This window comes from Oryx dammah, unplaced genomic scaffold, assembly GCF_014754425.2.
Source record: "Oryx dammah isolate SB20612 unplaced genomic scaffold, SCBI_Odam_1.1 HiC_scaffold_6, whole genome shotgun sequence".
NCBI classification, from domain to species: Eukaryota; Metazoa; Chordata; class Mammalia; order Artiodactyla; family Bovidae; genus Oryx; species Oryx dammah.
This window is the reverse complement of record NW_024070190.1, coordinates 41,136,380-41,208,468: the sequence shown is the minus strand read 5'-3', so window position 1 is coordinate 41,208,468 and position 72,089 is coordinate 41,136,380. Positions and strand designations below refer to the sequence as shown.

The 72,089-nt window shown below is 40.6% G+C and overlaps 1 protein-coding gene across 1 annotated transcript; it reads left to right on the top strand.

Annotated features, from left to right (window-relative positions):
* The first annotated feature begins 42,905 nt into the window (after positions 1-42,905).
* On the top strand, positions 42,906-69,930 carry ZNF365 (zinc finger protein 365). Its single transcript, XM_040242296.1, has 5 exons — positions 42,906-43,007; positions 44,677-45,432; positions 60,126-60,306; positions 66,381-66,418; positions 67,145-69,930. The coding sequence occupies exons 2-5, from the start codon at positions 44,690-44,692 to the stop codon at positions 67,398-67,400; spliced, it is 1,218 nt and encodes a 405-aa protein (XP_040098230.1). The 5' UTR covers positions 42,906-43,007; positions 44,677-44,689; the 3' UTR covers positions 67,401-69,930.
* The last annotated feature ends 2,159 nt before the right edge of the window (positions 69,931-72,089 follow it).

Here is a 72,089-nt window from a genome sequence, read left to right as displayed (position 1 = left end):
CACAATGATGGGAATCATTGAACTTGATTGCCCAATAACTAGGTATAACTCTGGGCAAGAAACAATACTTTGTTTCTCAGGACATGGATTTTTAATTTTAAAATGAGTTTTACAGGACATCACTACCCTGAAAACATTTTTGTTAGTCCTATTTCAGTAATGAAACATATTTGTTAAAAGATAACATAGGTGTAGCAACACACTCTATACATCTACTAAAAGCAGGACAAATTTGGTTTGAAACAGTGCCGGAAACTCCCTTGCTTGGCCATTCTACCCACACTGCTTCCTCGTCCAGGAGTCATCTTTTCTGGAACCCTAAGTCTCCAGGGAATACAGTTTGAAAGTCAATAACCTTCAATAAGCAATAACCAATGACTTAGTTATTTTTAATATTCTATTTGAAAAATTTATGACCAGCATGAAAAGGTGTCATAGAAGAAGGAACATAGCTTTCAATAAGAGCTGAAATCAAGTTCTAGCCCTGCATTACTGTGTGACTTTGTGGTTCAGTTTCTTACTATCAAACAGATTATGCTGCTTAATAATGGCATGCTGATCAATGACTAGATAACTTGGGAGATAATCGTCCTAGTTACCTATTGCTACAGAACAAACTTCCCAAAATTTTATTTGCTTGATGGTATTCAGCATGGCAGACTCAAGGCAGTCAGATTCTTCCATGGTGGCTCAAGGCTCTAAGAAGAATGTGTCAGCAAACAAGGCATAAGCTGCGTGGCCTTTTATGACACAGCTTTGGAAATCGCATAGCATCCCTGTGCCATATTCTATTTCTCAGAGCTGTCACAAGCTTGTCAGATTCAAGGGGAGGGGCTGAGACCCCCACATCTCAATGGGAGGAGTGTCAAAGAGTTTGCAGCCATGTTTTAAAGTGCCAGACTTACTCAACTCTGCGGTCTCTGCCTTATGAATGCAGAAGTCAAGGAAGAGTGGTAGGAGTGAGCAATGTATTTCTCTCTTCTTAACGGAAGAATATTACAAGGGATTCCACACTTGCTTGAAAATTCCATATTGGGATTAAAGGTGCCAAGCCAAATGACTCCTGGGTTTCTATGCTGGAGTCTTATGCTTCAGGCAAGCCTCGGGACTGTGCAACAGGATGTTTTGGCAGAATTTTTTGCTATTGGTATCATTCACTATAAACAAGGCTCACTAAACTGAGACAGGCTAGGACTTGGGACTCTTTGCTGCAGTGCTGTGGTGTTTGCACCTGGACATACCTTTCCTAGAGAAACAAAATACAAAGAAACTATAACTGCATGCATGCACCGTTGGGGCAAATTCTGGACCCAAAAGATCCAAAGAAGCCAAAAAAAAAAAAAAAAACCAACCCCAAACTGCTACTTTTGAGGAGCCTGGGGCAAAAACAGGGTACTGTACATGCGCCCTATACTCAAGACCACCTAAAGGGTAGGCAAACACCTATGCCACCCCTCTGGCCTGACCCCTGGGCATACCCCAACCCTCACCCCATATAAGGAACAAGCCTGGGGAGAGAGCACGCATGGGACCCTGATGTTTGCTCTTGATCCCCGCTGCCACACCAGGGGCCCCAATAAAATCTTGCCTGAATTTCTTGTCTGGCCTCTCGTCAATTTCCATTATTTGGGGAAGTCCAAGAGCCCAGTTGGTAACAAAACCACTCAAGCATTATTTGGATAATGACAACAGGACATGCACATTTGGAGGGCTGCTTCTGGAACTGTGATTCTAAGAATTCCTGGCATGTAGGTTTAGTTATGTAACTAGAACTATTTGAAATTTTTTTCCCCTGCCTCCCAGTAATACTAAAAACAAATAAGTTGAAGATATAGAATGTACATTGTCTGGGGAAACATACTGATGCACTTTTGGACATAGATCTTTTCTTAAAAATGTGTTATAACTTGGAAAGAGAACGTGAAAGTGTTTAGGAGGCTAAATTTCTTATTTTCCTTTGTACTTATAAATGGACTTGGCTGGACTTTTTCTATACAAAGGAAAGGTAGCAGGGACTATTTTTCACCATCAAAAATGATCTTTTTTTTTTTTTAACCTATATTAACTCTACATGTTGCCTGGAGAATTCCTCTCCTTCTGTATATGTAGAATATATAACTTGGAATTTTAAAATATACATAAGGGAAAATAAATTCAGGAATCAGATTACTTTGGTGGAAAACTGCCATAAAGCAAATATGAGATATTTTCTTAGTGTCTTGCATAAGACCACTTTATACCAAGTGGATCTGCAGTCAATAAAGACATAACTACCAAAATGTCTCTTCTAATCATCACAGCCCTCTCTAAAATTACCAGTACAGGTTAAACCCTTCCTTTAGATGACGGTAATGGGTCAACTAGAGTTCTTGCTACCCCTCAGAGAGGTAATCATGACTAATTATTGGCAAGTATTGCAGTATTACTATTTAGATAACTTGTGTTACTGGAGAGGAAGGAGGGCAGTGTTCTGAAAGCTTGAGGCTCAGGGAAGGTAACTGTGGCCAAAGCCTGGAGTACTACTGGGACGGCCAAGTGGAGAGAGACACCAGGAAGGGAACTGAGCCCCAGGAGGCAGCACCAGGATACTGAGAGCCAGAGTCGCAGAAAGGAAAAGTGCAGTGAGGAGCAAGATGGAGGGGCACAATCGTGATAAATGCTGACTGTGCTGATATCTGTGAGCCTATTTCTGTAATTTCCTGGTTACAAAAAGAAAATAACCTAGTCAACAACCTGAGGTCTTCCCAGCTGGCTCAGCAGTGAAGAATCTGCCTGCCAATGCAGGAGATGTGGGTTTGAACCCTGGGTTGGGAAGACCTGCTGGAGAAGGAAATGGAAACCCAAGCCAGCATTCTGCCTGGGGAATCCTGTGGACAGAGGAGCCTGGTGGGCTACACAAAGGTCTCATGGGGCGCAAAGAGTTGGACGTGACTGAGCAACAGAGCACAGAGTTAACCACTCGGTTATAGTTCATTTCTGCTCTTCAGTCTTGCTAAAGTGTGGACAAGACTGTAATGATTCAGTCAAATGGCACATCTGACAGTTTCTTAGCACAAAGTTTCTTGACAAATGATAGCTGTGTCATTAGAAAGAAAAAGATGGCCCATCCAATAGATTAATTTGAGGAATATTTTTTAAAAGGAGCTCTTTATAAAGGCCTGGGATGTGGTGAAACCCTAAGCTTAGTACAACTGTACTATTCACCTGAGACCTAAATAAGTAAGAAAGGGGGACATTTAGCAGAACCTGGGGCTTCCCAGGTGGCACCAGTGTTAAAGAACCTGCCTGCCAATGCAGGAGACATAAGAGATGAGGGTTCAGTTTCTAAGTTGGAAAGATGCCCTGGAGGAGGGCATGGCAACCCACTCCAGCATTCTTGCCTAGAGAATCCCACGGACAGAGGAGCCTGGTGGGTAGAGTCCATAGTGTCGCAGAGTCAGACATGATTAAAGCGACTTAGCATGCACCAGAGCCCGGGGACAGAGAGAATAGCTGGAGAGGGCTTCCTAAGAGCATCTGGAACTTTCAGTAGACAGACCAAGTCAGTGTGTAGCAATCCCACAGGGAGGGAGCTGGGGGAATAAATAATCCAACTGGAGCCAAAGAATCAGGGAGCTCACTGGTGACATCCATATAGCCAGCCTCCCAGGGGTACAAAGCAGGGTGCTTGGAGAGTGGACTTGGGGAGTGCGGGGCAGATGGAAAAAAGACCTCAGCATAACTGTAATTATAATTACTTTCCCCTCATTTTTCCAGTATCTGGTGCCAGAATACTCAATGCTTGGCACAATGCCTAGGACCTGGATTCTCAATAACAATCTATTGAATGAATGAACAAATTCCTGCCCATGATTGTATCAGTTAGGAATTAAGTCAGGTTGATATGAAAAGAAACCCAACTACAGTGGCTTAAAAACACAGGAGTTATTTTTTGCATGAATGAAATCTGGAGGCAAATTTCCAAAGAGACAGTATTTTTCTGAGTACATTTTTACCTCAAATAAAATCTCCTGTTACTAAGAAAGAAGGTCAGTATTCACTTGACCAAACAGGATGGACATCAAGGACCAAATTTTGATGCCTAAGAAAAGTGAATTATGGAAGAACCACATAAGCTATCTCCCTTTATATTTCTTGTGTTAGTCGCTCAGTCATGTCCGACCCTTCACAACCCATGGACTGTAGCCTGCCAGGCTCCTGTGTCCATGGAATTTCCCAGGCAAGAATATTGGAGTGGGTTGCCATTTCTTCTCCACAGGATCTTCCTCACCCAGGGATCTAACCCAGGTCTCCTGCATTACAGGTGGATTCAGACATCTGTTTCCTAGGCCTGTTCTGAACTAGCCAAAAAACTTGTGATTTGCAACAACTTCAGTGGAAGAGATATTGTGTTTGTATATGTGTGTGTGGGGGGGGGTGGATTATCTTCCATTTTTAATTTTCTAAACCCCTCCCAATACCAATTCAATGGACATGAATTTGAGCAAACACTGGGAGATAGAAAGAAGCCTCCTGTGCTGCAGTCCATGTGACTGCAAAGAGTCAGACACGACTTAGCCTCTGAACAGCAACAAAACCCCTCCCCACCTCACTTTTTGTGCAGCTCACAAACCAATGATGATACTGAATCAAATCCCAGCTTGTCCCCCAAAAATCGTTCTAAAAATGGCCTTGAAACATCAGTAAACCTACAGCTTGACTGAATTTTTATCTTTAAATTTTAAAAAATAATATTAAGAAAAAATAAGAAAAGCACAAAGGGCAATACATCCAACTCCCATATTCTCACCACTCATAACAGAAAACTAACACATAAACACTTGCTCCTTTTAAAAGTAAAAATTAAGAAACAAAATCCCGCTCTAGACCATGTAAGAAAAGTGGTCAAGATGCTAACGGCGGGTCCTTGGGCCAGGATCTCTTTCTGGGTCTCTTGGGAAGATACACTTGCAAGTTTCCCACACACCAGTGTGGAAGCTGACCACATTAGTATGAACTGGAATGTTCTTTTCCTGAGAGATACACGCAGGAATAAGGTTTAGCTTTCCTGCGTGCCACTAATTGGGTTCAGAGTTTCCAGATAGTGGAGGTGGGAAGTGGGGTGTGGGGTGGGAACAAATCAGAAGATTTCTCTGTAGAAGTCAGCAGGCCTGGAAGGAATGATCTTTTAGGAGGGGCTGCTGGATCAGACTCAAAGCAGAGCCAGACAGAGGCTATGGGAGAGACCCAGGAATGCTAGAGCACTATCAAGCTCTAAGTTAAGACCAACTCAGGCTGGCAGCGCCACTGGGCCAGACCACATTGAGACCAGACAGTATGGGATGGTTGCCAACTTCAGCTGCAGTGCCAGAGGGAAGACATGACCAGGCAGAAGCGAGAGGTCACCAGCCTGCAGGTTGAATAAATTATGATCACCAACCTCCAAGTTCACCACACTCCACCGCTATGAGATAACTTAATCTACCAGATGCTATTCAGGGCAAATTAGGGTAAATCTGAGGGATGGGTCATTTCACTCAGAATCACACAAAAGATAACTATCTGAAATCACAGATTGAATGCTACTGTTTACACAATATGCTGCATTTTTATAGTAATATAGTTGTATGATCCATACATTGCAACAATGTACGGAAAAGACTCTTTCTTTCCCACTCACCCCATTCCTAATCTCCCAATAATATTCTTCTCAAAGAGCACAATTTTAATTGGTTTCTTGTGTATCTTTTCAGAGTTTCTTTATGCTATTACTAGAGTAGCTAATACATATTTTTAATCTTATTTTTTCATTTTCTTAAAGCAAAGATAGCATAACTATTTTGACCTTTCTTCCCATTTAAAATGTATCACTGGATTTCTGTTTCAGGGCTGTACACAGGGTACTCATTTTTTGTTTGTTTGTTTTGGAGAGTAGTGTGTAAGGATATTTCATAATTTATTCAACTCTTTATTGATGGACATAGATAAAATTTTGCTATTACAAGTATTGCTGCAATAAATAGCCTTACCAGTATGCTATTTTGTTTACATGCAGGTATATTTTTAAACAAAAACCTAGGCGGGGTGAACTTTTTTTGTTTGACTGCGCTGGATCTTCATTACTTTACATGGGTTTTTCTCTAGTTGTGGTTAGCAGGGGCTGCTCTCTCATGGAGCATGAGCTCTAGGGTGGACGAGCTTCAGTAGCTGGGGCCAGTGGGCTCAGCAGCTGTGATGCATGGGTTTAGTTGCTCCAGAGCATGTGGGATCTTCCCGGAACATGGATCAAACCTGTGTTCCCTGCTTTGGTAGGTGGATTCTTAACCATTGGACAACCAGGGAAGTCCTGAACTTTAAATAAATGTGTAAAGTAGATGGAGACATTTATGCCACAGAAGACTGGAATACTACTAAGCAGAATTGTCCCAGGCACCCAATGAGAAGTATCTTTCAGGGAATCAGTTCAGTTAATGGAGAAATAAGGAAGCCACATAATCTTGGTACATTTAAGAATTTTATTAGTAAGTTGGTGACTTTACCTCCTATCCATAGATACATGTGAGCACACATTACAAATATAAAATTGGGCTCATAGCCTATACACCCCTGTAACAGTTCCAAGACAGAAATCCACTGAGGACATTCCTGAAAGGATTTAGAAAGAATGACAAGCAAACTCTCTTAGAAATCTAAGAGCAGGGGCCAGTTCCTTGCACAAAGGGCTGGACTTCAGATCTGGATCCCAAGCATCTGCCAAGACCTCCACAGCAGGAGCTGGAGTCCCTGCTGCAGGGATGCATTGACAATTTGGCTGGCTGCTCTCCATCTGATTTTTGCCCCACTTTCAATTGCTCTGTCTACTTAAGAATCTCTGCTTCCTCATAGTTTCAGTCTTACAGCAATTTCTCAATCTTCAACTCAACCCTATGACCTTTTAACTGAGCTCTCATTCTTATTGTCTCATAGTTTCTGAGTCTTTAGTACAGGTTTCAAACTTTACCCTGTTCATTTTTCCATCAAGTCCATACAGACAATAGGTTGCTGTCGAGTCTACTGGGTGGTCACTCTTGGATCTGTTACTCTCCTGAGGCAATCAACAATGGTAGAACAAGGAATCAAGTGGTAAAACGAGGCCCTGCTCTCGGCTGCAAGATACCCGGGTGGGGCTATTTCCCTCACAATGTGAATGGCAAGTGTATTAACATTTCCAATGTACAGAATCATGATAACATTTTCCCATGTTGTTTAATAAATTAAAATATTTTGTTGATTATAAATAACTGCATAGCTATCTATCATATGGAAATTCTATAATTTATGGAATGAATTCCTATCACAGGACCTTTACATTGTCTTGTTATTTTGATAAGACTTTTAAAATAAAATGAAATGAAAACCAGGTTTAAAAATCCCTAAAGCTGACAAAAACCACTTAAGCCACTTACACAAAACTTAATCTAGTTTATTTCATGAATATAAGTGAAATGTGACTTAGGTTACTTCTCATCAATTCCTTTGTTAATCATAAACTTAAGTCATCTTCCCCAAATGGTATAAGATAACCATTTTCCACCAATTTCCTGCAGTCTGGAATCCCCCAATAACTGATAATGGGAAAGGCTAAAGAGCATCCTTCTTTGCATTTAAAAGCCATCCTGTAATTTCACGCCTCTGTACTTCACACAAGTTTTGGGAAGCTCCCTGGTCTCATTTCTCATTCAAAAAGTTATTCATATCAAGTAAAGGTCTTTGACTTTTCTTTTGACAATACAAACAACAGTTTAATAAAAGTCAAGGAAAGAGATCCTTTAAGGGTTAGAAACGAGGCTGGCTTCATGGATGTGACCCAGGCCATTGTGTTCAAACGGGTCCTGTGCTTGGTTTAATGTTCTGCCATAGCTGTCTTGAAATTAGTAGCAATTTTTGAACGAGAGGCCTTGCATTTTTATTTTGTGCTGGGTTCCTCGAATTATACAGTATGTCCCAGTTAGAGAATATATGCAACAAGGAAGAAGGGATGAAACAATGATAAGAATTGAAGAGAGGTCAAGCAGTTGATCAGAACCTGATCAGTATTTTCCCCCTTACGCATGTGTAGAAAGATATGATATTAAGGTATATTAAGTGAAGTTGCTCAGTCATGTCCGACTCTGTGACCCCATGGACTGTAGCCTACCAGGCTCCTCTGTCCGTGGGATTTTCCAGGCAATAGTCCTGGAGTGGATTGCCATTTTCTTCTCCAGGGGATCTTCCCAATTCAGGGATCGAACCCTGGTCTCCCGCATTGTAGACAGATGCTTTACCGTCTGAGCCACCAGGGAAGTCCTAAAAGGTATATTACCAGATGCATTTTTCCCCCCTGTCCACTTTTGCCTCTTTTCACTCTCCTCACCTCCACTGGAGTAGCTTCTGGGAAGAGATGACACAAGAGAAAGGAAGACTAAGCATGCACTTCTACTGTTGAGTATTAAAATAGGTCTTTGGAAAGACAGCAAAAATAGCTGTCTTGAGAGAAAAGAGTTGCAAGAGCCTGGATTCTGAATGCTTTAGAACAGAATAATGGCTCTCAAAGAAAATATTCTCAATTCAAGACAGTATTCCCACCCTCTCAGCTATGATAATCCATAAAGAGAGAAGAATCAGAGCACACTTAGACACTTTCATTTTCTGCAGAGGCTCTTGTACCTTGGTCTCCACTGCTAGGGCATGTCCTCAAAAAGATTTGGGGCTCCAAAGAATAGCTATGCCTCACTCACTTCCTGTGTGAAACAGAGAGAGGCAGCAAGCTTTATGGGTCTCCCCTCAGCAGCATGGTGGGGAATCAGTAGACATGGTGGAGGAGTGTCTGCCCAGGGGAGCCTGAGACACCCTCTCATGGTCCCCCAAACCCAAGAAGGCTGGGGAAACAGCAGGATGCTTTCCTGCTTTCCTGAGAGGCCAAGTGATGGGGACAGGCCGCTAATAGAGAGCTGGACCTAAGAGACTTTGTGATTAGGAGTAAACAGGACACACAGGTACCCATGACCTGAGGCCAGATGGGAAAGATGTTATTTCAAAGGATGCCGCTGAGGGCAGATAGGATCAGGGATCAAAGTCCCTCTGTGATACCTTGTAATTACCTAAATACCCTGAACAGGGTCAAAGTGTATCAGATATCAGGGCTGCTGCTGCTGCTGCTAAGTCGCTTCAGTCGTGTTCGTGTCCGACTCTGTGCGACCCCATAGACGGCAGCCCACCAGGCTCCCCCGTCCCTGGGATTCTCCAGGCAAGAACACTGGAGTGGGTTGCCATTTCCTTCTCCAATGCCTGAAAGTGAAAAGTGAAAGTGAAGTCGCTCAGTCGTGTCCGACTCTTAGGGACCCCATGGACTGCAGCCTACCAGGCTCCTCTGCGCATGGGATTTTCCAGGCAAGAGTACTGGAGTGGGTTGTCATTGATATCAGGGCAATAGAAGATAAAAATAGTAATTAAGTCAGTTGTATAAAAATGAAATGCATTTCAAAAACCTGCACTTGTGGTCTGAGATTCTTACTTGCTACACATATTTTTCATAGGTGCAAATATTTGAGATAGTCCCTTAGAGCTAATCAAACACGTGGAAAAAAATGTGACTTAAGAATGAACACTCTTCTCTTTGTTTTCACATTTCACTAATAGTTGAACTGGTGTCTGCCTCCTGAGATACATTCCTTTGTAGAGAAGTTACTTTTGAGACTTGGCATAACTTTAGAAGTGGAACCCTCTCTTTAAATAAAATATGAAGAACCTTGATAAACGAACAATTAGGCGGGGGCCCTCCCTCATTATCCTCCTTTCACCAAGGGATGGTCCTGAAGACACCCCCACCCCCACCATACACACACACACAATTATAATCCTAGTGACATGTGCACACTCTGGAAAACCACCCCTTGTTCAGACTATTCTAGTTTTGATGGCCTCATATAATAAGAAACAAAATGATGACATTGGTCGCACTTAGCCATCTGGTCCTAATTCAGTTCAGTTCAGTTCAGTCAGTCAGTCCTGTCTGACTCTTTGCGACCCCATGAATCACAGCACGCCAGGCCTCCCTGTCCATCACCAACTCCCGGAGTTCACTCAGAGTCATGTCCATCGAGTCCGTGATGCCGTCCAGCCATCTCATCCTCTGTCGTCCCCTTCTCCTCCTGCCCCCAGTCCCTCCCAGCATCAGAGTCTTTTCCAATGAGTCAACCCTTCGCATGAGGTAGCCAAAGTACTGGAGTTTCAGCTTCAGCATCATTCCTTCCAAAGAAATCCCAGGGCTGATCTCTTTCAGAATGGACTGGTTGGAACTCCTTGCAGTCCAAGGGACTCTCAAGAGTCTTCTCCAACACCACAGTTCAAAAGCATCAATTCTTTAGCACTCAGCTTTCTTTATAGTCCAACTCTCACATCCATACATGACCACTGGAAAAACCATAGCCTTGACTAGACGGACCTTTGTTGGCAAAGTAATGTCTCTGCTTTTCAATATGCTGTCTAGGTTGGTCATAACTTTCCTTCCAAGGAGTAAGCGTCTTTTAATTTCATGGTTGCAGTCACCATCTCCAGTGATTTTGGAGCCCCCCAAAATAAAGTCTGACACTGTTTCCACTGTTTCCCCATCTATTTCCCATGAAGTGATGGGACCAGATGCCATGATCTTAGTTTTCTGAATGTTGAGCTTTAAGTCAACTTTTTCACTCTCCACTTTCACTTTCAGCAAGAGGCTTTTTAGTTCCTCTTCACTTTCTGCCATAAGGATGGTGTCATTTGCATATCTGAGGTTATTACTATTTCTCCTGGCAATCTTGGTTCCAGCTTGTGTTTCTTCCAGTCCAGCATTTCTCATGATGTACTCTGCATAGAAGTTACATAAGCAGGGTGACAATATACAGCTTTGATGTACTCCTTTTCCTACTTGGACCAGTTTGTTGTTCCATGTCCAGTTCTAAGTGTTGCTTCCTGACCTGTATACACGTTTCTCTAGAGGCAGGTACAGTGGTCTGGTATTCCCATCTCTTTCAGAATTTTCCACAGTTTATTGTGATCCACACAGTCAAAGGCTTTGGCATAGTCAATAAAACAGAAATAGATGTTTTTCTGGAACTCCCTTGCTTTTTCCATGATCCAGAAGATGTTGGCAATTTGATCTCTGGTTCCTCTGCCTTTTCTAAAATCAGCTTGAACATCAGGGAGTTCACAGTTCACGTATTGCTGAAGCCTGGCTTGGAGAATTTTGAGCATTACTTTACTAGTGTGTGAGATGAGTGCAATTGTGTGGTGGTTTGAGCATTCTTTGGCATTGCCTTTCTTTGGGATTGGAATGAAAACTGACCTTTTCCAGTCTTGTGGCCACTGCTGAATTTTCCAAATTTACTGGCATATTGAGTGCAGCACTTTCACAGCATCATCTTTCAGGATTTGAAATAGCTCAACTGGAATTCTATCACCTCCACTAGCTTTGTTCGTAGTGATGCTTTCTAAGGCCCACTTGACTTCACTTTCCAGGATGTCTGGCTCTAGGTAAGTGATCACACCATTGTGATTATCTTGGTTGTGTAGATCTTTTTTGTACAGTTCTTCTGTGTATTCTTGCCACCTCTTCTTAATATCTTCTGCTTCTAGGTCCATACCATTTCTGTCCTTTATCAAGCCCATCTTTGCATGAAAAGTTCCCTTGGTGTCTGTAATTTTCTTGAAGAGATCTCTAGCCTTTCCCATTCTGTTGTTTTCCTCTATTTCTTTGCTTCGATCGCTGAGGAAGGCTTTCTTATCTCTTCTTGGTATTCTTTGGAATTCTGCATTCAGATGCTTATATCTTTCCTTTTCTCCTTTGCTTTTTTCTTCTCTTCTTTTCAAAGCTATTTGTAAGGCCTCCTCAGACAGCCATTTTGCTTTTTTGCATTTCTTTTCCATGGGAGTGGTCTTGATCCCAGTCTGCTGTACAATGTCACAAACCTCCGTCCATAACTCATCAGGCACTCTGTCTATCAGATCTAGTCCCTTAAATCTATTTCTCACTTCCACTGTATAATCATAAGGGATTTGATTTAGGTCATACCTGAATGGTCTACTGGTTTTCCCTACTTTCTTCAATTTCAGTTGAATTTGGTAATAAGAAGTTCATGATCTGAGCCACAGTCAGCTCCTGGTCTTGTTTTTGTTGACTGTATAGAGCTTCTCCATCTTTGGCTGTAAAGAACATAATCAATCTGATTTCAGTGTTGACCATCTGGCTATGTCCATGTGTAGAGTCTTCTCTTGTGTTGTTGGAAGAGGGTGTTTGCTATGACCAGTGCATTTTCTTGCCAAAACTCTATTAGTCTTTGCCCTGCTTCATTCCATATTCCAGGGCCAAATTTGCCTGTTACTCCAGGTGTTTCTTGACTTCCTACTTTTGCATTCCAGTCCCCTATAATGAAAAGGACATCTTTTTGGGGTGTTAGTTCTAAAAGGTGTTGTAGGTCTTCAAGAACCATTCAACTTCAGCTTCTTCAGCGTTACTGGTTGGGGCATAGACTTGGATTACCATAATATTGAATGGTTTGCCTTGGAAACGAACAGAGATCATTCTGTCGTTTTTGAGATTGCATCCAAGTACTGCATTTCGGACTCTTTTGTTGACCATGATGGCTACTCAATGAAACTAAGCCATGCCCTGTAGGGCCACCCAAGATGAGCGGGCATGGTGGAGAGGTCTGACACAATGTGGTCCACTGGAGAAGGTAATGGCAACCCACTTCAGTATTCTTGCCTTGAGAACCCCATGAACAGTATGAAAAAGCAAAATGATAGCATACTGAAAGAGGAACTGCCCAGGTCAGTAGGTGCCCAATATGCTACTGGAGATCAGTGGAGAAATAACTCCAGTAAAAATGAAGGGATGGAGCCAAAGCAAAAACAATACCCAGCTGTGTATGTGACTGGTGATAGAAGCAAGGTCCGATGCTGTAAAGAGCAATATTGCATAGGAACCTGGAATGTCAGGTCCATGAATCAAGGCAAATTGGAAGTGGTCAAACAGGAGATGGCAAGTGTGAACATCGACATTCTAAGAATCAGCGAACTAAAATGGACAGGAATGGGTGAATTTAACTCAGATGACCATTATATCTACTACTACGGGCAGGAATCCCTTAGAAGAAATGGAGTAGCCATCATAGTCAACAAAAGAGTCCGAAAAGCAGTAATAGTCATTAGAATCTCCAAAAGTGGCTTTAAGGGTATCTAAGCCTGCTTCCTCTCCCCCTGCTCAGACTTGTCTGGAGTGGGGCCCAGGAATCTGTATTTTTAAAACTACCCCTTCCCCGTCCTCATCCTAATATGCAGCCAACACAAGAACATGGAGGAAGATGATCTTTGAGGATTGCCGTTGACAATAAAATTCCATATACAGGAATTTGGGGAAAAGAGATATCTTCTCACATCTTAACCAGATCTTTAAGCAACTGGAATAATCTGCTGGTTTACCTTAATGTGAAGAACCAACTGGAAAAATCTCCAGAGGATGAGAGAGTCTTTTGAGGGCACAAGGCAGTAGAAATAATACATTTTCAGTTTCACTGCTGTTAAATCAGACAGTAAAGCAGAACAAATTCTATTCTAAGAAAGTAAGAATTTCTTTCCAGCAAAAAAAGAGTCTTTGAAATAATTATTTGTCCTTGGCTCTTTGGAAAACCATTACTGCCAGATGGGTATAGAAGAAGAATGCTTTTTATTCATATGAATGTCAATATTGCCTTCAGGAGGTAGGAATGTTAAAAACAATGTTTGAAAATTTTGGAACCTAGAGATCATATAATTAAATTAAATCTCAGCTACAATCTTGGCTTCTCTGAGAAAAGTATTAATCTATTTTCGTTAAATATTTAAAAATTAACCCATAAGGAAATGAAAATCATCATTTTAATCTTGCCTCATATTTGTTTAATAATCTCAAGTGATTAATTTCCTAATTAAGGAAATGGAATTGATTTTGGAAAGTTATCATGTAGTATTCATGGTTGAAGTGTTCAATATTTCATTATGACATTTAGCCCAGTTTAATAAAAATTCTGCAGTTTTCTAGAAGGGCATTCCTCAAATGTGTCCTATGGCTGCTGTTAAGAGGTTAATAGAGGTCACGCACACAAAATATTTCTATATTAAAGAAGTTTGGGAAACCCCACATACATATGTATAAGTTTGGGTTTGCATTTCCATACCCTAATTAAAGTTCTTAGAAATTGCCTTTATAGTAGGTGCTTTTACCTCAAGACTATTTATAGACATAGAATAAAAGGCAAAGATAGATTTTTTAAAAGCTATTATTCTCAGTCCCACCTCTGTTTATGCAGGGACCATAATAAGGGGAATTCTAATTCTTGGTTCTCCAAGTGGATATGTTGACAGATTATACAGTTATTCTCAGCTGAGACTCCTAAGCAGATCAAGGTCTCAGTAGAATGAGGTCCCTCTCAGAATCTTGAGGAGCACAGATGAAAAAATAAATTGGGGGTCAAGTTATTGATTTTTATCCCTTCATCAGGATGAAGTCTAACATGTAATATAGCAGCTACCCTGTCTAAAATGGTGGTCACTAGCAACATGGACCTATTTCAATTTAAATGTAATTAATTAAAATTTAATAAAATTTAAAATTCAGCTCCATGGATGAATGCATTTAAAATTTAAATTTAAAATTGTCAATAGTCACAGATGAACATTTCCATCATCGAAAAAAGTTATACTGGAAACACGTATCTAGAATACTGGTCCCAGCCACTGAACCCTAACTTGAATTCTGTACTCTCCTGTTTGTTTGGGGTCTTCCCTGTCCATCTACACTGAGCTCATTTGTCTTGACAATTGGTTTTTATTTTATATTTCACAATATTTTCTCTCTAGGTACTATTTTAGTACTTACCTTAGTGTTTCAATTTTTATTTCAATTATTTATTTCAATATTTTATTTCAATTTTATTTGCCTTTTATTCTATGTCTATGATTCTGAGAAGTGAGCAGTCTCAGTTGGTGGTTCTTCCTCTTCACTGGGATCCCTAATGTGACTGCAGTCAGCCAGGAGCTTCACGTGGACCTGGAATGTCCAAGATGATTTCAGCTACATGTTGGGTACCTCAGCAAAGAATGACTGGGAGCTGCTGGGGTCTCTCTTCCTCTCCTACAATTATGGTTCAATTCTTGTTTTACTCTATAAAAACAAGTGAAAGGAGAACCTGCCAGAACTCTTAGGTGCAAGGCCTAGAACTTGCCCACCATTGCTTCTGTCACAGTTTATAGGTCACAGCAAGTCACAAGGCCAACTGGAGTCAAGGGGAGGGGAAACAGTCTTCAGTGCTTGATGGAAGAGAATCAGTTATACTATCCAACCCCCTTTTTGATCATCACATAAGACAGTTGTTGAAGATAAAAATATAACAGAACTGTATAGTGAATAACAAATAAACTTTTACTTTACAGTTTGTAGAAATATATATTCATAAATAATATTTCCACAGCATTTAGGAACCAGAGGTGAAGTCATTATAACTGCTGTGGTAAGGGTCCTAAGTGCCACAATTAAGACCGGGTGCAGCCAAATAAACAAACAAATAAATATTTAAAACAAAACCAAAACTATTGTGGTAAGAAAGGTTACAGGTGAGGAGGAGTGTGAAACGATTTTCCTTCAAACCCATTCCTTCCCTTAGAGAGTCACAGTGCTTGTGAATGTACTAAAAAATCTGAGCTGTCCTACAGAAAAGAAGCTGGTTTGCAAAGAGAATTTGGACTTATCTGCCTTCATATTTACCCATCATGGGATGATTTTCCCACTTTTCTTTGAGAGGCTTAACAGAAATTCTCAGTTGGGCAGTTCATAAATAAAAGAAATATGTGATGCTAGAACACATTCATAAGTTAAAGATGCAATTGAAAACCAAGACTTCATATTATACAAATAATATTTTCCACAATTACAATTAGTAACTTCCAGAATGTGTATGTGGAGATAGGTAAGGGTTCAGAGTACTATAAACTTGTGAGAATATACATTTAAATGATATTAGATAGCATTTTAACAATAGTTATCAAAATTTAGAAGGCATACCATTGAAGACAGCATTTTTACTTATAGGAATTTACCCTCATTCCAATAAATCCTTAGTCAGATCACTTCATGTATTTAACAACCTTTTTGTCTCTTGAAGAAAAAAAAGAAATATGAAACTGTGAGATAACAGTTGTTCACAAATAAGATGTATTGGAAAAAACATGCTTCTTTCTTAGCAAAAAAAAACCTTCACGTTACTGCCACAAATTCACTGGGTAAAGACTGCAGTTTGTGGAAAATCTCTGTTCAGTAAACAGATCCAGAATGCTGAACTATTGTTTTAACAGTTAGGATGAGGGAGTTGGGATAACCCAAAAGATTTTACCTCAGAGAAGGTAATTAAAAGAATCAAAACTTACTTGCCCTTTGAAGATGTCATTCACTTGGAGGCGAAACCCTCCATGTTCATCTTGGTAAAACACACTGAGTCCAGACAGCTCATATATTTGAAAGAATTCTGCTGACTGGCAGCAGACTGAAGTCAATGTGGGAATATATGAATATTGACTAAATGTGCTTTCAGTAGAGATTAAAGGTGCTATATAGCAACTGTTTTTAACTGACTTCTGGGTCTCTTGGATCCCTTTAAATTTATGTCTCATTACTTATTATAATCAAAATTAGGACATGCTTAGAAGGTAATCTTGATTTTCAAGCATCTCATTCAATTTGACAGTGATAGACTTTATTTTCTTGGGCTCCAAAATCACTGCAGATGGTAACTGTAGACATAAAATTAAAAGATGCTTGCCCCTTGGAAGAAAAGCTATGACCAACCTAGACAGCATATTAAAAAGCAGAGACATTACCTTACTGACAAAGGTCCATCTAGTCAAAGCTATGGCTTTTCCAGTAGTCATGTATGGATGTGAGAGTTGGATCATAAGAAAGCTGAGCACCAAAGAATTGATACTTTTGAACTGTGTTGTTGGAGAAGACTCTTGAGAGTCCCTTGGACAGCAAGGAAATCAAACCAGTCAATCCTAAAGGAAATCAACCCTGAATATTCATTGGAAGGACTGATACTGAAGCTGAAGCTCTAATACTTTGGCCACTTGATGTGAAGAACTGACTCACTGGAAAAGACCCCGATGCTGGGAAAGATTGAAGGCAAGAGGAGAAGGGGACGAGAGAAGGTGAGATTGTTGGATGGCATTGCTGACTCGATGGACATGAGTATGAGCAAGCTCTGGGAGTTGGTGATGGACAGGAAAGCCTAGTGTGCTGCAGTCCATGGGATCGCAAAGAGTTAGACACAATTGCATGACTGAACTGACTGAATTCAATTTGACAGATACATAAGTATGCAAAGATATCCATACAGCACTGATCATTGCAGAATGTTAGTCACTCAGTCTTGTCCAACTCTTTGCAACACCATAAACTGTGGCCTGCCAGCCTCCTCCATCCATGTAGTTCTCCAGGCAAGAAACTGGAGTGGATTGCCATTCCCTTCTCCAGGGAAGCCCATTGCAGTATGGTTTGCAATTAAAAAAAAAAAAAAAAGGAAGTAATTCTAATAGGGATTGGTTACCTGGATGACACACATCCATACAAAGGAATGTGGATATATGTAGCCATTAAAATGAAAATATAGGGGCTTCTCTGATGGCTCAGGCATAAAGAATCTGCCTGCCAATTCAGGGGTCATGGGTTTGATAACTGGCCCAGGAAGATCTCATATGCCACAGGACAGCTAATCCTGTGTGCAACAACTATGGAACCAGAGCTGGTGAGCTACAATTACTGAGCCCATGTGTGCAACCACTGTAGTCCATGTGTCTAGAGCCTGTGATTTGCAACAAGAGAAACCACTGCAATGAGAAGCCCTTGCACTGCAAAGAGAGAGTAGCAACTAGAGTCACACAACTACAGTCTTTGCACAACAGCAAAGACCCAAAAAAGCCATAAATAAATAATGAAAATATAGAGCTATATATATATATATTTATGTGGAAATATGTGTAAGATATGTTTAAGTGAAAAAGGAAAGGGACAGAGAAATTTGCAAAATATACATTCATCTAAGCAAAAAAAAATACATGTGTGCTTTTGAATACAGAGATAAAATTTCTCATAAGGACTATTTAAGAAACGTAACAGTGGTCATCTATAGGAGAGAGCTTCCCAGATGGCACAGTGGTAAAAGACTGCCGGCCAGTGCAGGAGACACAAGAGACTCAGGTTGATCCCTGAGTCATGAAGATCCCCTGGAGAAGGAAATGCCAACCCGTTCTAGTATTCTCGCCTGGAAACTGCTATAGACAGAGAAGCCTGACAGGCTACACTCCACGGGGTTGCAGAGTCAGACACAACCGAGTGACTAAGCACACATCTATAGGAAGGGCATGGGATGTTAATAGGGGAATTAACTATACTTTTCTTATTATTTGATCTTAAAAAATAATACAAGCAAGCATACTTTTATAATTTAAAAAAAATAATTAAATGGCAAATAAAATAATTATCAAGGAAAAGAAAAAAATTAGCATGTTCAAAAACAATTCCATATAAATGTAGTTAAATGATCATTTTAATTTGAAGCACATGGCAGTCAATAGTTTTATGATACAAGAAAGAATACAGGGTTTGGAGCCAGTGGCTTAAATGCCAGTTGTTGATTAAATCCCAGCTGTTGGACTCAGTTGAGCAATTAAACACCACCACCCAGCACTTAGAGTAGAGATTTGTACAGGTCATCTACACTTTCAGAAACTCAGTTTTCACGTCTGTCAAATGAATATAACCATGCCTTCTTACAAGGACATATGTAAGGAAATTTGTCACAGGAACTGGCTTATGCAGTTATGGAAGCCAAGATGGCCCATGATACGCTGTCTGTAAAGTGGAGAACCAGGTAAGTTGGAGGTATAATTCAGTCCAAGTCAGAAGGCCTGAGAGCCAGGGGAGCCCATGGTGTCAGCCCTAATCCAAAGTCAAAGGCCTGAAACTGGAGGGCCACTAGTGTAAGTCCCAGAGCCCAAAGGCCAGACAGCCAGGAGCTCCGATGTCTGAAAGCAAGATATATGGATGTCCAAGCTCAGGAGAGAAAGAGGGATTTCCTTTATCCTCCTCCCTTTTGTCCTATTCATGTTCTCAATGGATCGGGTGATGCGCACCCACACTGGTGAGGGCCAATCTTCTTAACTCAATTTATGGAATCAAATGCTAATCTCTTCCAGAAATACCCTCACAAACACTCCAGAATTTTACTAGCTGCCTAGGCATCTCTCAGCCTGGTCAGGTTGGCACATAAAACTAACCATTACAGGAGTTTTCTGATTTCACTCTGAAAATATTCCTACCTGCCTGTGACTGCATTTCTATTTTTTTTTTCCAAAAATATTTGTTGGCTCATGTTTAGAAAAAGATAGAATGAAAAATCATCTACTAGTGGCTTAAAAAAAAAAGATGTAATCTGTATCTACATCTGACTAAACGCCTCTGACAAACTCCCAAGCCAACTTGCCATGGGAAGCCAAGTAGCTCTATTTGTTTAGCATGTGATAAATCGTATCCTTGTCAATCATGTCTCTATGATATCTTCATGAGTAACAAGAGACCTTTGTTATAAAAATCTTAAAGGAAATATATTTCTCAGTCTTCTCAGTTTATTCTATGAGCAAATTCTTTTTTTAATATTTAATAATATTCATTTGGCTGCCCTGGGTCTTAGTTGTCACACACGGGATCTTTTGAGGCAGCATGTGAACCCTTAGTTGTGGCATGTGGGATCTAGTTCCCTGACCAGGGATCTAACCTGAGCCCCTTGCACTGAGAGCAAGGAGTCTTAGCCACTGGACCACCAGGGAGTCCCTATAAGCAAATTCTATAAAATGTAAAACAGCCCATAATCCTTTTAGCCTGTATTGCTAGTAGATATCACTACATCTAACAAATTTAGCAATGACTCCTTAATATCATCCAATGCACAGCCTATGTTCAAATGTCCCTGGTTTCTTAAAATATCCCCAGGTGTGGCTGTGTCTGGGGATGAAAGTAAAGTCCAATGTTGTAAAGAACAACACTGCATAAGAACCTGGAATGTTAGGTCCATGAATCAAGGTAAATTAGATGTGGTCAAACAGGAGATGGCAAAGTGAATAACGACATTTTAGGAATCAGCAAACTAAAATGGATGGGAATGGATGAATTTAATTTAGATGACCATTATATCTACTACTATGGGCAAGAATCCCTTAGAAGAAATGGAGTAACCCTCATAGTCAACAGGAGTCTAAAATGCAGTACTTCAGTGCAATCTCAAAAACAACAGAATGATCTCTGTTCGTCTCCAAGGCAAACCATTCAACATCACAATAAACCAAGTCTGTTCCCCTTACCACCAATGCCAAAGAAGCAGAAATTGAATGATTCTATGAAGACCTCCACGAACTTCCAGAACTAACACCAAAAAACAGATGTCCTTTTCATCACGGGGGACTGGAATTCAAAAGTAGGACGTCAAGAGATACCTGGAGTGACAGGCAAGTTGGCCTTGGAGTACAAAATGAAGTACTGCAAAGGCTAACAGAGTTTTGCCAAGAGAACACATTGGTCACAGCAAACACAATCTTCCAAGAACACAAGACATATCTCTGCACATGGACAATACCAGATGGTTAATACCAAAATCAGATTGATTATATTCTTTGCAGCAGAAGATGGAGAAGCTTTATACAGTCAGCAAAAACAAGACCTAGAGCTGATTGTGGCTCAGATCATGAGCTCTGTATTGCAAAATTTGGTCTCAAATTGAAGAAAGTAGGGAAAATCACTAGACTATTCAGATATGACCTAAATCAAATCCTTATTATTATACAGTGGACAGATGAATTGATTCAAGGGATTAGGTCTGGTAACCTACCGAATGCCTGAAGAACTATGGACAGAGGTTTATAACATTGTATAGGAGGTGGTGACAAAAACCATCTGCAAGGAAAAGAAATGCAGAAAGGCAAAGTGGTTGTCTGAGGAGACCTGGCAAATAGTTGAGAAAAGAAGAAAAGTAAAAGGCAAAAGAGAAAGGGAAAGAAATACCCAACTGAATGCAGAGTTACAGAGAATGGCAAGGAGAGATAAGAAAGCCTTCTAAAGTAAGCAATGCAAAGAAATAGAGAAAAACAATAGAATGGGAAAGACTAGCAATCTCTACAAGAAAATTAGAGATACTAAGGGAACATTTCATGCAAAGATGGGCACAGTAAAGGACAGAAATGGCAAGGACCTAAAGAAGCAGAAGAGATTAAGAAGGTGACAAGAATATACAGAAGAACTGTACAAAAAAGATCTTAATGTCTCGGATAACCATGATGGTGTAGTCTCTCACCCAGCCAGACATTTTGGAGTGTGAAGTCAAGTGGGCCTTAGGAAGTATTACTACAAGCAATGCTAGTGGAGGTGATGGAATTCCAGCTGAACTATTTCAAATTCTAAGAGACGATGCTGTTAACGTGCTGTACTCAATAAGCCAGCAAATCTGGAAAATTCAGCAGTATCCACAGGACTGGAAGAGGTCAGTTTTCATTCCAAACCCAAAGAAGGACAATGCCAAAGAATATTTAGATTACCGAACAACTACACTCATTTCACATGCTAGCAAGATTATGCTCAAATTCTTCAAGCTAGGTTCCAGCAGTATGTGAATCAAGAACTTACAGCTGTACAAGCTAGATTTAGAAAAGGCAGAGGAACCAGAGATCAAATTGCCAACATCCTCTGGATCATAGAAAAAGCAAGGAAATTGAAAAAAAAATCTATTTCTGCTTCATTGACTACATTAAAGCTTTTGACTGTGTGGATCACAACAAACTGTAGAAAATTTCTTAAAGAGATCGGAATACTTGACCACCTTACCTGCCCCCTAGAAGCCTATATGCAGAACAAGAAGCAACAGTTAGTACTGGACAGACTGGTTCAAAACTGGGAAAGGAGTACATTAAGGCTGTATATTGTCACCCTGCTTATTTAACTTATATGCAGAGTACATCATGAGAAACGCTGGGCTGGAAGAATCACAAGCTGGAATCAAGATAGTTGGGAGAAATATCAACAATCCCAGATATGCAGATGACACCACTTTAATGGAAAAAAAGTGAAGAGGAACTAAAGAGCCTCTTGATGAAGGTGAAAGAGGAGAGTGAAAAAGCTGGCTTAAAACTCAACATTCAAAAAACTAAAATCATGGCATCTGGTCCCATCACTTCATGTCAAATAGATGGGGAAAAAGTGGAAAGAGTGACAGATTTTATTTTCTTGGGCTCCAAAATCTCTGCAGATAGTGGCTTACATCTTAAAAGACATTTGCTCCTTATAAGAAAAGCTATGACAGACCTATACAGGTATTAAAAAGCTGAGACATCCTTTACTGATAAAGGTTCATATGGTCAAAGTTATGGTTTTTCCAGTAGTCATGTATAGATGTGAGAGTTGGACCATAAAGAAGGCTGAGTGCTGAAAAATTGATGCTATCAAATTGTGGTGCTGGAGAAGATTCTTGAGAGTCCCTTGGAAAGCAAGGAGATCAAACCAGTCAATCTTAAAGAAACTCAGTCCCAAATATTCATTGGAAAGACTGATGCTGAAGCTGATGCTCCAATACTTTGACCACCTAATGCGAAGAGCCTGTTCACTGGAAAAGACCCTGGTGGTGGGGAAGATTGAGGGCAAGAGGAGAAGGGGGTGACAGAGGATAAGATGGTTGGATGGCATCACTGACACAATGGACATGAGTTTGAGCAGACTCTGGGAGATAGTGAAGGACAGGGAAGCCTTGTGCGCTGAAGCCCATGGGGTTGCAAAGAGATGGACACGGCTTGGTGACTGAACAACAATAGCCTATGTTCAAATATCCTTGGTGCCTTAAAATACACATTACGAACAAGTTCTGCATAATATATTTGGCTATAAGTCTCTTTATAAAGCAAAACTTATCGACCTAAAAGTAGGAGTATCCACATCTACAAAGATAGTGGGAGAATTTATATATATTTTTTGCTAGGTGACAAAACAAGCAGTCAAAAATTCATCTTTGATAATATTGGTAGGAGTGTAAATTGCTATAGCCATTCTGGAAAACAACTCTTCAAAGAATTAATAATTCTTTGATCCAGAAATCCTACTCTTGTATATATTCAAAGGAAAGGAAATCACAAGCAATATCTGCACTCCCATCTTTTATTGCAGCATTCCTCACACTAAGCCAAAATATGAAAGCAACCTAAGTGTCCATCAATGAATGTATGGATAAAGAAGATGTATATATACAATGGAATCTTATTCATCATGAGAACAAAGGAAATACTACAATTTGAGACAACCTGGATGAGTCTAGAGGGCATTTTACTAAGTAAAATATGCTAGACAGAGAAAGACAAATAATATATGGTATCACTTTATATGTGGAATCTAAACAAAATCAAACTTATAAGAGACAGAGGGTAGAATAGTGTTTGCTAGGAGCTGGGGATGGGAGAAATGAGGATATCTTTATCCAATGGTATACACATCCATTTATAAGGTGAATAAAATCTGAGGATCTATAGAAGCATAGTGACTATAGTTAGCAATACTGTATTATATACTTGAAATCTGCTAAGATTGTAGATCTTAGGCATTCTCACCAAAAAAAAAATTAAGGTGAAAATATCATTAAAGTTAAAGAAGAACTGACCTAACAGACATAAGCAGAACATTCTACCTGACAGAGAATTCACATTCTTCAGGTGTACATGGAACAAACCTTAATTAATCCCATGCTGGATCATAAAGCAAGCCTCTACAAATTTGACAAGACTAAAATTAATCATGGGATTAAACTAGAAATCAATAATAGGAAGAAAATTAGAAAATAACTCCAATTTCTGGAGATTAATCACATACACTTATATAATTCATGAGTCAAGATGTCACAATGGAAACATCTGAAACATAATAACAAGGGAGAATACTTTAAGAAACGTGGGAAGGAGAGTTCTTGAACTGGGAACAAAAAGCATTAATTTATAATGGAAGCATTGTAAAACCGAGTTACATTAAAATTACACATTAAATAAGTAGTTTCTTATGGGAAGAAGGTAAAGTTAGTGAGTTAGAAGGAACACAAAGAAAACTTCTTAAGGGGTGGGGTTGGTAATGTTCTATTCCTTGATTTGGTTAGTATTTATATGAGCAATTCACCTGTGTTAATTCATCAAGACATATATTTATGACATACTCTTTTCTGTATGTATCTGAATATTTGCCAAAAATTATTGTAAAGTATAAAGTTCTTAAGCATAAAAATAACCCTCCAAAAAGCAACTCTTTTAAAGATAAAAAAAAATGTAAAACTAAAAAAAAGTCTAAAGGCAACTTAGAAACTTACTCTGTATTAAAAGATTAGGATTCAATAATGTTATGGCAAAGATATTGATAGTATATTCTTCATTTAAAATTTTATGTGAAGCCATGACCTAAAATGAACATGGATAACTTTTTTCACTTAATTTTTTTATTGTGGAAAAATGCACATAGAAGTATATGTAAGGAGATCACATCAAAACCTATGAAACATTGCAGCAAAAGCTATACTAAAAACTGAAAATATTAGCCTTTAAATGTTTGCATCACCAAGGAAAAAATAACAAAAAAAGGATGCATTTTTAGTATATCTCTTAAGAACATTGGGAACAAATCAATAAAATTAACTGAAAGAACTAGAAATATGGAATTTAAAGATAGGAGATAAGAACGTTAATAAATGTAAAGCAAAAAAAAAAAAAAGATAATAATGCTCTCAAAATACAGAAGAGTAACAAAATTAAACTCTTCTTGAGTCTGATTAAAGAAAAATAGAGTAGTCCCCAAAGGTCTTTCAGCCAATCACCCTGGGATGTGGCCCCTCAGATCAATGGGCAGAACCAGCCCTCAGTCCTCCAGGCTGCAAAACCAGCCATGCCAGGAACTGGACCTGCCTACCAGTGGGCCAGAACCAGCCAAGGACACCCAAAGCTATGCAGAAAACTGCCAGGGCCTAGCCCTGCCCAACAGCAGGTCAGCAGCTGGTCCTACCACAGCAGAAGGACCTATGCAGTACATAGGGGGCACCCCCAGAGCATACAGCTCTAGTTACTAGCATATTGCTGAGCTTTATAGGAAGTCTCCCATAGGAGGCCACTTCTCCAAGATCTAAAACCATAACCGATTCACTTAATAAAGAGAAATAAACACAGAGAACTAGGGAAAATGAGGAGATGGAGAAATACACTCTAAATGAGGGAACAAGACAAAACCTCAGAAAAGAACTAAACAAAGTGAGATAAGCAATCAACCTGATAAATGGTTTAAGGTAATGATTGTAAAAAATGCTCAACAAACTAAGGAGAAGAGTGGAGGAACACAGTGAGAATTTAACAGGGTCAGAAAATACAAAGAAGAATCAAATGGAGTGAAAATACAAAGATTAAAAGAGTTTACTACAAATAATTATATACCAATAAAATGGGCAACCTAGAAGAACAGGATGCATCTTTGCTGCTAAGTCGCTTCAGTCGTGTCCGACTCTGTGCAACCCCGGGGACTGCAGCCTACCAGGCTCCTCCATCCATGGGATTTTCCAGGCAAGAGTACTGGAGTGGGGTGCCATTGCCTTAGCAATACACAATTTTCCAAGACTGACTGAGGAAGAAATAGAAAATATGAGCAGACTGACTGAAAATATGAGCAGGAGTGAAATTGAATCATTAATTTAAAAACTCCCAACGAATGAAAGTCCAAATCTTCTGGCTTCACAGATGAATTCTACTAAATATTTAAAGAAGAGTTAACACCTATCCTCAAACTATTTCCCCCCAAATTGAAGAATAAATGTTTCTTAACACATTCCATGAGGCCAGCATCACCCTGATACCAAACCAAAGACCCAACCTCCTCCCAAAAAAGAAAATTATAGACCAATACTGATATTGGATTTAAAACTGAATGAAATAGATTCAAAACTCCTCAACAAAACACTATCAAACCAAATTCAACAACACTTCAAAAGGATCATATACCAAGATCAAGTGGGATTCATCCCAGGTTTGGTTCAATATCTGCAAATCAACATGATGAAGTGAAAGTCACTTAGTCGTGTCCAACTCTTTGCAATCCAATGGGCTATACAATCCATGGAATTCTCCAGGCCAGAATACTGGAGTGGGTAGCCTTTCCCTTCTCCAGGGGATCTTCCCAACCCAGGGATCGAACTCAGGTCTCCTGTATTGCAGGTGGATTCTTTACTGGCTGAGCCACAAGAGAAGCCACAAGGGAAGATGTGTCTATTTAACAAAGTAAAGAATCTCAATGATCAGAAAGAGCTTTTGATAAAATTCAGCACCCATGTTTTAAAAATAAAAACTCTCCAGAAAGTGGGTATAGAATAAAATACCTCAAAACAATAAAGGTCATATATGACAAACCTGCCTCTTGAGAAACCTATATACAGGTCAGGAAGCAACAGTTAGAACTGGACATGGAATAACAGACTGGTTCCAAATTGGGAAAGGAGTACATCAAGGCTGTATATTGTCACCCTGCTTATTTAACTTCTATGCAGAGTACATCATGAGAAATGCTGGGCTGGAAGAAGCACAAGCTGGAATCAAGATTTCTGGGAGAAATATCAATAACTTCAGATATGCAGATGACACCACCCTTATGGCAGAAAGTGAAGAGGAACTAAAAGCCTCTTGATGAAAGTGAAAGAGAAGAGTGAAAACGTTGGCTTAAAGCTCAACATTCAGAAAACTAAGATCATGGCATCTGGTCCTATCACTTCATGGCAAATAGATGGGGAAACAGTGGAAACAGTGTCAGACCTTATTTTGGGGGGCTCCAAAATCACTCCAGATGGCGATTGCAGCCATGAAATTAAGAGACGCTTACTCCTTGGAAGGAAAGTTATGACCAACCTAGATAGCAAATTCAAAACCAGAGGCATTACTTTGCCAACAAAGGTCCATCTAATCAAGGCTATGGTTTTTCCAGTGGTCATGTATGGATGTGAGAGTTGGACTGTGAAGAAAGCTGAGTGCCAAAGAATTGATGCTTTTTTTTTTTTTTAGAGATTATTTTTTAAACTTTATTTACAGGTTAATTTTCTTTGTAAAATAAATTTTGTATTTTGTTTTACTAGTGGGCTATGTTTGTTTTTTTTTATTTTTATTTTTATTTTATTTTTTACTTTACAATTCTGTATTGGTTTTGAACTGTGGTGTTGGAGAAGACTCTTGCAAGTCCCTTGGCCTGCAAGGAGATCCAACCAGTCCATTCTAAAGGAGATCAGTCCTGGGTGTTCATTGGAAAGACTGATGCTGAAGCTGAAACTCCAGTACTTTGGCCACCTCATGCGAAGAGTTAACTCATTGGAAAAGACCCTGATGCTGGGAGGGATTGGGGGCAGGAGGAAAAGGGGATGACAGAGGATGAGATGGCTGGATGGCATCGCCGACTCGATGGACGTGAGTCTGAGTGAACTCCGGGAGTTGGTGAGGGACAGGGAGGCCTGGTGTGCTGTGATTCATGGGGTCGCAAAGAGTCGGACATGACTGAGCGACTGAACTGACTGACTGATGACAACCCAACAGCTAAGACCATACTCAATGATGAAAAGCTGACAGCATTTACTCAAAGATCAAGAACAAGAGAAGGATGTATGCTCTTCCCAGTTTTACTCAACATAGTATTGGAAGTTCTAGCCGCAGCAATCAGACAAGGAAAAAATAACAGACATCCAAACTGTAAAGGAAGACAGTTTGCAGATGACATAATATCATATATAGCAAATCCTAAAGATGTCACCAAAAACTATTAGAACTAATAAATGATTCAGTAAAGTTTCAGACAAATAGGTGGCAGATAAATGGGGAAACAAAGAAAACAGTGAGAAACTTTATTTGGGGGGACTCCAAAATCACTACAGGTGGTGGCTGCAGCCATGAAATTAAGAGATGCTTGCTCCTTGGCAGAAAAGCTATGACCAACCTAGACAGCATATTAAGAAGCAGAGACATTACTTTGCCAACAAAGGTCCATCTAGTCAGAGCTATGGTTTTTCCAGTAGTCATGTATGGCTGTGAGAGTTGGAATATAAACAAAGCTGAGCACCAAAGAATCGTTGCTTTTGAACGGTGGTGTTGGAGAAGACTCTTGAGAGTCCCTTGGACTGCAAGGAGATCAAACCAGTCAATCCTAAAAGAAATCAGTCCTGAATATTCATTGGAATGACTGATGCTGAAGCTGAAACTCCAATACTTTGGTCACCTGATGTGAAGAACTGACTCATTGGAAAAGACCCTGATGGTAGGAAAGATCGACGGTGGGAGGAGAAGAGGACAACAGAGGATGAGACAGTTGGATGACATCACCGACATGATGGATATGAGTTTGAGTAAGCTCCAGGAGTTGGTGATGGACAGGGAAGCCTGGTGTGCTGCAGTCCATCGGGTCGCAAATAGTCTGAGATGACTGAGCGACTGAACTGAACTGAACTGAAAGTTTCAGATTATAAAATTAATATTCAAAAAGTTGTTGTGTTTCTATACATTAATAACAAACTATCAGATAGAGATATGAAGAATACAATCCTATTTAAAATTATATCAAAAAGAATAAAATACCTAGGAGATAACCCAACCAAGGAAGTAAAAGCCTTGTACTTAGCTAACCATAAGCCACTGATGAAAGAAACTAAAGACACAGACAAATGGAAAAATACACTGTGCTGAAAAATTTGAAACATTGATATTGATAAAATGTCCATTCTACCCAAGATAATCTATAGATTTAATATAATTTCTACAAAAATACTTTTGCAGAACTACAGCAAATAATTTTAAAATTTGCATGGAAACACAGAAGACTCCAAATAGCCAAAACAATCTTGAGAAAAGAAGAAAAAAGTTGGAGGTATCATGCTCCCTGATTTCAAATTAAACTACAAAGCTACAATAATCAAAACTCGATTGTACTGGCACATAGATCAACTGAACAGAATAGAGAATCCAGAAATATACTTATTTAATCAATTAATCTATTTCAAAGGAGATAAAAATATATTAATACAATATATACTTATACCATACAGTATAATAATAATATAAAATTACCACAATATAATAATAATAATATATTAATAAATATATTAAACAATTAATACTCTCTTCAATAAATAGCATTAGGAAAAACATGACAGTTAATGCAGAAGTAGCAAACTGAAATACTTTCTCACACCGTAAACAAAAATAAACTCAAAATGGATTAAAGACAAATGTAAGACATGAAACCATAAAACTTTTAGAAGAAAACACAGGCAGTATATTCTCAGACACTGGTCTTACAATATTTTTGGGGGGGATATGCTCCTTTGGGCCTGGGAAACAAAAGCAAAAATAAACAAATGGGACTACATCAAACTAAAAGCCTTTTGCACAGTGGAAGAAATTAGCAACAAAACAAAAAGGCAATCTCCTGAATGGCAGAAGATATTTGCAAATGATATATCTGATGAGGTTAATATACAAATTATAGAAAGAACTCATGCAACTCAACATCATAAAACAAACAACCTGATTAAGAAATTAGCAGAGGACCTGAATAGGTATTTTTTCAAAGAAGACACATGAAAAGATGCTCAACATCACTAATCATCAGAGAAATGCAAATGAAGGCCACAAGGGGATACTACCTCACACCTGCCAGAATGGCTATTATCAAAAAGACAAGAAATAACAAGTGCTGGTGAGAATGTGTAGAAAAGGGGACCTTAGTACAGTTGATGGAGATGTAAATTGCTGCAGTCACTGTGGAAGATAGTACAGAGGTGTGTCATAGAACTAAAATGAAATGAATATATGATACAGCAGTTTCACTTGTGAAAACAAAATATTAACTTGAAAGATATATGCACTCCAGTGTTCCTTGTAGCATTATTTATTCAATATGATAGCTAAGGTATGAAAGCACTCTAAGTGTCCATCAACAGATGGATAAAGGAAATGTGGTATAGATGTTACAAGGGCAGACTACTCAGCTATTAAAAAAATGAAATCTCACCATTTGCAAAAATACGGATGGGTCAAGGAGGTATTATGCTAGTGAAATAAATCAGACAGAGAAAGATAAATACCACATGATCTTACTTACACGTGGAATCTAAAAATCAAAACAAATAAAGAAGCAAAATGAAAACAGACTCAACGATAGAGTGAACAAATGGGTTTTGCTGGAAAGGAGAGGGCTTGTAAAATCAGTGAAATAGGTGAAGGGGGTTAAGAAGTACAAACCTCTATTTATATAATAATAAGTCATTGGGATATAATACACAGCATAAAGAATGTGGTCAATAGTATTGCAATAACTTTGTATGGGGACAGATGGTTACTAGACTTGCGGTGATCTTTTCATCACGTATGCAAATGTCAGATCTTTATGTAGTACCCCTGAAACTAACATAATATTTCAATATTTCACTTTAAAAAAGAAAAAAAAATAGAACAGATAATACAGGTTTTACTTGATTCTAAGAAGGAATCATAGGATTCTGGGATGAGAAAAAAAAAACTTAGGTGAACCAGCACAGATAACACAGTACGGGGAAAGTTTTCCTAATCTAAGACTGAAGACAACCTAGATGGAAGATATTTGGGTCTAGCGAAGGGAAGATTTCTAGGATGTTCTTGAGGTTAGAAAGAGCATCGTGCATTCAAAACCACTCAGTTTCCATATTCAGGACGAAGCAAATGAGGATCATATGGGGTAGAACTTTGCTTGAATGTATGCATAATATCACAGAATCTGGTTTTCTTTGCCAATAACCACAGGATGGCAACAACAGGAAAAAGAAGAAACATCTTTGTATCAAGATATATACTATGGTAATATATTATATGATATTATATGTAGATATAAACTGGATAAACAAGCCCTGTATAATATCTGAATGTTATTTGAAAGAGAGATTTTTTTTTCTTGCTCTTATAAGCTTTCAACTCAAAGAATTCTACCTGTTTAGCTTATTTCCTCATGCAACTTAACACCACATATGTTAGTCATTTCCTGTGTGTCCAATCCACTATGTGGATAAATTGGATCTCCAGCAACCAGAAAGTATATGAATAATCTCTGTGAAGCTCTTACTCACTGTGCCTTAGTGATTTGTATACTAATTAGTATTTGTAAAGTAGGAGGAGAAACAGGAGTTAAGTAGTGGTTGATTTTCATTACCTGATAGTAACAAACATCATCACAATATTATTGCAGAGAATAGCATCCTACTGTCCTTTCATCTTGTCAGTTTAAAGAAAATGAGTCTTTACCTCATTCTGCTAGGAAAGATTTGAAACAGATAAGGATAATTAAAACATGGTCTTCAAAAGGTATAAAAATAATAGTGAATAATAATAGTGAAACACTTGATATCTTTTCTAATTGTCACACACACACACACAAGGGCTTATACAATAGATTCAATTGTGTATCTACAACTCAAACTTGTTCAGTATGTTAGTTATTATTCTACTCCCTTCTCAGCAGGTACACCATGGACCTCTCCATCTTTCCTTCTAAATCTACTCTCCTGCATTTTCTGTCTTCATATTCCTTCATTTTCTATGTTCATATTGCACAAACACTGACCCACTTTCCAACAGAAATACGGGAGTCATCTTATCTCTTCCACTTTTGTCACATCCACTAAAACAAAAAGATCTCCTGGGACTTCCCTGGTGGTCCAATGGTTAGGAATCTGCCTGCCACTGCAGGGCACATGGGTTCAAGGTCAGGTCAGGAAGATCCCACGTACCATGAGGCAACTGAGACTATGTGCCCCAACTGCTGAAACCCGCGCTCTAGAGCCTGAGTTCTGCAACAAGAGAAGACACTGCTGTGAGAAGCCGATGCACCACGGCTGAAGAGCAGCCCCTGCTTGTTGCGACTAGAGAAGGCCTCACACAGCAATGAAGACCCAGCACGGCCGGGGGAAAAAAAATCTCCCTGTCATTGATTTTACCTCCAAAATTATATTTAAATCCCATATCTTCTTCATCTTCACTGCTACCACTTCAGGCCCTCATTCCAACTTTCAGATTCTTGTAATAGCCGCTTAATTTCCTTTGGACTCATCTTGTGCCCTTCTCCAATTTATTTGGTGTGTACTGGTTCCAATCAATCCTTACAAAATGGAAATCTCATTGCCTCTCTTCCCAGTTTAAACTTCATCATTGTTCACTATAGTATTTTGGATTAAATATAACATTTTTCATTTTGTCTCTGAAGTTATGCATGATCTGCACTTTACCTCTCTGCCATACGTACCTGATACAATAGCCAGGCTGAGCTATTATACTTGTATTTAACTCCATACCACACTGTGTGTTCTTCTGGGCCCTTGCACACACTGCTTCTGCCTCTCTTGAAGTTTTTTCCCTCTTTTTTATACTCTCATATCTTTCATCTTTCAAACACTCCCCAAACCTGGCTACATCGTATTCAGCCTTAAAGATTCGGCTCAAATGTCGCCTTTCCCCAGGAATATGTCTGTCTCTGATCTCCCGCCTTCATCACTCTGGGTTATATGGCCTTCTTTGTACTACTCTATGATGAAGGTTACCCACTCCAGTGTTCTTACCTGGAAAATCCCAGGGATGGGGGAGCTTGGTGGGCTGCCGTCTATGGGGTCGCACAGAGGTGGACACGACTGAAGCGACTTAGCAGTACCAGCAGCATAATGAAGGTTGGCAACTTTTATCTGTGAAGGGCCAAATAATAAATATTTTAGGTTCTGATAGCATCCATGGGGTTCTCCAGGCAAGAATACTGGAGTGGGCTGCCATTTCCTTCTCCCAATAGGCTACACAACGGACCCTAAAAAGATCCATGTCTGAACACCAGGAAACTATGAATGTTACCTTATTTGAAAAAAAGGGATTGTTGCAGATGTAATGGGTTGTGAGCTGAAAGCATCCTGAACCATCCAGGTGGAGACTAAATTTAATGGTGTGTCCTTATAAAAGAAACATATAGGAGACGGTAGGGAAGAGGAGGATGCAATGTGACCGTAGAGACAGAGGCGGGAGTGCAGTGATGCTGCCACGGATCAAGCGAAGCTGTCAGCCACTGGAAGCTGGATATGGCAAAAAAAAAAAAAAAAAAGGACAGCTCTGAAACCCTGTGGGGAGTGTGGTCCTGTCAACACCTTCACTGTGGATTCTGACCTACACGATGTGGCAGAATCAGTTTCTATTATTTCAGCCACCCAACTTAGCTAATCCAGGAACACATGTACAATCTCAGCCACCACTATCCAAGTCTGCCACAGCAGTGTGAACGCATAGGCAATATGTAAACAAACGGGCATGACTGTGCTCCAGTAAAAACTTTAGTCACCAAAACAAACAGGAGGACAGATTTGACCCACAGGTTGTAGGTTGGACTTACAGAGCAGTGAGTATCATACTCAATTATTTCTCCTCTAGAATATAAGCATATTGAGAGCAAGAACTATGATGTATATCTTAGAATTTCTAACTTAAGAATCTCAAACTTTAATTCCTACAGTGGCCACGCAGGTGAATTAAGTGAGTGAAGTAGACTGGATGAAAAAGTGAAAGTGTCACCTAATGATGGCAACACCTGCTAGGGTCCTGGCAAATATTGCCAAGCTAGGGCAAGCTAGTGCTTCCCTCGTAGCCCAATCAGTAAAGAATCCGCCTGCAATGTGCAAGACCAGGGTTCAATTCCTGGGTTGGGAAGATCCACTGAAGAAGGAAATGGCTACCCACTCCAGTACTCATGCCTGGGAAATTCCATGGACAGAGGACCCTGGCAGGCTACAGTCTATGGGGTCACAAGAGTCAGACACGACTGAGAGACTAAACCCCCACCAGGGCTGCATATCTAGGAGGACCACTATATGAATGGTTAACGATAAATACATATACATATAGGGTTGGCCAAAAAATTCATTTGGGATTTTCCATAACATTTTGGGCAACCCGATAATTCCAAGATAATAGAAGGGATAAATGAAGTAATAATTTTAAAAGTTTAGTCCTAAAGAAGGAAAGAAAAATAAATAGTAACAAAACAGCCTTAATAGAACATAGATAGCAACATGATATATAAATCAAACTATGTCAGTTATTATTTTAACTGTGAATGAACTAAATACAACAAGTAAAAGTTTATGGTTGTCAGACTGGATTAAACAACAACAACAATATCGTGTTTAAAGTGTCACACTTTAAATATATACAGGAATGTTAACAGTAAAAAACAAAGAAAACATATGCCATGCAAACAATAGACAAAACAAAGGTAGTATATCTACAGTAAAATCAGATAAAATAGATTTAACGCAAAAAGAATTACCAAATTTGCAGATATAAAGTAAAGAGAATAATTAAGAAACCTCATAATTGTAAAAGGATCAATTCAGCAAGAAGTTATTTAGAATCCTGAGTTTTTCTGTACTCCATAACAGAGCTTCAAATATTAAAGGAGAAATGAACAGAATGAAAAGGCTCAGTGAACAGATACATGCTCTTAAAGAAAAACTTCAGCATACTTTATTTAATAGCTCATAAGACAGTCTAACAACAACAACAACAAAAAAAAAAACTGTAAAAACAATACCCAATTGACCAACTTGGCCTAACTGGCTTATGTAGAATACTGCCTTAAACTATGACAGAATTCACCTTTTCAAGTGAACATGGATTTTTTACCAAAATAATGAAGAAAATCTCAACAAATCTAAAAAAAGCAGTCAATCACAGAGTTGTCTTTAGACAACAGAATCAAGATAAAAAACAATAACAGAATATAACTGGCATAATGCCAACTGCTTGGTAATGAAATATTTTGCTGTTTTTCAGTCGCTCAGGTGTCTGACTTGTGATGCCATGGACTGCAGCATTAATTTGACAATTTGGGTGAAATGCATAAGTTTCTAAAACTATATACATAATTTACCAAAATAGAAGTAGAAAATTTGACTAGCTCAGTATTTAAGCCAGTAGTTGACTAGCTTAGACATATTTTCTCTATTATTTAAAAATCTCTCCTAAAGAAAACTCTAGGCTCATATGGTTTGACTGGTAGATTCTTACAAAAATCTAAGGGAAAAAAATACCATGAATTTTGCACAATTTCACCTAGAAAACAAAAAGACAACTATTCCAATGCAACTCCTTAAGAACCATATAACTAGACTTCCAAAATCTGACAAGGACATTACAAGAAAGAATTAACAGAACCAATCTTTCATAAACACAGATGAAAAATCTTTAACAAAATATTAGACAATTGAATCTAGTGATATATAAGTTGAGCTTATTCTAGGAATGCAAGATTGGCTTAACATTTAAAAATTAACCCAATCATATTAATGTAAATAAAAGAAAAAAGATTATATGACCATCTTGATAGATGCAGCAAAACAATTTGACAAAAATTTTCTCTTCATCATGTATTTTATATTTAAAAACAAAGCCTTCACAAACTTGGAATAAAAGGCAACTTTCTTAAACAATTAAAGAATATTCCCAAAACAACAACAACAATAGCAAACATCATACCCACTGGTGAAAAACTGAAAACTTTCCTTCTAACCTTGGGAATGAGATAAGGATGCCATTCTTACTATTTATAACTGCTACTGTACTGGAGGTCCCAGCCACTGTGGTATATTAAATGTATACATATAAATATATATATGAATTTGAAAAGAAAGAAAAGTTGTCATTATTTGTAGACAGCATGATTATATGGTAGAAAATCTGAAAGAATCTATAAATTCTGTGACCTTAACATTGAATCTGCAACATTGCTGGATAAAAGGTCATTCTTGAAAAATAATTTGTATTTCTATATATCATCTGCAAATAGAATATTATATTTTAAAATATATTATTTATAATAGAATATATTGACTACATAAAAATAATTCTTATAAAATAAATATCATATAAAATACTGGGTTAGCCAAAAAGTTTGTTTGGGTTTTTGTAAGGTGGTATGAAAAGCTTGAGTGAACTCTTTGGCCAACCCAATATTTATAATTCTCCAACACTGGAAACAAAAAAAAATCCTTGAGTGAAGCTACATATTTAAATAAATTTCAAAATAAACATTTCAGAAAGCTTTTAACATTCAGAAATCTCAATATTGTAAAGATGTCAATTTTTCCCAAATAAATCTATAAATTTACACTCCCCCAATCAAAATTCTAGCAGGATTTTTGGGAAAGCTGACAAAGCTGATTCTAAAATTCATATGGAAATGCAAAGAGCCAAGAATACCTAAGGCAACTGAAGAAGAAGGGCAAAGCTGAAGATTCATTCTACCTGAGAACAAAACCAATCATAGTTAATGAGGACCTCACGGGATTGACTTAGTTATATAAACTAACCAGTGAACTAGATTAGAGGGCTATACATGAGTGGTCATCTGGTTCATGACAAAGGCAACAATGCAATGGGTGAAAGAAAAGTATTCTCAATAAACGTTGCTGGATTAATAGGATATGTTAAAAATACATATATATGTACCTCTTCCTATACCATTACTCAAAAATTAATTCCAGATGGATTGCCAATCTGAACGTGAAAATACAACAATAAAGCTTTTAGAGGAGAACACAGGAAGACATCCTTTTGATCTTGGAGTAGGTAGAGATTTCTTAGACAAGACATAAAGTACATTAACACAGAGAATAACATCCCTATATATACACACACACACACACACACACGTATCTAACAAAGGAGTAATATCTAGAATGTGTATAAACTTTTATTAATCAATAAGACAGACAACCCAAGAGAAAACTGAAAAAAAAAAAAATCTGGGCATGTCATGAGAGGATATCCAAGTATCCTGCTGCTGCTGCTGCTGCTGCTAAGTTGCTTCAGTCATGTCCGACTCTGTGCGACCCCATAGACGGCAGCCCACCAGGCTCCCCCATCCCTGGGATTCTCCAGGCAAGAACACTGAAGTGGGTTGCCATTTCCTTCTCCAATGCAAGAAAGTGAAAAGTGAAAGTGAAGTCACTCAGTCGTGTCTGACTCTTCTCAATCCCTAAAATCGTGTAGAACGCTACTTCAATCCCATGAGCCATCAGTTCAGTTCAGTCGCTCAGTCATGTCTGACTCTTTGTGACCCCATGGATGGCAGCATACCAGGCTTCCCTGCCCATCACCAACTCCTGGAGTTTACTCAAACTCATGTCCATTGAGTCAGTGATGCCATCCAACCATCTCATCCTCTGTCATCCCCTTCTCCTGCCTTCAATCTTTCCCAGCATCAGGGTCTTTACAAATGAGTCAGTTCTTTGCATCAGGTGGCCAAAGTATTGGAGTTTCAGCTTCAGCTTCAGTTTCAGCTTCAGGAATATTCATTCTTTCCAATGAATATTCAGGATGGATTTCCTTTAGGAGTGACTGGTTGGATCTCCTTGCAGTCCAAGGGACTCTCAAGAGTCTTCTGCAACACCACAGCTCAAAACCATCAATTCTTCGGCGCTCAGCTTTTTTTAAAGTCCAACTCTCACATCCATACATGACTACTGGAGAAACCATTGCTTTGACTAGTTGGACCTTTGTTGGCAAAGTAATGTGTCTGCTTTTTAATATGCTGTCTGCTGCTGCTGCTGCTGCTGCTGCTAATTTGCTTCAGTTGTGTCTGACTCTGTGCGACCCCATAGACGGCAGCCCACCAGGCTCCCCCGACCCTGGGATTCTCCAGGCAAGAACACTGGAGTGGGTTGCCATTTCCTTCTCCAATGCATGAAGGTGAAAAGAGAAAGTGAAGTTGCTCAGTTGTGTCTGACTCTTAGCGACCCCATGGTCTGCAGCCTACCAGGCTCCTCCTTCCATAGGATTTTCCAGGAAAGAGTACTGGAGTGGGTTGCCATTGCCTTCTCCAATATGCTGTCTAGGTTGGTCATAACTTTTCTTCAAAGGAGCAAGCATCTTTTAATGTCATGGCTGCAGTCACCATTTGCAGTGATTTTGGAGCTCCCCAGAATAAAATCTGTCACTGTTTCCATGGTTTCCATGGAAACACTTCTATTTGCCATGAAGTGATCGGACCAGATGCCATGATCTTAGTTTTCTGAATGTTGAGTGTTAAGTCAACTTCTTCACTCTCCTGTTTCACTTTCATCAAGAGGCTCTTTAGTTCCTCTTCACTTTCTGCCAATAAGTGTGGTATCATCTGCATATCTGAGGTTACTGATATTTCTCCCAGCAATCTTGATTCCAGCTTGTGCTTCATCCAGCCCTGCATTTCTCATGATGTACTCTGCATACAAGTTAAATAAGCACGGTGACAATATACAGCCTTGACATACTCCTTTCACGATTTGGAACCAGTCTGCTGTTCCACACCCAGTTCTAACTGTTGCTTTTTGACCTGCATACAGATCTCTCAAGAGGCAGGTCAGGTGGTCTGGTATTCCCATATCTTGAAGAATTTCCACAGTTTGTTGTGATCTATACAGTCAAAGGCTTTGGCATAGTCAATAAAGCAGAAATAGATGTTTTTCTGGAACTCTCTTGCTTTTTCAATGATCCAACAGATGTTGGCAATTTGATCTCTGTTTCCTCTCTGCCTAAAATCCAGTTTGAACATCTGGAAGTTCATGGTTCACGTACAGTTGAAGTCTGGCTTGGAGAATTTTGAACATTACTTTGCCAGCGTGTGAAATGAGTGCAATTACACTGTAGTTGGGGCATTCCTTGGCATTCTTCAGTACCCTTGCCTTGAGGACCCCATGAACAGTATGGAAAGGTATGAGCCATCAGGAACTTCTAAATTAAACCACAGCTTGAGATTACTACTACACACTCACCAGAATGGCTAAAGTCAGAAAATGCCAAGAGTTGAAGGGGATGTGTCTGTAGCATTTGGAACTCTCATACATTGTTAGAAGGTTTGTATATTGGTACATTTCTGACTACTATTAGGCAGTATCTACTAAAACTAAAAAGGGTCCATACAATAGAATTTTATTTACCTGAAGCACACAGAGGCAAGCCTGAGCCCCTCTGCGATACAAGTCAGGATGATGGTTACATGAATGGAGGAGGGTACAAGTGTTTGATAGGAATACCAAGGAGTATCCTGAGAAGCAGGAAATCATCCTGTTTCCTGATCTAGATGCTGGTCACAGGAATGTATCTAGTTGTGAAATTCATTAGGATTTACACTTACAATGTGAAAAACTATTATATGTATATTTGTCTCCAGTAAAAAGTTCAAAATACACTAATAACTCATTTTTAGAGAGGAATTAGACTAGCAGGTCGAGACTGATGTACATCACTAATTTCACCTTACAATAATAATGTTCCAAAGAAGTTATCTTTTTAACTCACCTTATGATCTTAGCTCTGAGCCACGTGATAAAATACCTCTCTTAACCCTAGAAAATCACTCCTGTACTGCCGTGATAGGCGAGCTGGGGCAGGTGGGGAAAATCCTTCTTCCCAATCAGAAGATTTATTTCTATAGCTTATATGTCATTCTCAAGTTCAGTTCTCCATGCCTACACTTATAAGTGCCCACTTTCCCCCTCTTGCTTCTAGAAACAAATATAACTTTCAACTAAAACAGAAGAAAATGGCCTATATATTCTAGGTCCTAGAAAACAGGCCCTATTTTGACAAAACATCGGTTGCATAATTCATTTTTCACATAATCCAAACTCATTACCTAACAATACTTATATTTTAACTGTATCTTTTTCTGTATATTTTATTCCATAGCAATATGTTTTCTACCTGCCCCCAACCATTTTCTTAGGGGAGATGTCTCAAAGGTTTATTTTCATATTATAAACTACTAAGAAAGGAACGGGCTTTGAAGTTTTGTGAATAATACTCACTGAGAATCTTCTAGCATAGCAGTCATGTATTGCACATTCAACAGTTAGTTTTTGAGGACCCTTGGGGGGTCAGGCAATGATCTGAGCACTGGGGGTACAATGGGATAATGGTCAAGCATAGGTTCTGAATTTAGGTAGTCTGTGTTTAAATTCCAACTGAATAATTTACCACTAGCGGCACCTGGGAAGCCCCAATAATTTATTACCTGTGTAAATATAATCTATTAATTCTATTATTTTTATGACTCAGCTTACTCATTTATGGGGCTTCCCTGATGGCTCAAACGGTAAAGAATCCACTTGCAATGCAGGAGACCCATGTTTGATCCCTGGGTTGGGAAGATCCCCTAGAGAACAGAATGGCAACCCACTCCAGTATTCTTGCCTGGAGAATTCTATGGGCAGAGGAGGTCCGTGAGGTTGCCAAGAGTCAGACATGACTCAGCGACTAAGTATGTGTGCTTGCACACTCACTCACTCATACACACACTCTCACTTATGAAATAGGGATACCAGCAATTTCTCTCTCTTGGCCCTGTTAGGAAGGTTAAATGGCATATTATGTGAAAATCACTTAGAACCTTCCTTAGCATGTGGTAAAACTCCATATGTCAGCTGTTATTACCAGAGATAGCCTCATTTTTGCCAAATCGCCTGTCGACAAATGACAAACTTTATCACCACCACACCTGCCTGCCATGCCCTCTCTGCTAGACACCCCGTCCACACTAGCAAGGAAATAACAAACACATTAATTGAACTAGCAACTAAGATTGTTGCACTGGAAAGCCCTTGGTCCATTCCAGCCCCTGCCTTTTATAAAATGGCACTAAAGCCCAGAGATGTTGCCCCTCTTGGACTGAATCTCACACAGCTAATGAGGGAGTGAAACTGGTGTTAGACCTTGAGTCTGCACATTTCCAGGCCAGGTGTTGGGGGTGAAGAAACCTGTAAACTGGAAAATTAGAGCACTCTCTCAATTGGCTCATGTTTGATGCCACCAAAGTGTTGCTCGTTCAGTTGTGTCTGACTCTTTGTGACCCCATGGACCCCATGTTCCTCTGTCCATGGTATTCTCCGGACAAGAATACTGCATTGCCATTTCCTCCTTCAGGGGATCTTCCGGACACAGGGATCAAACTCAAGTCTCCTGCGTTGCAGGTGGATTCTTTACTTCTGAGCCACCAGGGAAGACTTGACTCCACCAAAGGGAGCAAGTAAATTGCACTCCTCCTAGTGGGGAAGGGGAAACCTCCCTGTAAATTGCCTATTTTTAGCCTCCGTATACCCTGTGCTCTCTGTACTCACTCTGGTTAACAGACTGCTGTGGGATTTAAGGCACTTTCCATGGTGTTGCTTGGTGGTTGCCATGCCAACAAAATTTAACAGAAATAGAGTGTTCTAGTAGATTATTCTGGGGGAAGGCTTTAAAGCCAGATCACAGCTCTGATTCTTAAGCTTAAACGATGCAAGTGATTAACTGATGCAAGTGATGCAAGTACTGGCACATAGTAGGTACACCATTACACTGGTGGAAAAACAAAACATGAATGCAATTAATTGCATTAGGGAGATGAAGACCTAGCAGCAGATGCTACTTAAGTCAATCCTCAGTCAGCCTGAAACAAGTTCACTCATAATCACCCTGGATTTTAGTAATTACCTGACAGTGTGTGAAATGATTTGTCTGATTCCAAAGGACTGTCTCTGCTCTTCAGGTCACTTACTTCTGCAACCCAGGGGACTCTGCACACACACACATGTTGCAGACATGGAGAAGGAACAGTAATCTGACCTGCATTCCCCTCACAGAAGCTTTATACAAACAGGGGGGCCCTGCTCAGTTCTTCTAAGGTCGATTTCTGGTAAATGTAATCACCATATTTACTATAAAACACATTTGAATTCTAGAACTAGGATTTGAATCAAGCCTCACTCCAGAGCTTGGACTCTTAATTACATTGATGTGATAATTCATTTGCACCTCTCCCCCATATCTGAGATAATTACTGAGATATTTACAGTTAAAATCAAGGTTGAAATAAGTAACAGTACCTTCTGAGAATAGAGACACCCTGTGGACTTAAGAAGATTCATCAGAGTAACTGCAGATGAACAAAATCTGTTTTTGACAAGAAAACCCAATGGTAACTTTTATTCTGGTTTCATTTCATTAGACTAGGAATATTCCAAAAGAGGTTAAAAAAAAAAAAAGCTGAGTCATCTGTGTCCTTTAGAAAGGAAGAAACCTCTCTTTAGGATGGGAAATCCTCCCTTCTGCTAGGGGGACAGGGGGAGGGTGTATCTCAGAGATGGGAGTGCGAATGGTAGGGTCTCATTCTTTATTCACAACCCATATACTTTTCTAGACTTAGTTCTGCCAGTTAACTCAGCACCAGCATACTCCGCTAGGAAGTATGGACTGTCTAGGCTAGTTATTCTGGGATGACAGTTAGAATGAAGAGGTCCTAACATATACACCCGCATCTTCCTGCTGGCAGATTTTCAAAGAAGATGCCCGGCCGGCCGTGCTTCATCCTGACGCACACTCTCCCGCTCCCCAATAACTGTAAAGTCCAAACAAACCCTGCCAGGGCCTGCAGAAAGCGCAGCGCTTCAGAGGCTGGCACGCTTTCCCCCTTCCTCCCCCGGATGGGGGAGAGATCCCGGCACCTCTGACGGTGATGTCAGTGGAATCCTGAGCCCCATCCCGCTCCGCGGCTGGGAGAGGGCAGACGGTGCTCTCGGCAGCCGGGAAAAGCTGGGGTGTCCCCCGCGGGACCACGGCGGTCCGGGACCCCTGAGGCGAAAGCTCTCTCCGCGCGCGGGGTCCCGGCCACCGCGCACGCCGCCCCCGCTGGCACGCGCCACGCTCCGCCCTGGAAGCCGCTTTGGTCCCGGCGCGGGGGTGCGCGGGGGGGTGAGAGCAGGCCCGCTCAGCCTGATTTACGGCTCTGCTGAAAACCGCTTCGTTCCCGCAGCAGTAGCACCGTCGTGGCGGCAGCAGCAGCTGCAGCAACAAGTCGGGTAAGTGGGCATCTGCGCCCGCGGCCCGGCCCAGGGGGCGCAGCAGGAGGGGCCGTCCGGGCTGGGCAGCAGGTCCCGTCCCGCACCACGGCGGGGAGCTGGGCATCTCGGCCCCCGCCTGCGGGCACTCGTGTGCGCACGTATCCACTCTGGCACCGGCGGGCTGGCACGCCGAGGAGCTGGGGTGGAGAGAGCCGGGACCCCCGAGGCACACTCATTTCCAGCCTGCACCTATTAAGGCAGAGGAAATTAGGACTTGTCTGCCAACCCTGTGAACTGGGCCCCCCGCTGGGCCCTTGAAACCTTGCGCACTCCGGGGTGCGCGAGCACCGGTTTCCCCATCCGGGGATGCCATTCCTTCCTCATTGCTCCCTGGAATTCTGGTACCCCTTCTTTCACGTCTGGCCTGCGTTTTTGGCCCGAGTTGGCCTCCTGTCCCCAGAATAGGCGTGTTTAAACAGCTTGCTGTAGGACAGGAAGAGGTTCCCCTCTCTGGGGGCAGAGGCTTATTAACATGGGAGCTTTGTCTACTGTGTGGGGACCACTGGTACCTCTGCTTTCAAAAGACGTAGAGGGCCCAATAATAGTACTTTTTAGCCAAGATCCTTGGCATCCTCCCTTTAGGGTCCCGTGCTTATTACATTTAAGAAACCATTCCTGGAGGGACTAGATATGCGCTGCTTGTAAAATTGGGCTGCTAGCAGTCATCTGTTGCTAGGGTTAAGAAAATAAATTTCTATGAAATAAGAACTTCCCTTTACTAAAAGAGTTATTCTGTTACCTACATGGTTCAAACTTTGGCCACCCTAGCGGTCGTCCTGTTAAAACAGGATCAGAGTCGAGAGAAATCCATCCAGAACACTGTTTTAGTAAAACCTTATCTGTGGCCCCACTTAGCATTTGATACATTGGGTTTCCAGAGTTCAGTAAATCTGGAGTATTAGGGGAGCATCATTATTATGATAACACTTTGATTTAAATCATCACAGCAATAATTTTAAAATAAAATTAAGGGCAGAAATCTCAGATTGAAAATTTTTCAGCTGATTGTGTGCTTAATGCCACTGTGCTAGTCTGAGTGATACCTTCCCTAGATTTGAGAAAGGTTGCTGAGTCTACTGTCTTAGGACCTGTTTTGACAATTCATGTGAGTTTCTCTCTCTCTCTCTCTTTTTTTTTTTTTATGTTTATCAGGGTCCTCAGTAAAATAGTGTTTGTTTTTGCAGTGACTGTACTAAATTCAGGAGGGCAGGAAAGTTGAATTCCATGTGGGAATCTGACACTGTCCATTTGGCCTTGGAGCAATTGCTTTTACCTCCTTTCTCCAATTTCCTCATCTGTGAAAAGGGAATGATACCCATCTTTTTTATCTTAAGTAGGGGTTGGCAAACTTTTTCTGTAAAGACCAAGTAGTAAGTATTTTGAATTAGCCTGCTATAGGGCTTCTGTCTCAACTACTCACCTCCATCCTTTAGTGCACAGCAGCAGTAGACAATATGGAAATGTTGTTGGATTTGACCCATGGATTGTAGGTTTTAATTTTAATTCGTTATTATATGTAAAAGTAATTTGGAATTTCAAAGCCTCTGTCCCCATGGAGATCAGCTCATTTCAGTAGTATTTTTTTAAACAGACATGCAAACTCCCTGTTTTATTCTCCCCTGCCTAGGACTTTTAGAGTAATGCAACAGAAGGCCTTTGAGGAAAGCAGATACCCCTGGCAGGAGTCCTTTGAGAATGTCGCTGTGTGCCTGCCCTTCCGTTGCCCGAGGTGTGGGGACCATACCAGATTTAGAAGCCTGTCCTCGTTGAGGGCCCATCTGGAATTTAGTCACAGCTACCAGGAGAGAACCCTCTTGACAAAATGCAGCCTCTTTCCATCCCTCAAAGACACAGACCTGGTCACTTCCCCCGAACGCCCAAAACAGGGAAGATTGCAGAGCTGTGGCAACATAGTAAAGCAGAAACCGAGCTATGTTAACTTGTATAGTATTTCGCACGAACACTCCAAGGACAGGAAGCCATTCGAGATGGTGGCAGAGAGGCCTGTGTCCTACGTGCAGACCTACACTACAGTAGACCTACGTGCAGACTCGCCGGATGCACCAAGGGCCAGCCCAGGCCTTCCTGCCCCAGACACCAAAGCAGCTTTCGAGGCACATGTCAGAGAAAAGTTCAGTCGGATGGTCGAGGCTGTGGACAGGACCATAGAGAAGAGGATTGATAAACTCACCAAAGAGCTGGCCCAGAAAACTGCTGAACTGTTGGAAGTTCGGGCTGCATTTGTGCAACTGACGCAGAAGAAGCAGGAAGTTCAGAGACGAGAGCGGGCCCTGAACAGACAGGTGGATGTGGCCGTGGAGATGATCGCAGCCCTGAGGCAACGCCTGACAGAATCCGAAGAGGAGCTTCTCAGGAAAGAAGAGTAAGTGGTGTTGAAAGTGGATGCTAACCCCCTCGCTTTAGACACTTCCCACCCACTCCCAAGTTACACTCCAATGTGAAGCATGGTTTGGTTTTAATTGCTTGCAGGTACCTTGCTGCAGTTTCCCAATGATATAGTTGAATGTAGGAGACCCAAGACTTTTAGTACCGTTTACTGTCTCTGCTATGGTCTCCAGCTCAGCAACCTGAAAGTCGAAATATTGCATTCCTTCTCACCTTAGAAACTGTAGACACTACAAATGTCTACTACAAGTGTCCTCTGTCCATGGTGGGATCCATTCCTGGTGTGTGTGTGTGTGAGTGGAGAGTAGGGAGTGGGGGGATAGGGGTGATAAGTTGAATGGGAAGGCAGAAAGGGAGTGCTGGGCACCCTTTCTGTCTTATTGACAACTCCATGTAATAAAATCAAGAACATGAGATGTTGTCTTATTCAAATATAAAAATATGGTCTAAATATAAATAATTTTTGCTTCTTAGCCATTCTGTATTACTTGTCTGTGTTAATTAAATATTAGTAACTGAGAATCTATTAATAATAATTTTTATTTAAAAGAAGCAGACATTAGGAAACCCAGAGGAAGCATCTGAGATTGCCATACTTTTATGATTTAAGTTTGAGAATTTTCTTTTTGAAAAATACTAGACTAAGTCATGCCTGCTTGCAGAGTTGACACTGGTTTTTACAAATTACAGGTGATTGGAGAAGCTGTTTGTTTGAAAATTATCACACTTGGTAAAGCATTTCCTTGTCAATAAGTATGGATTCATCTCAAACTGGAAAAGTATATGTAACAGTGCAGTGTTATATCCCAAATGCAGAACGTTGGATTTAATTTTAAATGGAGGCTCAGAATTCATAGAACCAAAGGAAGTAAAAATTGATTGACTGAAACAGCCTAAAAGGAAGATTTTCAAATAATTTGAGGTGTGCTATACAGATTGACTTAATTTCATGCTTTCTTTGTCCTCTGGCATTCTTCTATCTGGTGTTGTCTCTTAAAATGTGGTAATTAAAGCTTCCTCCACTTGGTAAGAGGCTGAGAAACCCTATGTATTAAAGAGATCGTCACCTGCTATTACTAAATGCTTACTGCCTGCCTGGAGAAAAAGCCTGCACTGCTCAGCTAGATACTTTTTAAAAATTATGTAGTGAGGACAGATTTGAATCAGCCACTGATTTACTTTACTCCTATGGAAATGAACTGCTTTGAAAAATGTTTCAATCTTGGCTCTTGGTATTTCCTGGTGGGAGTTAGTGCCTTGACTTGCTATAGCACCAAGGGTGACTAACACTGCACCACAGAAGAAATGGCAGATGGCATTGCTTTATGTGCAGAGAGGAGTGTGGAGTTAAATTTGTGATATTTCTGTTTGATGGAAGAGCAGTCAGTTTAAAAGGCAACCAAATTAATTGTGTGCATTTATTTATTTGTAGTATTTTATTTATTAAGTACACAAGTAATAATGGAGATGGGCTTTGGGGTGGTGGTTGCCTGGAGCATGGGAAAACAATACGATGGTAGGGAGGAGCATATGGTTAGATCTAGGTTATTGTCGGAGAAGGCAGTGGCACCCCACTCCAGTACTCCTGCCTGGCAAATCCCATGGACGGAGGAGCCTGGAAGGCTGCAGCCCATGGGGTCGCTGAGGGTCGGACACGACTGAGCGACTTCACTTTCACTTTTCACTTTCATGCATTGGAGAAGGAAATGGCAACCCACTCCAGTGTTCTTGCCTGGAGAATCCCAGGGATGGGGGAGTCTGGTGGGCTGCCGTCTGTGGGATTGCACAGAGTCGGACACGACTGAAGCGACTTAGCAGCAGCAGGTTATTGTGAAGGATCTAACTTTCACTTTGTGTTCGAGAGTGCTTTATTATTAAAAAAATAACTGGTCAAATAACTTAAATAAAAGTGGGCCACGCATGAATCAGCAGTGATAATACGGTATATATGGTTAATCCAATGCTGTTACCAGAGGACCAATTAGAAAACTAAATATATTTGTAAAAATGAGATTTAACAGGGTGAAATTGTATGTGTTAAAGTCCTCCCTCCTCTTCAGGTATCCGCCCCCCCATTCTCTGGAGACAGCCACTGTTTAGGTCAGTGGATATCCTTCTGGACCTTTCCTATGTGCGTACAGTCAAAGGTACTTTATATGCACTTATAGAGTTACTGTGTTTTCCCCAGTGGAATCATGACACATATTGTTCTAATCCATTTGCTACTGAGGAGTACATGGGTTTTGTTCCATTTTCCTGGTATTAAAAAGTAATGTCTCAGTTAATGTCCTTGTACATATATCTTTGTTCACATTTTGGGGTGTATACCTAAGGATAAATTATGAGTTGAGTTTTAGTACGACATTTTTGGACTACCAGGGGAAAAAGAGCAGTGACAAAAACAGAACAAAAACCACTTTAAGTGAAAATTGAGTGAAACTGCCTTAAACTTTTAAACATAAGACGAACAAAGTCTTCATTTTGTTAAGCATTCATTTGGCCTGTCCCATTAATTTCTGTATTCATGCCTCAAATAATCACTCTTTCTGTACATAAAATAGGACTGAAAGAGTGTTCTTTCCAGGAAAGACAGTGGAGCTCTTGGTCTGAGAGAGCAACTGTAGCCAGCAGCCTCGGTGGCGACAGCTAGCCCCAGCCCCACCCCAGGGTGGGGAGCAGGGCAAGCCAGCTGTCCGTCTGTCATGGCAGGGTGATTGACCAGATCAGCCTGGCTCAGCCACGCTCCTTCCCCCTCACCACTCCCTCACAGTGCTTGCCTTCCACCACAGAAAAGAGGGGACCTTTCAGATACGGAAGGCCCTACTTGCCCAACAAACATATCGGGAGCGGTGCTCTCCTGTTTGTTGTTGATCTTGTTTATTCACTAAGTCTCCAGCTCATGGACTGTAGCCTGCCAGGCTCCTCTGTCCATAGGATTTCCCAGCTCAGAATACTGCAGTAGGTTGCCATGTCCTCCTTCAGGGCATCTTCCCAACCCAGGGATCGAACCCAGATCTCCTCAGCTCTCAAGGCTCATTTGTGAGAAAAAGGAGGTTGTTACAGTCCCATTTGAAATTGACTTAAACTCCAGGGACCCTTTAAGACACAGGTAGTAGATTTGGTTTAAAAAAATAAGCAGACTTCTAGTATTTTGAGATTCACATGAGGTTCTCTTGATTATGGATTTCCCTCTCAACTTTAAAATCCTGTTTGGGACTTACCTGGTCGTCCAGTGGTTAAAACACCAGACTTCTACTACACAGGGCACAATTCCATCTCTGGTCTCTGTTTGGGAGCTAAGATCTCACAAGCTGCACAGCATGGCCGAAGTAAAAAAAAAAAAAGAAGAAGAAAATCCTTTTTTTCATACTGAAATAAAAGACTTAAGGGCTGATTCTGCCTTGAGGCCATCTATAGGCTGAACCAGCTTGGATATAGAAGTCATCTATATGCTGTGTAACAGAGATTGTTTGAATTGGCAGAGTTTTGTACTTTCGTGCGAGTCTCATTGTACCTGCACAGAGAGGTATCTCTGTTTCTGGAGTGCACATCCAAGAAAGAAACTGCCCATTGTTTTCAGTCTGTGCAATTTTAAAAGTCTTATGCAAACAGGTACTGTATTTACTTGTCCCAGAATATTTAGAGCTTGTAGGTAGCACTGTCCATGATCAGGTAAATCGACCCTGGCCAACCTTGCAGTAGGGTATCCCTTAATTAGAAAGATAGACATGGATTGGATTGTAGCTGATTCCTGGCTGATTTGGTTACCTGGGGTTCAGAGAACATCAATGTAATAGCAGTAATCCTAAATTTACTTGCATACTCAGGTGCTAGCAGGGTTGGAAAGCCCTGACCGAGCACCTGTGCTGTGCCCTGCGCTGTGCTAGGAGTGTATGTTAACTGGAGGTGGGAGGGGGCGCATAACATTCCTTTTCCCTAAGAAGCTTCCACACTACATAGGAAGAATAAATCATATCCATGTTCAAACTCAGTGCTTAAATAAAAACCACGGTTTCAAGTTGATGAACATTAGAGAAAGGGTTTTTCCCTTGTGTGGAGGCCACACCGAAGAGTGAGGAGGAAGGGTGGGATTTGCATTGGTAGTCGGAGGACGGTGACACTGAAGGACAGTAGAGAGGTGAATATTAGAGATGGACCCCGAGGGGACTGTGTACTCTTCGTTCTGGAAAGAAACCACGTTCATTTTACACACGTCAGAAATAAAGCCTGAAACAGTAGAATGACAGGGGCAAAAACTTACTAGCAAACCTGAAATGGGAACCCAAATTTCTTGTCTCTTTGCTGAGTGCCTTTTCCATTAATTCACTGTGCCTCAGCCAGACTGAAAATGGGTTATTTGCCCAGAGCATCAAGACTTAGGTAACACCAAGTCTGTCCTATTTTGGAACGGGCTTACTTCTCTGCTGTGTCGAGAGGCCTGGCATGGTGACATCACTTAGCATCAGAAGTGTTGGGAAATGGGGAATGGCAGCATCATCAGTATAGTTATGATATGAAGCTTCTGGAACACCAGCTCAGGACTTCTAGCTTCCAACAAGGGCTGTGAACTTGGCCCTCTGGATGTCCGTGCCCAGTCAGGGTGGAGTATGTGCCTCTGCCAGCCTTGGATGGCAGTGGGTGAGACTCTCTAGTTCCATGTCGTTTCCATACTGCTCCCTTGCAAGCTGCCGTAGATATGACCTTTACCTTCTTCCTTCGTCATTTGCCCTGATCCCAGGCTGGTGTCAGCCAGAAGACAACTCTTTATTGAGTGCCTGCTGAGTGCCGGGTACTGTTCTGGGTTCTGGTCATACAGTGATAACCAAAGGAGTCCAGTTCCTGCTTCTATGACAGGAGTAGATGAGCAGGTAAGTCAGACATTAAACATCATGAGGGGTGTGTTAAAAGAGACATCCAGGGGTGGCTTGAGCTAGGACTGTCCACTTAGGTTTCCACCCAGACCTGGCTGTAGAATGCTGCCCTTTGAAAGACAAGTTTGACTTGGTAACTTGCTTTGCACAACTGAACCCTCTTTCCCATCTTTGATCAACTAAAGCAGTGAGCGGGCAATTTGGTCTCCAGACTGACCCATAGCTAGGAAGCAGGCTTAGAAAAATCATGTTAGATGTAGAGTTCGGTGCAACAGGGAGGTGTCTGCTCCACGTTTTAATGCATTTATGTGAATGGAGTCCTCTCTATGCAGGCTGTGCTCCGTGCAGACTCACAGACTAAGGTAGGAAACAACAGGCTGTCAAACATGCCCTCTTAGATCTCTGATCAAATTTGGAGACCCCTGCCCAAATTTTCAAATTTTGTAAAAGAGATCCCACCTCTATTTCTGTAGTAGGTACCTTTGTTGTAGGTCACTTACTTGTTCTATGCCCCAATACTTGTCTGGAAAAAGAGACAAAGAAACCTCAGAATCTTTTAGTCGGTTAAAGATTTTTGACTAAAGATGGAATTATTAATAACACATTTCATGCATTCAGCAGAAGTTTGCGGAGCCCCTGATGTGTCTCTCTCACGTCTGTCCTTCCTTCCCCTACCTCCTTCTCTCCGTCTGGACTGAGGGGCTTAGGATGTGGTTTTGATCTATTTAGAGCCAATAAGAATAATTTGATTTTCTTTTTAAAGTTATTTTTTTTAAGTCCTTAATTAGAATTGTATTCTTTTTGGTGTGTTCCAGGAGGTCATAAAAGAAAGATGAGGCAAAGGGCTGACCCGAGTGGAAATGTGATGTGGCTCCTGACGCGTAGCAGGTGTGGATTCCACCTTGGGGCCCCCTCCAGGGACACAGGAGCTGACCCCGAGCTCTGAGTGAGCAGCCAGGCTTCCAGCACTTGGAGGCAGTTGGCTCTAGATTTAGGATTTGCCTCATGGGTGACATTACAGTCTGTCTGAGGTGCTCTGTGATCAATAGCTAGGCTATTTTTAACCAGGGGTATTTTTACCGTTTCGTATACCTCTGAAGAGGTTCATAAATCAGTAATGCAAAATGAAATTTAAATAAGTGGGTAGAGCTTTGCCCTTGGGATGGAAGCTGTTAAAGTGTTGTTTAAGAATAGAAAAGAGGCATCAATTTTAGATCCCACCTCTATTTCTGTAGCAGGCACCTTTGTTGTAGGTCACTTACTCGTTTTATGCCCCAATACTTGTCTGGCACAAGACACAAAGAAACCTCAGAATCTTATAGTCGGTTAAAGATTTTTGACTAAAGATAGAGTTATTAATAACACATTTCACGCATTCAGCAGACATTTGTGAAGTGGCTGATTCTGGCCTCACGTTAGGTGCTGTGGGAATCGCAGTGAAGGAGCAGGCCAGGACCCCAAAGTCCCTGGTTTTGCGGTTGATGGCATCGATGGCACAGCTTAGTCCCTGGAGTGTGCCTACCAGGCTCTGCGGGAGAACACAGCAGATCACCTCGCCCACATCTAGGCGTGGGCCTGCTGGGAGCCTGAGGCTAGAAGGATTGCTAAGAGGGGGCTTGGGAAGGGACCCTGGTGGAGGGAACAGCATGTGCAGAAGGAAGCATCTGGCTTGGAGGCTGAGGGGCGTGAACTAATGCTGGAGCGGAGAGGAGGTGATGTGCCTTGATGAGGCCCGAGGTGAACCGAAGGCTTACAGGATGGCCGTGAAAGCTGGGAATGGTTTGTTGACAGTAGATTACAACGGGTGATATGATCAGTGTGCCGCCCCTCATTAACAATGCACAGTCCACTGCCAGTGTAAAATGGCCGTGAACACCACGGAGCGTGAACATGCATTTCCCTCTGTCTCTACACCGGCTTCTAGAGTGTCTTGTTCACATGAGAGTGTATCCTTGATTTTTCTGAAATTAACCCATCTTTAACCCACTTCTGAAGAAGTAACTGAAGGGATTCAATCTGCAATAAAATGAAGTATTACCTGTTTAAGAGCTTAGAGCTCTCCTGCAAATGAATGAGTGCATGAGTGAACAAATATTTCTTTCTAAATAAAATTTTGTACTGAAGGGGCTTTTTCCCTTCATGCCTCCTTCTAGACTTTGTTTCTGAACACCTGTGCATCTCAGGATACCGATAGATTTCTAGGTCTGCAAATCATTCAGCGTGATAATGAGCTTCAGGCCACTTTCTTATACTATATACTGGTATCTTTTTCCTTTAGTATCAGATATTGCTTAGAATAAAAGCATTCTCCATTGAAGCTTAAAACCTTGATTTCAATCATATTAAACCTTAAAAAAATAAACAATGTCAAAAATAAAAACAGGGCTGGAAGCAGCCTGCTGCTGCTGCTAAGTTACTTCAGTCGTGTCCGACCCTGTGTGACCCCACAGACAGCAACCCACCAGGCTCCCCTGTCCCTGGGATTCTCCAGGCAAGAACCCTGGAGTGGGTTGCCATTTCCTTTTCCAGTGCATGAAAGTGAAAAGTGAAAGTGAAGTCACTCAGTTGTGTCCGCCTCTTAGCAACCCCATGGACTAGAGCCCACCGGGCTTCTCCGTCCATGGGATTTTCCAGGCAAGAGTACTGGAGTGGGGTGCCTTCTCCGGGAAGCAGCCTAGAATCAGTTAATTTTCCCAAAGCTGGTCTGCACCCACACCTGGGTTGAATTTCAGGTTTGCCCTTATCTTCTCATCTGGCCTTCCAGCTTTGCACTGTATTCTGAGTCAGTGTTGAGAACTTAAAACCACAGGTCTTTTACTCTGCTTCCTGATAGCATCATGTTGTTACTCTTTTTCTTAGTCACATTCAGCTTCGTAACTACATGTTTGTTTCTTTTAATGTCTGCTTCCCCACTATACGGGGAGTCTGCCTTACCACAGCTGGATCTAGCCTACCACCTGCTTTTGTGGAGCCCCTGTGCTAAGAATAGTTTTGTGGGTTTTTTTGTTTTTTTGAATGCTTGAAAAAAAATTCTAAAGGCAAATAATAATTCATGACATTTGAAAATTATATGAAATTCAAAATTCAGTGTCCATAAATGAAGTTGTATTGTTACACAGCCTCTGTGGCTCTTTTGCACTAGGCAGACTTGAATACTTGCAACAGAGACCGTATGAACTGCAGAGGTTAAAATATTTACTTCCTGGCCCTTTACAGAAAAAGTTGGCTGACCCCTGGGTTAGACAGTAAGCTTCATGAGGACAGCCACTGGTTCATAAATGCTGTTGCACTAAGCCCGATACCTGGTAGCATTCAGTAAATGTTTGCTGATTTACTGAATAGTGGAGTAAATAAATTTAGGGATAATGGCTGCATTGCACCAGGGTTCTAGCCTGTGTTGTCCACCCTCATCTGAGTTCTGAGATTTAGGATCACTGTGTATATGGTAGGGCTTCCCAGGTGGCGCTAATAGTAAAGAACCCACCTGCCAGTGCAGGGGACATAAGAGATGCAGGTTCAGTCCCTGGATTGGGAAGGTCTGCTGGAGAAGGAAATGGCAACCCACTCCAGTACTCTTGCCTGGAGAATTCCAGTGGACATAACAGCCTGGTGGGCTACAGTCCACAGGGTTGCAAAGAGTCAGACACCAGTGAAGTGACTTAGCACGCGCTGTACATGGTATTACCAAATTCAGGCTTAAATTGAAGAAAGTAGGGAAAACCACTAGACCATTCAGGTATGACCTAAAACAAATCCCTAACAATTATACAATGAAAGTGAGAAATAGATTTAAGGGACTAGATCTGATAGACAGAGTGCCTGATGAACTATGGACGCAGGTTTGTGACATTGTACAGGAGACAGGGATCAAGACAATCCCCAAGAAAAAGAAATGCAAAAAAGGCAAAATGGTTGTCTGAGGAGGCCTTACAAATAGCTGTGAAAAGAAGAGAAACCAAAAGCAAAGGAGAAAAAGAAAGATATTCCCATCTGAATGCAGAGTTCCAAAGAACAGCAAGGAGAGATAAGAAAGCCTTCCTCAGTGATCAGTGCAAAGAAATAGAAGAAAATGATAGAATGGGAAAGACTATAGATCTCTTCAAGAAAATTAGAGATACCAAGGGAACATTTCATGCAAAAATAGGCTCAATAAAGGACAGAAATGGTCCTAACAGAAGCAGAGGCTATTAAAAGAGGTGGCAAGAGTACACAGAAGAACTGTACAAAAAAGATCTTTACAATCCAGATAATCACGATCATGTGATCACTCACCTAGAGCCAGATATCCTTTCATGTGAAGTCAAGTGAGCCTTATGAAGCATCACTACCAACAAAGCTAGTGGAGGTGATGGAATTCCAGTTGAGCTGTTTCAGATCCTGAAAGATGATGCTGTGAAAGTGCTGCACTCAATATGCCAGCAAATTTGGAAAACTCAGCAGTGGCCACAGGACTGGAAAAGGTCAGTTTGCATTCCAATCCCAAAGAAACGCAATGCCAAAGAATGCTCAAACTACCACACAATTGCACTCATCTCATACGCTAGTAAAATAATGTTCAAAATTCTCCAAGCCAGGCTTCAGCAATACGTGAACGGTGAACTTCCAGATGTTCAAGCTGGTTTTAGAAAAGGCAGAGGAACTAGAGATTAAATGGCCAACATCCGCTGGATCATGGAAAAAGCAAGAGAGTTCCAGAAAAACATCTACTTCTGCTTTATTGACTATGCCAAAGCCTTTGACTGTGTGGATCACAATAAACTGTGGAAAATTCTGAATACCAGACCACCTGACCTGCCTCTTGAGAAATCTGTATGCAGGTCAGGAAGCAACAGTTAGAACTGGACATGGAACAACAGACTAGTTCCAAATAGGAAAAGGAGTACATCAAAGCTGTATATTGTCACCCTGCTTATTTAATGTATATGCAGTGTACATCATGAGAAACGCTGGGCTGGATGAAGCACAAGCTGGAATCAAGATTGCTGGGAGAAATATCAATAACCTCAGATATGCAGATGACGCCGCCTTTATGGCAGAAAGTGAAGAACTAAAGAGCCTCTTGATGAAAGTGAAAGAGGAGATTGAAAAAGTTGGCTTAAAGCTCAACATTCAGAAAACAGAAATCATGGCATCTGGTCCCATCATTTCATGGCAAATAGATGGAGAAACAGTGGAAACAGTGGCTGACTTTATTTTGGTGGGCTCCAAAATCACTGCAGATGATGACCGCAGTCATGAAATAAAAAGACACTTACTCCTTGGAAGAAAAGTTATGACCAACCTGGACAGCATATTAAAAAGCAGACACATTACTTTGCCAAGAAAGATCCATCTAGTCAAAGCAATGGTTTTTCCAGTAGTCATGTATGGATGTGAGAGCTGGACTATAAAGAAAGCTGAGTGCCAAAGAATTGATGCTTTTGAACTGTGGTGTTGGAGAAGACTCTTGAGAGTCCCTTGGACTGCAAGGAGATCCAACCAGTTAATCCTAAAGGAAATCAGTCCTGAATATTCATTGGAAGGACTGATGTTGAAGCTGAAACTCCAGTACTTTGGCCACGTGATGCAAAGAGCTGACTCTTCTGAAAAGACCCTGATGCTGGGAAAGATTGAAGGCAAGAGGAGAAGGGGATGGCAGAGGATGAGATGGTTGAATGGTATCACCGACTCAATGGACGGGAGTTTGAGTAAACTCTGGGAGTTTGTGATGGACAGGGAGTCCTGGCGTGCTGCAGTCCAAGGGGTCGCAAAGTCAGATACGACTGAGTGACTGAACTGAACTGAACTGTACATGGTATGGCAGCAGTTCTAAAAACTCTTTGGCTTCACTTCCCCTTACACTCTTAAAAAATCGGAGGACCCCAAGAAACTTTGCTCTGTGTAGGTTTATTCTATCAAGGGTTACTATATTAAAAATTAAAATTTAGAAAAGTTATTAATTCATATAAAAATAACAATATTAAATCCATTACTTGTTTAACACAATGAAAATATTTCAAAAAAGAACAATTTTCCCAAAAACAATTTAGTGAAAAGAATGGTTTTGTTTTTGAAATTTTGGAAATACTTTTAATGTCTGGCTTAACAGGAGGCAGCTGAACTTCGTTAGTTCTGCCTTTAATCTGTTGCAAATTTGTTGTTTTGGTTGAAGTAGATGAAGGAAATCTAGTCTTACACAGATAGGTAGTAGGAAAGTGGAGAGGTACCTTAATAGTCTTTTGAGAGAATGGTGGTTATTCTGCTTTGATACTGTGCCAAAGCTTGACAATTGGTAGTTTCTCAAAGGTTAATTGCAGTGTGGAATCTGAAACCACACCAGTGAACAAACATTTCCTCCTCCCCTCCATTGAAATCCAGTGGTCTGTCTTGCCCTTGGAGTGGATATTTTACTGTTAGGAGTATAATTATTTTAAAAAGTACAAATGCAAAGTAGTTAAAGCTCTTTCTTTTTCATTCAGGAAGTTCACAAGATTCCTTGGGGAAATAAGAGGTGTTTCTGGATATTGTTAATCCAGACTGAACAGGATGTGAGAAAGGGGCTGTGCAATTGTGCACACATATTATCCCACAGTTAATCACCAGGTTTTATTCCTGTTTTTATCTACTACAGATACCCAAACACAGTCTCAGTGTGATGAACTTTTCCAGCCTTTTCCTCATGTAACTTCTCTTTTAGAATTAAATCATCGTGTTTTTTTTCTTAGTTGATGTGAAACATCCATAAACTGAAATTAGGTTAGTATTGATGCCAGGTTGTTTGGAAAAAAGGGTATTAACTTCTTGGCTTTAGGGCACAAGATAATTGGATGAGGGAGGTTAGAAAAAGATGCTTCTTTTTTACAACATGACATAACACTACACAATCAACTAGTGTCATTAATGTTTTAAAAAGTTTTATATGAAAAAAAAGTTTTATATGGAACCAGTTATAAAACATCACATGATGTAAAAATACAGCCACAATCATAAGCTTCATTGCATTCAGATTTGTCTTCTTGCTTTTGAGATGTTCATCCTGTGGGATTAAGCTGTCAAACACTGATGTCTTATATTCTAAACTGTTTAGCCTGAGAGCCCAAGAATAGTAAATATACACAGAAAAAAAGAAAAAAGACTGGAAAAAGTACACCAGAATGTTGACAGTAGTGACTTCTGGGTTATGGGACTATGGGTTACATTTTGTTTCTTCTTTGTCCTTTTTAAACATTGATTACGATAAATATTTATTGAGTATTATGTGTCGTGTATTGAATGATGGAGTTAAAGCAAAAAGGTGATTGAGCTTCTGCTCAGTTGGGTCTTCCACAGATCACTTTTTATATTTCTCATAATAAATGTGAAATCCTTCTGTAATGAGATAAATATAGTAAATATTTAAACCAAAATAAGCTGAAAAAATACACTGGCTCTTTTTTCTACATTTTTAGTTTTGGTGGGCAAGAAGGTTGTGGGTTTCTGGTGGTTTCTCCTTTAAGTACCAGTGTGGCGATGCTTCAAGAGTCAGTTATCCTGAATATCACTCTCTATCTAGAGGGCTCTTTATTACAGGCTTGATTCCACATAAATGGAAGCCTTGATTTTGGAAAGAGGAAGGAGTAGCCATTTCCTGGGCTTTGCTTTTGATGGTGCTTTTGAGCCGTATGAAGATTTTCCATCCAAAGTTTCTCTAGTATAACGAAGGACCATCACAGGGCTGCATGTGACACCTGAATGGACCCTCACGGTTTTGCTGCTGGTTAGGGTTTTGTGACTCACCTAGGAGGCAGAGCAAAGGCAAATGGCAGCAGAACTTGAAAACTGGCATCTCTCTGTGGCTTGAACAGCTTGGAAAGTGTACATCTTCTATTCAGGGCTCATAGGGAAACATCTGAAAATAAAATTGGAACTTAATTACAAAAGAGAACTTTCCAAAAGGACTCTTACTTCTTATATGTGAATACTTCTTAGCTACTGAAAGATAATGGAATTCTTATGGGCTCTGAGTTTATGTTTGATCTGGATAGGAAACTAGAACAAGTTTGATGAGCAGTTTTTGGAGTGAATCATTGTTAGAACCAGTCTCTTTTCTGTTTGTATAAATATATAATTCTGAAAGTTTTGCAGAGATGCTTGACTCTGTAGGAAGTGTGGCAAAATTTCAGTATGGCAAAATATGATGTAATGTATTTGTGAGAGAAAAATCATTACTGATTGTAAAAGTGGCCTCCTGACTAGTTGTACAGAATAAAGGAGTTGGAAGTCACCACCAATTATTCGGCAAAGACCTGTGAAACTATGACTTCCTGAGCTGAACATCCATGAAGTTTTACTCTCAAGAAATTATGGAGCTTAGCAGAAAATAAAAATCAAGTAGAGGCTGAGAAGATTCAGAGAAGGAATAGAATTTAATTGACTATCTAGAACAAATGCCTGAGGTTAGATTTTTAAAAAATAGGATTTGTTAATCTAAAATGGAAAAGGTTTAGGGGACAATGATCAGATTCTTTAGAATCTTGGTTCTGCATGAGTAGCATATGGCCAGAAAAATGAGGGCCCACTCCTTGAAGGTTGAGAGTTCAAAGACACAGAAATACTGTATCCCACAGGTAGGTGAAATTATTGAATTCATTTGCTCCAGTGGGCGTGACAAAACATACAAAGAGGATGGCCAAAAAGATCTTCATGATTTCTTATTGGGTGAGGCAAATCAAATGAGAAATTGTGATACTGTATGCCTACTGGTAGTGCTGATTAGTGTGTGTCTGTATTTGTAGAGATGTTTGTGAGGACAGTTACCAAAGGTAAATGGTGATGGTCTTGGGATAATGGGATTTTAGGTGATATTTTCATTATATATTTAATGTGTTTGAATTTTTAATAAACAACTTACTTAGTTGTAATTCAGGGAAGTATTATTTTCATACTTACATTAGAAATAAGATATAAAATAGTAATATAGTTATTAAAGTTTTTCTGGATTTGTGAATCACAGTGAATTATGTAGATGAAGGTATTTTGCTCAACTTTTGGGGGAGAGGCAACCTGCACATTGCTTCTCCTATGTCAGCTATAGTAGCTTCCCCAACATACCTTGGGTCTACCTCAAGATAGCAGTTCTTGGACTGTTTCATTCTTAGCTCAGAATATACTATTGGACATATACTATTTTATATGCTCTGGTGCTCAGTGTGGCATCTTGCTTCCATACTTCCCTACCTGTAGTCTTTTCTTCCCTAATAGCCAGACTTTTAAAATACAGGACAGAACTTTTCTCAGAAGCGGCCAGTGGTTTCCTGTCTCATAATAAAATCTGGAGTCCTCGTGCTGGCCTGGGAGACCCTACCTGGTCCCAGCCTCAGCTGTTCCCCCATTCCCCACTCTGCTCTGTACCTGAGACCATTCTGCATGTTCCCGCCGAGGACCCAGCTTGCTCTTCCCACCTGTCTTCACGGCTGTGCTTGCTTCCTGGTGTCCATTCAAATGCTGCCCCATCCAAAAGGTGGATGGATGTCTTTGCTGTCTACAGTATCACTTATTCCTTTCCTTTCTCTGTCACTTTCTGTCCCTTGCACCCAGTTTCCATTTCCTCCTTAGAACTCATCACCTACTGACACATGTTTATTTTATAGTGACTATCTTCCACTAAAATGTAACCTCTCAATGCAATCACTAAAATGGAATTTTATGTCTTTTATCATGGCTGTGGCCATACCATGTAAGGCGGTGCCTGACACAGAGTAGGCTCTCAGTAAATATCCATTGAATGAATGAATTCCTGTCTCAGTCCTCCATTTTGTGTTCTGACATTTTTGCCTTGCAGAGAGGTGGTCACGTTCAACCATTTCCTGGAAACAGCAGCTGAGAAGGAGGTTCAAGGCAAAGCTCGACTCCAGGACTTCATAGAGAATCTGCTGCACCGGGTCGAGCTAGCGGAAAAGCAGCTGGAGTACTATCACAGCCAGCAGGGGGCTGGCCTCTGCGGGGACCCCCGTGAGCACGCGGTGAGTCCTGCGGGCCGGTGTGAGGGTTGTGATGCGATAGTCGGGGTCAAGGGCAGAAGAAAAGGGTGCTGGGGGATGACCTGCAGGAATTTTCTAGGCATCATTTGAAAGCATTGCCCCAGCCACACCTGTGTTGCGGAAGTGATACAGGTGAGTCTAGGCCACCTGGGAGTAAGTGAGACCCTGGATGCGCAGTCTCCAGCTCTTCACCTCCAACTCCACATCAAGCTGAGGTGGTAGAAATACTCTTATGTTGCGGCTTAACAGTTTGAAGTATCCAAAGAAATCATTTGTCCCAACCATGTATCAGGTGGATAGGAAGCTATTAATATTATCCTGTTTTTGAGCTCATCAAGGAATCATCTGAAAACTTTCATGCTTCTTTTTAGCGAAAGATTTAATCACTTTTCCCCCCCTTAATAGGAAGAAAAACACTTGTTGGAAGTCTCTGTAGGTGAAACATTCTTTAAGTAGATTTTCAAAAAGACTAAGCAAAATTCCCAAATGGTATTCTATGATAGGATTTTGCATACAATTTTACATGTGGTTGCAGGGACTTAAGAAACCCCCAGAGCCCAAATGAGAACCCTGAGGATAGATAAAGGCCCACGTGTCATAAGTGGCTTGATCAAGGTTGCCTGGTCTCGTTGGAGGGTGGGTGGGAGGTGGGTGGTTTACAAATAAGCACACTTCAGATGAGGGATGTGGGTGGTCACATTTACCATCTATACAGTTTCCTTGATGGTATAAACAACAAAGCCAAACCTAAAGTGGTTTATTTATAACATTTTCTTTGTCAATTGAATTTTATTTACGCTTACCATCTTCTCAGAAGATTTAAAAATGATTCTTTTACTAACCCCAAAATGAGGAAAAGAAACATAGGAAACATTTATGTTAACCAGAAGATTAGTAAGGTTGCTGTTGGCTGATTGAAAAATTTAGGCTGAGCAGTCTGGAAGCCAAGATTTAACAGGAAACATGATTAAATAAACAAGGAGTGAAATGAAAGAAGGAAGGCCAAAGGGAGAGACACAGATGGCTGGAAAGTACAGAGACAAGGAGAAAAGGAAGAAACGAAGACTGACACAGCGCTTACTGTGGTAGCATTCACTCAGCCTTACAGCTGTGCAGTTGTGCAAGCCCCTGTGCAAACAACTGTGCAAGCAGTCAAGAACAAAGTAGACTGGAAGGAAGTCAGTGTGTTATGCCTGTGAGCTTTCGGTAACTGTCATCAAAGCAGTTCTAGCTACCTGATGTATTTGTTATTTTCTGGGCGGCTGTCTGTGGTCTCCTGAGAAGGAAGCCTTATTCCCCTCCTTGGTTCCCTAGTCACCTCCTTGGGAAACTGCGAGAGTCCAGTCATAGACAGAGGGACACTCTGAGCTCTTCCCTGCCTCCTCCTTCCACTTTGCCCTCTCTCAGAAGGGGGGTGTGGCATGAGATCATGGAGACCAGATGTGCGGTGAGCTCGCCTGGCTTCTAGATCCTTCCCACCCTGCTTCTGACTGGGTGAGACAGTTTGTCTTCCTGGGCTCATCATTCTTCTATAAAATGAAGCAGTTGGACTAGATGCTCCATAAGGGTTTTAAACTTCTCAGATTCTCTGATCACCACCTGACTTTGGTGGTCAGGAGTTCCAAAATTAAAATGTAGCCATAATATTTTCAGTACTTAGGCTTATAAGTAATGCAGAGCTACGAAATGTATACATTTTTATTGTACAAAATTAAGAAGTTCTTAGAGAGAAAATAATAGAAGGCAAGGAGAGAGAAAGGAAGCCCATTAGTTCTTGCCTTTATTTGTATTTCTGTGTTCACTTCCTCTGCTCACTTTACTTTTCCAGCTTGGAAACTGAACACCTTTTAAAAGATATAGCCAGTCATTAGTTCTTACCTGCTGTATCATATAATCAAAAGTCAAACAGCATCCCAGCTCTTGTAGTCAAATGTATAGATATAAAATTATATGTGTGTGAAGGTACACATAATGTATATATGCACACATGTACACATAAATATATGTGTACATGTACATGCAAATATGGTAGGACATGTAATAGTAAATTTTTATGTTTTTGTTCTTTATGTCCCAAACATGACATCATCTGCCTTTTTCAGATTTAATCCACATAGGAAAGAACTTAATTCAAATAAAATAAAATACAGTTGAGATTGAGTGGGAATTTAGAAATGAGAGCTGTCTGTAAGTAGGGCATGATCAGGCTGTAGCGAGGTAAGCTGACTTTTGGAGGGAGGACACATCACCCTGAGAGGTGTCAAGGATGAGATGCTTGATTTCTGAAAGAATGGGCAGATGTGGTTTTCCCTGTTTTCATGTTTAGCCCTCTCGATTCTACTTTGGGCCATAATGTGCCATGTTATGAGACAGTCTACGAATCCTAAAATCATTTTTCCTTTTAACTTAGTCTATTTTACATAATAAAATACATTTACCATGTCTTTGATGTAATTTAACTACTCAGTCTAGCCATGGAAGAACTTGGAAGCTTTTAGCAGGATAGGCTATGGGTCATAACTGTAGTAACCTGTTTGGTCCATCTTAGAGAAGGTGCAGGCCTCTGGAGCCTTATCTCTGCGTGGGAGAGCTTCTTGCCTGGGTGCACCCCAGGATGGAGCAGAACTTTCAACTCCCGGCACTTAAACTCCCTCCTCCAGAACCGTGGGGAATGCCATCCCCAGCCTGGCCGGCTCTCCCCATTTCCACCAAGGCTGCTCTGCAGAAACAACACGGCCTCTTCATCTCCCTTCTTCCCTGCCTCCCTCCCTCCCTCTCTCCTCTTCCCTCTTTTTCTCATTACCCCTCCAGAGAGTAAAGACATCTTTAGATTGATGTGTACCTCGATTCTTTCTAGCTTTAAGACTCTTTTGTGCACTAGAAAAATTTCCTTCCCCCTCACAATTAGCGCCTTTTCTGAAATAATGTTTTGGCATTAATCCCCTTGAGCATTTATGTTCTTTTTCACCTGGCTGATTTCTAAAAATGCAATGTGCTTACTCAGATAATTTGTCTGTATGCTCTGAAACATGCTGTCGAATTAGACACAAAGTGACCTAATATACCATCTGCCAGAATTACTCACAGACCTGCTCAAATAGAAGGTCATGAAATAGCTTGGATAATCTTCTTTTAAGCATTGTATTTATTTCCTGCAGGTTGCTAAATTAGTGCTAGCAGTAATTCATTTACCATATTTATTGGGGATGCAGCGCTTACTGGGTGCTGATGAAACTGCTGTGAACGAGATCGATGAGGTCCCTGGTCTCAGGGAGGAGGGACATACAATAAGCAAACACGTAAGGAAGATAATTCTGTATAGTGAATAACTACTGTGAAGAAAAAAGTAAGATGACATGTTTGAGATGGTCACTTTAGCTTTAGCAAAAAGCTTTCGAGAAAAGCCCCGCTGAGAAGGCAGCGTTTGCATGGTGACCTGAATGGCAAGGAGGCAGTTCTGGAAAATTTGGAAGTGGAACATTCTAAGCAGAGAAATAGGAAGTGCAGCTGCCTCAGGAGGGAATAAGCTTGGCACATTTGAGTGGCAGGAGATAAGTTGGAAAGGCGGGAGGGGTCCAGATCACGCAGGAGCTTCTTGGTCATGTAAGGAGTGTGGATCTGTTCCATCACACATAGGGAAAAACCACTGGAAGGTCAATGGCACCCCACTCCAGTACTCTTGCCTGGAAAATCCCATGGACAGAGGAGCCTGGTAGGCTGCAGTCCATGGGGTCGCTAAGAGTCGGACACGACTGAGCAACTTCACTTTCACTTTTCACTTTGATGCATTGGAGAAGGAAATGGCAACCCACTCCAGTGTTCTTGCCTGGAGAATCCCAGGGACGGCGGAGCCTGCTGGGCTGCCATCTCTGGGGTCGCACAGAGTCGGACACGACTGAAGCAGCTTAGCAGCAGATCTATGTTTTAGCCGAATCACTCTGCTTCTCTAGGGGAACTGATGGAGGGATGCAGGAATGAGATGGGTTAGGTTGTGGCCAGTGAGAGGGGACAGCAGCTCAGAGAGAGCCAAAGTAGAGGTATAGGGTGTGTTCTTGGAGGAGAATTGACAGGACCAGTTGGCCTGGATGAAGGATTAGATTTAGCTGGTGAGGGAAACTGAGGAGTCCACAACAAATTCATGGTTTTGGCCTAAAAAGTTGGGTATATACAGAGAGCAAAATTGGAGGAGGGCTAGGTTTCCAGTTTCCCAAAACCTGTCATAACCTGAGACACCATGTTTGTGCTTTAGAAGTACTTAGATTGGCTCTCACTACAAGGTTATTTATATTTTTTTCAATCAGAAATATTGACCAGGGCCTCTCTTGATACCCATCGTCACACCCTTCTCTCCCTAAATAAAAAGAGAGAGTAGTTGGACCAGGAAAAAATGGAGGTAGGTGGATTGACTGAGTGGGAAGAGCGTTTCCATCTGCCTACAGCTGTGGATGCAGAAGGAACACTGGCCTCTTGTGTTCACAGGGAGGAGAGCAGAGGAAGTTCTTTGGTGCCTGTGATCACAGGCACCACCTCCACCCACAAACCTCATAATCCGGCAGATCACTGTTGGCCTTTTCCCCAGTAAGGGAACATGTGTATGTGTGTACATGCGGGCGTGCACACACGTGCGTGCACACACACACACACTTTTGAATAAAATTCCAAAGGGAATTACGTACCCGTATGCAGCAAATCATCACATTATATGTTTACATACACACATAAAGTTGAAAACATTTTGTTATATCTCAATAATAATGACTTTTTTAAGTGGAAAGTATTTAAAGGAAGAAAAACTCTCTATATTTTTACAGTTTATAGATACACTGAAATCCATTCAAGGAGCCCAGCTGATTGGAGCAGGGGGCATGGGCAGACTGGAGGAAAGAGAGTAGAAATGCTGATGTCTCCAGGGTTCCCAGAAGCTGCCAGTCAGGTGTTTGTTGGAGCCATCTGTTCCCCCTTCTTTGTATATTACAAGACCTCAGGACCCTCATGCAAGGAAGGTGCCTTTTTCTGTTTACATTTACTAATCCCATGCCAAACCCAGCCAGCCTGGACAGGGTTGGCAATAATGTAACATTCAATTGTGTCCCAAGGCAGAAGGCAGGAATTCCATCTCACCTTCTTGGGCACCAAGAAGTCTGTTTAAGAAACCTTTCTGATTTGCCGCTGTCTACGGCTTAAGCTGCATACAGAAAACTTGGAGGAAGATCCTGGTGTGTCAGGCTTGGTTTTTTGGGTAACTTGAGTATAGCAGGGGTGGATGTTGGCCATACTGGGCCAAGATGGCCCTTTCTCCACATTCTCTTTGTCACCCTCTTCTGTCAATCTGCCTGTTAATGTGACAGCACTTCTTTTAGTTGAAGGCTGCAGGCGGGAGGTTGGGAACTGAAGCTTGGGAATACACTGAAAATACACTTGCCTATAAAGTGTTTGGTGACATCTGGAATACAAAATGATAATTATCAATTTATTCTGCAAATGGTATTCTGAGCCCAGCCACAAAAGTGCATGCAGATATCTCATTGAGAGTGGAAAATTATCTCAATGACAGATGGCCTCAGGACAGTTGTGGAGTTGGGTTTCCATGTGCTCTCATTTTAGAAATGATGTATTTTAGGCAATAAATATTTTGTGCCAATTTTCCCTTTAGTTGATACACTGTGACCAGTCATAGCTGTGTAAATTAGCTGCAAATACAGCCTGAATCAATCAAGAAATAATGGCACATCATTCCAGTTTTTAAAAACATGTTTCTTCAAATGTTGTTCTCTTGAGGGGCTGTTTAACTTTTTGAAATTTTTGAGATCTGCTGATATTGGCTTCTTGGAATTCTGAGAACAGGGAGCCACAGAGGCTTCCTGAGTAAGCAGAGCTGAGCACGAACTGTTCTCGTTCACTGCAGTGATGGATGGTGCCATGGGCTGTGCTCCTGATAACAGTCACTGGCTTCCTTAATGGGAATACAGTTTCTTAAAAACATAAGGAGGATTTTTATGAAGCCAAACCCAACCTTTAAGTGAAAGTAATATTTTGTCTTATTTGTTTTCCTTCAGCTTACAGATATCTCCTCAAATAGGAAGCCCAAATGCCTGTATGTATATCTTTTTATACTTAGACCATTTGATCAATGCTTGCATGCTATGCCTTCCTGTTGCACTTCTTATGGTATCTATAATACAAATGTATTTGAGAGCTTCAGGTGAAAATTTACCTGCTTATTTACCTTTCTAAAAATGTGGATGTGACTTTTATGCTAATGGTCTATGAGTATACGGCAGTATGATAGTACTACAGGAGCCTTTTTAAAGTATTGTGTAATAGAACTTTCTCATATTGTGCTATCTTGTAGTCATAGTAACTCTATAGTGCTATTAATGTAGTGTGCACACTGATATATATATATAATACATAAATTTATACTGTGAATCATATACTTTATGATAGCTGTACTACAGATTTGTGTGAATCACCTAGAAGTCACTTAAATAGTCAAAAGGTATAGGGTCTGGTCTCATCTTCTCCATAGACCACTGTGTGTTACCCTCAATAGTCATTTAGGTTTTCTATGCCTCAGGTTCTATCACTGGTAAATAAGACTAGTAATATCTCCCTGGGAATTTAGTATCATGAGATCATTTTCATGAAGGCCATCGTGTCAATGTGGAAGGAAAAGAATCAGAATACAATATATTACTTGTTTTACTGGTAGCATTATTGCCACCTTAGCACGTAGAAGTGATTGTGCCATGAGTAGTTTTTATTCTTTTAAGGACTTAAATCTTTCTGCTTATCTACCTCCTCCCACAACCATCTGTAGAAGCCGAGGGCACCTGCATTCTGTGTGTAACCACCCTGATCTCAAGACCCATTTCCATCCAAAGGGAAGGATGAAAAAAGCCAAGGATGACAGAGCCAGCATGCAGCCTGCTAAGGCCCTGCATGAGCAGTCCGAGTCACCAAGGGAACTCTGCAGACCAGCAAAGAAAGGGGAGCCTTTGGGGTTTGGCCGGAAAGGCAACATCAGACCCAAAATGGCTAAGAAAAAGCCGACAGCCATTGTGAACATCATCTAAAAGGGTGGGTGGTTCTGGACCACATCACTGGGCTTTGGGAAATATGTCCTAGGGGGCATCAGTAGTGTCCTTTTGGACACACTGCCTCATAAAACATATTTCATGTCACTGTGGGCATTGACCTGGATTAACCAGAATTTAACAAATGGGAATCTTGGTGAACCAGGCTTTTTTACAAGTCCCTTTTGGAAGCAGGAGGCAGATTACAGAATTGTTTTTAAAATAATGAAATCAGTGTTATTCCAAAGTTTTAGTAAAATGAAGCTAGCTCCAGCTCTTAAAATAATTGGCCCAGTAAAGTTCTATGAAATAAAAATATTTTTGTTTTTAACCTCACTGTCAATTAATTTGGGAGCCTCCAAAATAAAGCTTCTTGTTTCCCTGAAAATTCTGGTTAATCGAGATTCCAGTGTTTGGGTTGCTTCAAGAACTCATTCCATTAGACTTCAGTTGTCATTTCGACAGACTGTTTTCCAGTTTGTTCAATTCAGGTTTTTTGTTTCCCTGGATGTTCCTTATTTTGGTGCCTCTCTGCTTTCTTCCTTGGCTGAGTATTCTGCACTCTAAGACTGTGCTGTCAGCCTCTATCTTAATAGCTGCTTCTACTGCTGAGGTTGGGGAGGACAGTAAAACCCTTATGCTCAGCACCTGTCAGCAGTTCAGGGTCAGAAAGGTTGGATACCCGTGGACTACACATTTAGTGCTTTGCGAGCCATCCAGGAGACCACATGTTACTCAGCTCTTTCCTAAGACCTGCTCCCCCGGGGTGGTGCGGGGAGGGGTGGTTTGTTAGCAGCCTCTCTGTCAGCTATAGGCATGACTTTCTCCTTGCTGGCCTGACTTTTCCATCTCTTGCTGCTTCTGTGCCATTTTATGACTAAAATACACTTTCTTACCTTTCAGGCGAGTATCTGATGTGTTTGTTGTATATGGCTTTCTAAAGTGATTCCTGAAATAAACAATGCCTGTGGGATCCAGAATCTGAAATCATCTCTCTGCCTCCCTAAAATGGCCTTTGTTTCCATAAAGAACCATCTGTCATGAACCTCCTGCTTTATAGTTTTCTTCGAGAATAAATTTCTGTGTTAGTTTTTAAAATTTAGCAATATCATCAGGTCTCCTGCAGAGTTTATCAGTGCTGACATTCCTTTGGAAACAAGAACAGTTATGTCCACAACTATATACATATATATATATATATATATATATATATAACAAATACAAAATGTATATGTCAAGTATATTAATAATTTATTTTTAAATACTCATGAAAAAGCTGTATGTTTGTGGTGGGTGATTTTTAAATTATGTATGTTCATGTAAATTGAATTCTCTGATTTTAGAAATTAAAGCTTAACCTAATTAACATTAGTAGGATTATGATTGTTACTGCAATAAGCATCAGATTAGCAGTGCATTAAAAATAGGTAACAAAACAATTACGTAAAATGCCAGTAAATTGAAAAGTGTAATTTATACAAATACTTTGAGCCTATCATAGTGAAACTGTTGATTTTTGAATCTTCACTTGACTTTCAACTTGTGGGGATAGGCCCTTCACTTGGTGTATAGGCAGCTATCAAGTGATAAAAAAAATTGCTGTGAATATCACTGTTAGGATGACATGGTAAAAACTGTAATGTTAAAAATAACTATTTATTTGGAGAATTAACTTCTTCCAAGGTTATTTATTATTGATGTTTATACCATGATTGCACTCATCTTTTACATACTAAAAATTTTACTGGTTTGTTGTATTGCATGCTCTTTGTCCCATAATGTGTGTGTGTGATGAGAGTAGTTTGCTTTTAAAGGTAGTATAAGCCAGATTTTTTTCCCATTTTATTTAATGTAACTTACGTTTTCAGTTTTCATTTACTATGCCTTGAGGGCATGACAGCTCTCTTTGACAGTGGTACCCAGTGATCTTCAGAAAGCACCGTAATGTCCTATCTACTCTGTGTACATTATACAAGACAAATGATTTTAAGGTTTATTATATTGAAATTATTTTAAGTTGTAACTAAATTCTGATCCTTATATAAGGAAATGCATTATGTATATTGTGCTTCCTTAGAGACATAAATTTGGTTTTGAAACATGCGAGCCACCTCGTTCTAAGGGATATCCCATTTACCTGCCATGGCCTGAGCCTTGTGCCATGTCCCACTTGCGTGTTATTTTTAAATGCATTCTTTGTCCTCATGGGTAGTCAACCTCAGAGTTGGTCTTTTTAAGAAATCACCAAAGTTTTCTAGGAAAACATGTTAGAGTTTAAACTGAAGAATGGATCTAATTTTATTATTTGTTTTGTAAGGAGGAAGTATTTTGTTTCAACTTGCTTTCATTCTCTTTTCCCAAACTAGGTTACAGATTCTTAACTGAAAAGTTCAGACTACTTAGACACTGTTTTCCAGTATTCTGCAGGGTCATTTTGTTGTATGGAAGTTGGAATATTCTGTTCCCGGATTTTAAATAAAGGTTTTTAGATTATGAAATATTATAATAATAAAACTATATTTATGACTAATGTGTTGGTATGTTTTGTCTAGCTGAAATGTTTCTGGGGAACCAAGCTGGTTCTTCATGAATAAGCTGTTCATTGTACATGTAAACACCATGATCTTGTACCTATAAGTTTTCTTAAGAGCTTAGCTGGATCATTTTTGTTTATCACAATGCCTCTATCCAAAGGTTCTTTTTACATATGTTCACACTGAGAAGTCCTCATTAAAAGCTCATTTGGCACTTTTCTCCCATCTTCCTCCACAATCATGAGTAATTTTCCTACAAGGTATTTTTAAACTTGTCAACTCTTAGCAAAAACCATGAACAGATTTCACAGTGTGTATCTCAGATGGTATGTGCTATGCATCCTAGTCATTATAAGGCTCAGAAAGTGATCAGGATAGTTAACAGAGTTGTGTCACAAGTAGAATTACTCAGCCATGGTCTTTTAAGAACCATGGAATTAGGAAAATGCAGGGGATTCCATTTGTTCAGGAGCTGTTAGAGCCGTTAGGGAGATGACTTGGTCTGTTCTTATGCTTACTTGTGTTGAAGTTAATGGGTTCACCAGGTTATAATGCTCCTGAGAAATAACTGTGACATTCTTGATTATCTATGGCCATTAGAAAACATAAATAAATCCCCGTATCTCAATTCTGTTCAGTCTGGGTCCTTGAAAACTGAATTCCAGAGATGGCATGCATGCAGGAACCAAACACAATCCCTGGAAACATTTCAAATATTTAAAAGGGTGGGGGACTTCAGAAATTGTTTTTCTTATGGTGAATTTTTTTCTTTTCTTCTTTTTTTGTCCATGTTCTCTATGAGTAAAAAATGCACACATCTGAATTTTTTATTTAAGAAAAGGATCTTCAGCCTGTAGCCCAATGATATGTTTACTCCGGGTTTGCAGCCATTATTCCATACCAGAAATGAATTTCTTCCATTCAAGGAAGCTCATGCACAGGCAAGACTGGAAATCCTGCCCACCCTATAACGGCTATGCTATGCTACGTTGCTTTAGTCATGTCTGACTCTTTATGACCCTAGCCGACTAGGCTCCTTTGTCCATGGAATTCTCCAGGCAAGATTCCAGGCAATTCCAGGAATTCTCCAGGCAAGTGTGGGTTGCAATGCCCTTCTCCAGGGGATCTTCCCAACCCAGGGATCGAATCCACATCTCATGTCTCCTGCAATGACAGGCGGGTTCTTTACCACTAGCTGCACCTGGAAAGCCCCACCCTGTGACAGGGATGCTGGTAAATAAATTTTGTGTATGTGCAGGCAGGTGTCTGGGATGGTGAATGAGAGCTTTGGTATCCATGTGCTATGAGGAGAGGAGACACAGCTGCTGCCCTTGAATATCTGAAGTGTTGTCATAAGCAAGAATACTAATTTTTTGTGGCTGCAAAAGACATTACTAAGTGAGTGGAAGTCCTGAAGAAGCAGATATGAAGTCATTAATGGAAAAATGTCTGAGTGCAACATGGAGTGGGTCACCTTGTGGAAAAGTGAGGATTCTTCTAAGACCACTTGTAGCCCTAGCGTTCTGTCATACGTGATACTGCATTATTGTAAATATTGGCTGCATAAAACTTGGTGTTGACATGACATTGATCTTGGAGATTTCCCCCACTGACTTGGACTTTGTAAAGGTTTCTGTAATGCTTATACAGGTTATCCTCATAGAATGCTTTTGAGGCAGGCAGGGATGAGGCGATATCACTTGCTTCTCCTAGCAGATGCAGGAACAGCAGTTGGGGAAATTAGAGAGATACATGTGGCAGCGTTACCTCAGTCAGAACCAGGCACTTCCCAGGAAGCATCTCACCTTGCTAAAATGTCGTTTCAGTGTTTAAAGAGAGGGTACATTCCTTGTTTACAACATGGCTTCTGAATGCAGGCCAACCACTTCATCAGTTGAGTCAACAGCAGTTCTGTGTTCAGTTGAGTCAACAGCAATTCTGTCCGACACTGGGAGAGAAACTGGCAACACTGGGCTTGGTAAGAGATGGTGCAGTGTGTCAAGCTCCAGCAATGTGCCCTCCTCAGGCATTTTTTCCCTCAGCCATCTTTCAGATAGTTTTGATGATATTTAACCTTCACCTTTCTTCTTAAGGCAAATTTAAGTCACATACTTAAGAAGGTGATTTTGTCCTATTTAACAATGAAGGTGAGGCT

Excerpts from the sequence above, each read along its gene's own strand:
- ZNF365 (XM_040242296.1), top strand. The coding sequence starts at position 44,690 with ATGCAACAGAAGGCCTTTGAGGAAAGCAGATACCCCTGGCAGGAGTCC. Across the intron at positions 45,433-60,125 it reads GAGCTTCTCAGGAAAGAAGA|AGAGGTGGTCACGTTCAACC; the intron begins GTAAGTGGTGTT and ends TTTGCCTTGCAG. Across the intron at positions 66,419-67,144 it reads AATAGGAAGCCCAAATGCCT|AAGCCGAGGGCACCTGCATT; the intron begins GTATGTATATCT and ends AACCATCTGTAG.